We start from the raw sequence: 72089 nt of genomic DNA, 5'->3' as shown, positions 1-72089 counted from the left end.
TTAAAAGTCAGAAACTATTTTAAATCAATTAAAAATGCATAAAAATAACCTAATTGAACTAAAATCTCAAATAAATCTCAAATCAATTAATAAATTAATGAAAGTATTTTTCATAGATCTATCATCATTCAAAGAGGTTGGAAAAATATTTTTGTATTTTTTGAATATCAAAAACTATTTAAAATGAATTAAAAATAACCAGAAAAGAGAAAATTCATGAAAAATATCAAATGATAAAATAAAAAATACTAAAAATCATTTTAAGAAAGTAGAAATTAAAAGGAGAAGAATGAAATTGGTCCCATAATTTTTGGACCAATAATGACAGAGATATGAATTTTTAAAGTAAAATGGAATTAAAATAAATAAAAGAAATTAAAATCAGAAAATAGAAAATAAGAAAAAGCGTGGAGCGTTGGATCTGAGCTCATTAATTGAGCTGGCAGATCAAAAAGTCCACACGCGCGCGCTCACCAAACACCAAGGTCAATGAATCACATGGAACCTCAAAAAAAGTCATAACAAGGCATTTTTGAGATTCAATCTGGAAAAGGAGAGGGACGCTCCTGATTGAATCTGGAGACCAGATGGTGGCCAGCGCCACCGTCTTCTCCAGCCAGCTCTGGCGAAGTCCAAAATTTGCAGAGATTCAAAAGGCAACCAAAATGCACGATCCAGGCTTCATTCGAAAGCTGGGGTGATGTACATCACCCCAGTACCACTCAATTCCACTCTAGATCTCTAGATTGAGAGAAATCAGAGGTGGAAATTTTGTGGTGTTCAAGTGAACTTAATGATTTTCAAAAATTGAAAGCACAATAATGTTGCCTCTATGCAGAGGACTTCAGATCACACAATAACAAAGCATATGGAACAATATAGAAGCTGGTTCGAAGCAAAATTTAGTTGAAGAAATCCTTTGAATTGCAAGGATGTGAGTCAAGATCTTTGGATTCTTTTGCAAACAGTAAGCACTATGGATCAAGTAGAGAAGGTTTAGGAACTTTGAGATATGAAGATTGATCAATGAAATCAAAATTCAGATCTGAAAAATTTGAAGAGAAATACAATAGTTCCTTTAGTGAGGGTTGAGTTTTGAGTTCAGCAGCAATTGGGGCGCCTTTAGGTTGAGAAATTATGAAGCCAAGGCCTTGTATTTATAGATGAAGGGAGTTGCAAGCATGATCAAATCTTGTGCATAGGTGAAGAGGGTCTCCATGCATGGGCCTGTACAGGCACATGGAGGGCCCAATTCCACTTGGAATTGCAAGATTATGTCAAAGGGAATGAGAATGGACATGCAGATTGGACTGTATGAGCTCATGCATGGCAATTGAAATGATTTTTACAAAATGCACTATTACATTGAAGTCTTCGAAAATGCCATGTCCAAAATTAAAATGCAACCTTATGAGTAGTGGTTGGAAAGCTTATTGCATAAGGAACAAATGTCATGTTGATCAAAACTCCATTTGGTCCTTGGAAATTAGTGAAAATTGAACTTGAAGTGTAGGGTGCAAAACATGCATATGTGGAATTTTCAAATTTGGCCAAAGTTCAAGCCCTTCTGTCTTAATGATGCAAGCTCCAAATGACAAAATCTTCAACATGAAAGTTGTAGATCTTTGAAAGGAAATAAATTCAGACTTAAATTTTTCATCATTTGCATTTTTTATGAAGAAGTTATGGGCACTTGAAGTTGGATTTTTCACATTTCAATGCATTTGGTCCAAAGTGACCTATAATGTTTTGCATTATCACATGTATTTATTTTGAGATTTTGCAATTTTTCTCAACATAACATTTGAGGTAGACATCTTAATCTTTCCAATGCACCTGGTCTCACCTCCAGATCATGAAAAATGAATGAGTTATGTCCTTGGGAAGTTGACCCTAAATTAGGGTTTGGTCAAAATGACCTATAATGTCTTGGAATGGATGATGACCTTCCAAGCTTCAAATCAAATTTTTATGAACATAAAAGTTGTTCATATGGTTATTAAGAACCGTATTTCTCTTGGGATCATCTCCATTTGACCAACACATAAAAAGTTAGGTCTCAGTGCATTTCAAAATAGCCAGATGAATTGACTGATCAACTTCTCAAGTTCAAAACTCATATCTTCATGAATTGATGATTGAGGACACTCAAATAAGTTAAAATATGCATGAAATGATGAATTAAAGAACTTCCCTTGATTGTATTTGACCATGGGTTGAGGTTGCTTCATGAGCAAGGCACAGTTGATGAACATATGAATTAGGGTTTCCTTGGGAAACAACCCTCAAACCCTTTGATTTGCTTTGATCAAAATGGTGAATAAGATATTTGGGAGGCATATTTGATGGATGAGAGCTTTGAGAACCATATCCATGCTTGCTTTCATCTTCTCTTGACCATATCAATGCACATAGGATCTCCTAGAAGCTTTAGACCTTGTGACTGCTCAAGCTATAAACAAAAGATGTTAGTGACATATTTTTGTGCTTTTGGTTAGTAAATCAAATGAGAAAAGCAATGATATACAATTCAAGCCTGCTTGGTGATCTCAAACCACTCACAAGAGACCCCACCCCAAAGGTAAGGAGCCAAGATGCTTATGATCCTTGAGGCAATGCAAATGCAAATGTTATGATGCCATGAGAGATCTTAGGGTCAAAATTGGGGTCTTACAAATGCCCCTATTTAAGGTCATTCTAGCCGGAGAAGTGAAGGTTAAAATCTTCGTCTCGACGAGGTATAATGGGCTTAAATAATAACAAAGAGACGAATTTCGGTCCCTAAGAGACCTCATAATGCAAATGAATGTATGCAAAAGGTAATAATCTGTGAAGATATATGTCCACAAAGAGAAAAGAAATTAGGAGAAACTGACAATCCATATGAGTAAATACGCTCAATGGGAAAGAGACTCTGGGGATTCTAATGGGGATAAGAAAGGGAATAAAATGCGTGAGCAGGTCACGACTTAAGACTTGCTGAGGGACACGAGAGGAATTCCATGAAAATAAATCAATGGAAAGACTCGAGCTGACTCAATGATGCGTGTATTGGGGAATATGCCAATACAACAAAGTTATCCACGAAGGATACTTCGGATGAAAATCCGGACTCAGATGGGGAACATCCACTAAGGGATTTCACAGGGGAAGGTCCAAACATGACTCATCTGAGGAAACAATAGGATGAGGTATTACCGGTTATTGGGTAATAAGCTCAAGGAGACATGTGATCGAAACACCGGTATAAGGGTGAGAGAACAACACGCTCAGGGAGAATGAGTATCTAAGACCGGTATAAGGGTGAGAGATACCAAACATCCAAAATCATATGAGGAGGACCTAGGAAGGTATGTCTCGACTCAGGAAATCTGACTCCACAGGGGACAAAAGGTCATAATAGGGAGCAGAAGGGAAGGAACACCAGGGATACTGGTTACTAGGCATATAATAGGTGACCAACCAAGCGTGAATTGGGGAATATTTCCAAGACACTCATCATCCAAAAGAGGGCTAAAAGCAAACTCGATTACAGGGATGGGCATTCGACTCCGCAAATAGGGGATACGAATCTTACTCGACTAGGGAAGAGCAAAATACTTCGACCGAAGAGTGCATGATGTATATTATCTATTAACGTCAGAACGTAGATAATATACTCACATGGAAGATTATCCACAACTGGTTACTGGGTGAATGAAGGATAAATCGACCGAAAGAAAAGGTATCGAGATACCAAATACTAGGTAAAAAATGATGACCAAATCAAGGGGAGAAACAATCATTACCGACAATCGGCAAATGAAAGATGACTCGCTAGGAGAGACACTGACAAAAGCAATGTTCTAGGAGATATGTCATCGGTTATAGGGAGATATACTAAAAAAAAGGGTGAAGGACTATCAATACCGAATATTGGATAAAGATAACCGTCAAAGAGAGGATTACATCTACCGGATACTGGGTAGAAAACCACGGAAGAGTAACCATCATCAGTTAGGATGAACAAAAATAAGGTTAACTCTGCAAGGGGATAGAAATAGGGTTTACAACTACCGGTATGAGGGTAGAAAACCACAGACTTCGTCGGGGAAAGGATTGGATGATTACTAGTTAATGAGCAATCATTCATCTAAACTACGGGGAAGCGCAGGGAAAATCACGAGAAGCCAATCTAGGAACAAAGTAGAGAGGCACGATGAAACAAGACTCATCCCCTATGAGGATATAACTCAGAGGGAATTCCATACCAATATTTGTGTTGGGAGGAAACGGGAGTAACAATCATCCACGAGGACATAACTCAGTAGGGAGTATGGAAGAAAGGATAGACGCTTTCTGCTTATGGAGCTGACTCTACATGGGGAGATCAGACACAAACATCTTCTTGGTGAAATATGTATCATCGAATAGCAGGGGACAATCAAACAAAGGTGATTATGGCAAATAATGCGACATGAATATTTGAATGTTGAAATTATATGTATATATGCATGGTTTATGTATGATGAATGCTGACAAAACAGACATATCTAACACAAACAGGTCCAAAGATCGATGGACAAACATCCGGTACTACAACTCGAGAGAGAAAGCCAGGTCCACTAGGGAACATCCCATCTGATGGGGACCGGAGATACCAGGAATCAAAGATCTCTGCAGGGGAATGAGCATCAGTCATCCCAGCCGGGGACAAGATCATCATACAGATAAAATCCGCCGCAGAAGCAACTCTACTAGGGAAATTATCAGAGGGGATAATGGAACTCTGTGGGGAACAACCACCAATCAGAAGTCTCCAGGGTCACCACTATGACGAGATCACATCTGCTGAGGAGGAAGGATCATAACTCCGCTGAAGGTAGATAAACTTCTTCATCAACCACTCTGCTCGGGAGGAAAAACCACAAAGGTTCTGAAGGAAAGGATACCGTCATGCCAGGAATATGAACAAATGTCTTACCCTATTGGGAATTATACAATCCTTGGGAGAGCACTGAAGACATCCCAAGTATCCTTTTATCATTGTGAATGTTCACTTTGTTTAAAAACAAATTATGAAAAATTTATTTATTTAAAACAATGACTTTTCTCAATTAAAACATGCAAAACATTTGTTGAATAGAACCAAATAAGAGTGCAAATAATTGGATAAAGGCTCAAATTTATTTGATGGAATGGTAGTCTGCAAATGGAGAGACTCCATGGATCTTTACAAATTTGAAATTGGTGATATATATTGGAAAAGGACTACATTGAACATAATGATCATTTCTCCACCAACTCTGAATCCGATGTATTCGAAGCTTCAGTTGATAATGACTGAGCGAGAATCTCGTACGGATGACAGCTTGTAGAACAAAGTCTTGTCAGGGTGCAATTACTTGCCAAATCCCTAATTTTTGCCTAGATTGCCCCGGGATGAGGTACTCAATCTAACGGGATACATATTCATTTTTTATGTCTCTAACTTTTTCCTGGATCTCCCTTTCTGGTTTTCAATCCACCGAGACGCTCATTTGTGCCTAAGTCGCCCTTTCGGGTTTTCAACTTAGCAGGCTATTCTATTTTTATTTTTAGGCGAAGTATTTCTTGACTACATCTGAATTCACAGGACGAGTGAAATCCTCCCCATCCATAGTTGTAAGTATCAAAGCACCGCCTGAAAAGGCTCTCTTGACAACATATGGACCTTCATAGTTTGGAGTCCACTTGCCCCTGGAATCGGGCGCGAAAGACAAGACTTTCTTGAGCACAAGGTCACCTTCTCAAAACACACGAGGTTTGACCTTCTTATCAAAGGCTTTCTTCATCCTTTGTTGATATAACTGACCATGGCACATGGCAGACAATCTTTTCTCTTCTATCAAATTCAGCTGGTCATAACGACTCTGAACCCATTCAACATCAGTCAACTTGGCTTCCATCAAGACTCTCATTGATGGGATCTCCACCTCTACTAGGACCACAACCTCCATGCCGTAAACAAGAGAGAAAGGGGTTGCCCTTGTTGAAGTGCGGACAGATGTATGTAGCACCTCAAATTTGCACCTATCAGTGTACATATCATCCCATATTAAGTCATATCATATCATGATCCATTGCATAGCATTTGCATTGTCCCCAGTTGCCTCAAGAGCAAGCAAGCAAGAAATTAGGTCAAACTGATCAGGAGATCAGTCCACCAATCAAGCAAGGGTGTTTCTCAAGGAGCCAGGGCCCTAGGTTTTGTACATCAAGTTCACATGACTAGAGGGTCCATTTGAAGTGTTCAAGTCAAGGGTTGAAGGCTCAGAGGTCATCAGTCAATGCACAGTCAGTCAAAAACCCTAGAAGGTCAAAGACAGTCAACAGTCAGTCAAAGCAGTGGATGGTGGCCATTCTTGTGGAATTTGGGCCCCATGATCAATAATCAAGAGTCCATACAACTTGGGACATCATTTGAAGTCAAGGTCTCAAGGAATTAGGGTTTGGAATTCATCAGAAGTGCTTCAGTCATCCAAAACCCTAGAAAAGTCAAAGTTGGTCAACTGTGGTTGATTTTTTGTGGATTTGATGGATGGATTTGGTTTGAGAGAGCTTATTCATGTCCTAATAGGCCTTATGTGACATGGCAATCAACATCATTGAAGAATTTGAAGCCAATCAGAAAATTTCCCAAAATAGAAAGTGGACCTGTAATTTTAACTGCCAAAAATGGAAATTTCTTGATCCTCAACTTGCATCATGATACAAGCTTCAAATGAATTTTTGCCCAACATGAAAGTTGAAGATCTTGTTCTCCCATTTTCAAAAAGTCCAAGAACTCTCAAATCCCATGAATGGTTTGCAAGATATGATCATTTCATTTTCACCATTTTTTGAACTTCAACAAGCCATATCTCATGATTCCTTTGGCCAAAATTGGTGGGGTTTTTTCCTACAAACCACATTTTTCCTCCTCTTTCCAAAAATATAAACATCATATACCAAAACCTTGCCAATCAAAATGGCATTTTTTGATTTGTTTCATTTAAAAATCAAGTTTGACCAATAGTTGACTTTTTGATTTAAACCTTTTCAGCATATTTGGCCAATTGGGAAGTGTTTAGAATGTCATTTGGGACTTGTCTAAGGCCCAAACTCGGGCAAGCTTGCTACCATACCACCTCCACTTGCATTTTTGGCCAAGTTAGCAAATTGTGATTTTTACTTCATTTCACTTAAGCACACTTAGCACTCTATCAGCAGATTTAAAACAGCAAATATGAGGTCCATTTACAGCATGTTTCAGGGCCCAATTCGTGCAGCCTTCACACCTCCATGTGCTTATGTGTAAAATTAGCAAGTTTGCAAATTGGCTTCATTTAACTAATCTAGTTTAGCACCTGCATTACCAAGTTTAAACAGACCAATATAAGGGATTTTTCTGTCACAAACCAACCCTAGCCACAGCTTTTGCACATCAGATACTCTCATTCTCTCCTTCTTGCATTTTTGCTCGATTGCCATTTCTGCTCAAAAGTCTCAAAAGACACGAGCCCCTCTTGGTTGTTCCATGTTCTGACCATCATTTGAGAGCTGTTTGAACCATCAATCATCAGCTGGAAGTCCATTTTCGTGCCCTGTTTTCCTTCAAGCTTCAGCTATGGCAGATTTTGTTTCAAGTGGAATTTGAGGTGTTCAATCTAAAGGCTCCAAGTATACACCAACACCAACCAAGATCTTCTTCTGTTTCAGCTTGCATCCATCAAACAACCACTACATCTCAAGTTTCTTCAAAATCAAGTAAAGTTTCGACCACCTTATTTCTCTAATCCATGCTATGTGTCCAATAGATCCTTACATGCTGAGCATTTTGAGCTTTGATTCACATAAAATGATTAAGTAATGCATGAAATATTTGGAAATGAATTTTGATATTCAATGTTAACTTTGCTCGATGCATGCTGTTCCCTGTATTTCAATGCAATTGGCTTGTGGATTTGTGATGCCTGATGTTTGTTGATGCTATTGCCTTGGTTAATTTTGATTTCTGGGCGATTTGATTTTTGCTCATGTTTGAATGATGAAGATGGTTACTGCAGTTTTGAAACCTTAAACTCTGCCCAGAAATTCCCATGATTGTGTTGTTTTGTTGTTCATGTTGTGGTTGCATGAAGGACATGCTGTTTGCCATGCTATTCGAATTTTGATTGATGATGATTGTTTGATGATGAAATGCCTTGTTGCTCTTCTAAAACCCTAGCATTCCCAGAAATTTATTTGAACTGTTGTTTGTTTTGTTGTATGATGTTGCATAATGTTCACCATACCAATGCCATGTTGTTTGTGTGATGTTGTTGAATTTCGTTTTTGATGATATTGAAGATGAAATGCTGCTGTTGCATAAACCCTAGGTTGCATGAACCCTGTTATTCATTTCCCAGAAAACATGAACTGTGATTGGTGGCTTTTGTTTGAATTTTCTGCTAAGTTACTGTTTTATCGAAATTGGCCAATCACAACATTTCATTCCATGCCCTAAAACGCAGTAGTTTAGATAAGTGATGGCCAGAATTATAGCATTGCCACTCGGTCAACCATGTTTGACCATTCATCCATGTTCTTTGTTCATGTTATCCCATTTTGTTCACTCCACTTCCAAAATTCATTACTCCTTCAATTCAACTCCAAAAATCATGGAATTTTTTGCATCTTGATCATGAAAATGTCTAGTTTTTTATCATTATTTTTCCAGATTTTTTTGATCAGGGAATTTTAAGTGGCCTTAGGGTTTGTGTAAAGTGACCAAATATGGTACATGTTGCCAATCCTTTTGTGAAATGATCATGCTGCATCCATTTGATCTGAATTTTTTTTTGGTCATTCTACACACATTCATGTTTATTTTGGTATAAAGTTTGTGGATTTCTCATTTGTGGTTTGTGTGATATGATTTTTTTGAAGTAAGGTGTTACATTTGGTGTCACACAATGAATGTGCATTTTCATGAATTTTGTTAGCTTACTTCCTGGCCTTCAAATGACCCCAAATTTTGCATGAACCTCATTTCATATGTCTAGTTGACTTGTGATTTTTCTTGGAATTAATTGTACTATTTTCCATTTGTTTGAGATTTCTCTTCCCTGCCTAGTCAATGGTTGACTTTGTGTGACACACCTTGCCATATCATTTGGGAAATTCTCATATCTTATTGTATGATCATGAAATTTCATATGTGCATACTAGACATCTTGAGCTTTGCATTGGTGTTAATCCCATCCATTTCTCATCTGTTTTCATTTTGTTATGATTTTTTGAAGTTGACCCATGATTGTTGACCTTCTTTGTGCTTACTTGAAACTTGTTTGACTTTTTGATTTTAATTGGCTGCCTTCCACTTATCCAAATGCATTGAAATTTGACATGCTTACCATGCTAGATGTTAGGATTGAACATGATTTATTTGGTGATTTTTGAAATTGTTTGAGTTGACTTTTGATGCAAGTCATTCTGTTGACTTCTTTGTGCTTTCATTTGCCATGCCTTGCCTTCTTTGGTTTGTGAAATGATGATGATGCATGATATGAATATGAATCCAATTGTGTTTGCTTCCTAAATGTTTGAACTTGATTATGGTTGACTTTCCTTTGCTGTTTTGACTTTTTTATTTGTCTTTGACCCTAGGCTTGTCCTAGGGGTCTCCTGGCTTATGTTTGAGCTCATTGTTTCAGGTTAAGCACCAATGCTTCAAAGATCATACAAATGTGATTGAGTGTGGTTACATATCATATGCTAACCTTTGTTTTGTAGGTTTGACTCATGTGTTTGAGTCTTGTGGTTTGCACAATTGATCATCTGTTTTGTCTGTGGATTCAATTCCTTTTGCTTTGACTTGTGAAATGTTTACTGATTAGTTTGACTCTTTCAGGTACCCTTAGTTGCTTAAGTTCTCTGAACTTGCTTTGCTTTGCTTTTTAGCAAATTGCTTGAGGTATAATCTCTTTTACTTCATGTAGTCTGGAGACCCGGTCTGTTATTTGACCGGGCAAACTGTCTGAAGTCCTCCTTAAGAGGCCATGCTTGTGTGTGTTTAAAATTGTCCCAAGCAGGAAAAGTCCTTCAAGTAAGGCAATTGGTAGATCAAAGGGATAAGTAGCCTATCCCCTACTATTCAGTGAGTCCTCTCCTTGCTCCCATTACATGGTTGAAGCATTGAGATAAAAACCCAAGATCTATCGAGTCAATAATGTGGAAAGAGCTCCATCTTTCTGAGCTCCCCCACTTTCTAATGCTCTCCCTGATCAGGGATAGAAGCAATGAGGCACACCCCTCATCTCCTTTCATCTGCTTCACCTTAGCCTCTCAATGGCAAGGTTAAGAGCGACATTTGCCTATTACAGTGGACTTTCATAGTCAAACCCTCTTGTGTGAGCCCCCTTGTTTGGCTATAGAGTGTGCTGTTTGATTCTCATTGATTGATCGATTGCTTCATATGCATCTGTTTGCTTGTATGTTATGCATTTATCATCATCAATTGCCATTAAGGCATGATCATCTCTTTTGTCTGTATGCCATTATCATTTTTGTTTACCCATTGAGGACAATTGTAAGTCCCACAAGTTGGCATTTGTTCCTATGATATGGAAGTGAGTATAAGACCATCACATTGGCCACTCATCTTATCTTTGTTTGTTGCATTGTTTGTATGTGAGGATACAATTGTAAGCCCCACAAGTTGGCATTTGTTTTCCTAGGATCATACTGTGTATGTTAGAGTAAGCCCAGACAGATTGGCATCTGACATCTTTTGTTTTGCTTTCTTTGTTTATGAGAGGATGCAATTGTAAGTCCCACAAGCTGGCATTTGCTTTCCTATGATCATGTGTGGAGTTAACCTAAGTCCAGCTAGATTGGCAGTTGACTTCCATATTTCATTCTTGTTTTTCCTTTTGGGGAGATTAGTGTAAGACCATTGAGTGGCCTCTGATATCCATTTCTGTTTTAGGAGATTGGTGTAAATCCAGTCATTGGTATCCGATATCCGCTTTGTTTGTGAGATTGGAGTAAGACCATTGAGTGGCATCCGGTATCATTTGTTTGTTTGTTTTATTGCTTATCTTCCATTCCAAAGGACACACTTGAATCATCTCCTATATGATTTCAAGAAGTGAACCTCCTGAGAAGTTTTACTATCCATCCTCATTCATTCATCTCTCATTGTGTCCTAAACCTTTTCACACTTTGATTTCAAACTTAACATAGGTATTGTGCAAACATCTTCATGTTTTCCAAACTAGAAACCTGGACCCAAGTCCTTGACTCTTTTTTCAAACCCCATTTCATAATACTTCTTTTGAATCAATCTTAATCATACTTTGACTTCACTTCCATAATCACAATCAATTAACTTCACTCATTCACTTGTTTTGGCTTTGTCCATTAATCTTTTCACATTAGCCATAGGTTTCAATTATCATTGTGGTTGATGTAAACCTCACCTTATCTTTAGTGAGTCGACAGTAAGACTTCCGTACTGAAAACAGGGTTAACCCCTCTAGTGCGTCGAAGCTATCCTCACATGGTGGATGTTGTTTTTGGTCGAGTGTTCTCCCATTGATAATGAAAAGCCTCAGTGCTTGTGTTTAAAATTGAATCCACCAACTTTTGGAAATCTTTTAGCCGAACTACGGCGTTTTGATCCTTACCTTTGATGGAAGGTACGTAGGCAACGGGTTCATCCGTTCAAACCCAATAATAAAATTGTATACTCTTTTTTCACCATCCCAATCATGTTTGCACAATATTTATGTCATAACAAATAACAATTTAGTACAACAAGTGTGAAAAGGGCTCCCTAGGAGTACCTAGGACGTAGTGGGTGCCTAACACCTTCCCATTGCGTAACTTACCCCTTACCCAGAATCTCTGATCTTTTTATTAGTTTTCTACGTGTAAAACTTCTTAGGCTTTTGTTCGCTTTTTAGCCAGTCCTTTGGATAAATAAAAGTGCGGTGGCGACTCGAAACTTCATTGTATGCTTAGCTTATGGTTTAATCGATAAATCATATAGCGACGAATACACCGCTACAGAAAAGTGGCGACTCTGCTGGGGATGACAACATCCTTGGCGGTAGTGCCTACTTTTCACCTTTGTTGTGCTATATTGTTATTTGTTATTTGACTTATTCTTGTACAATTTGGGATCACTGTATTGATTGTAATGTGTGAATTGCTTGATATACATTGTTGTTTGCTTTGGTGATCTGTGAGATGAGTTCTGTACCCGAACTCGAGTGCACTCTAGGATAGGAGAATGGCATAGTCTCGTTGACTGGTGTGGAGTAGTCCTTAGCCAGTTGACTTGCGAGTCCATTCACTTGGTGGAGGTCATGTTGAACTAATAATGTCACACAAGTTATTTGTGGTTAGGCATTATTCTTTCAATCATGTGCCGCAGAAGCCAAGGACCTTAGTTTACCAAACCCATCTTGGCCTATTTTTAGGACCGTAGTGCGGAGGTCGTTCAGATGTCAGTTCTGATACGATTGTTACGCGATACTACACTCATAAGAGTTTCTCTTGAGAAGATTCTTGGAATACGAGTATTCGTTCCTCCGATAATATTCGAAAGATGGAACGATGATTATGGGAACCTCTGATAGAACATGTTTGGCAGGTTTAAACCCTAGTACACTCCCTTTGGGTGGTTCTTAACCAAGACTCCATGCTCGTGACTCTCAACAAACCCATGATTCGTGGTTGAGTCGTTCAAGCATTGTTAATATCAATGGATCCCGGATCAGGTGTAAAACCTAAAATCCATCAAAGCGGCTGGTTGATATTAAGAATGTCTGAACCGGTTCATGTACCGTTAATATCAATGGAACTTGGGTGTCGATAAGGTGAAAACCTAAATCCACCAAAATGGATGATTGATATTAGGGATACATAGAGCTTTCCCACGACCTTTGTTTGGTGTGCTTTGCTTGCTCCTTGAGTGTGTTTGTCGCATTCATGCATTCATGCATTCATCCGCATACATGTCATCATCAGAAAAAAAAAAATTCAAGGAACTTAAAGGGTTATTTTGCAAAATTTTCAGACAATGGAAAGACCAAAGAGGCATACAAAGAAGTACAGTTTTAAGCAGCCCGACGTAAAGGAGTTAAGGAATCTGACATCATATGTATTAGATCCCTTGGGTTTCAAAGCTCGTTATGGGAAGCTCCTACCTCTGCTCACCACTCAGGTTGACGAAGGGTTGATGAGTACCTTGGCTCAGTTCTACGATCCCTTGCATCATTGCTTCTTATTCCCAGACTTCCAGCTGTTGCCAACTTTGGAAGAATACTCTCATCTTATTGGGATTCCGATTCTGGATCAAGTGCCGTTCAGTGGCCTAGAGAGTATTCCATCTGCTCGAGAGATTTCCAGTCTGTTGCATATAGATGAGGATCTGATTAGAGCTAATCTGACTACCAAAGGCGGAATTCAAGGTTTTCCTTCCGAGTTCCTCATTGCCCAAGCTACCTTTTATGGGAAGGCCATGAGTGAGGATGCCTTTGAGGCTCTGTTTGCGTTGCTCATCTATGGATTAGCGCTATTTCCCAACTTCGACAAGTTCGTGGACATGAACGCTATTAGGATCTTTTCAGTCCTTAATCCAGTTCCGACCTTGTTGGGCGATGCTTATGTTTCCTTGCACCTAAGGAATATGAAAGGAGGAGGAGTTATTGTCTGTTGTTTACCCCTGCTGTACAAGTGGTTTATTTCGCACTTGCCGCAGACAGTTGCTTTCAAGGAGAACAAGGGATGTCTACGGTGGTCTCAGAGACTCATGTCTCTCACCAATGATGATATCACCTGGTATGATCGCGTGTATGATACCGTTCAGACCATCGATTATTGTGGTGAATTCCCGAATGTGCCTCTTCTTGGTACATGTGGTGGGATTACCTACAATCCTATTCTTGCACGTCGTCAGCTTGGGTTCCCCCTAAAGGATAAGCCTAATAGCATTCTGTTGGAAGGCGTATTCTTTCAGGAGGGTAAAGATCCCCAAGGCCTGAAAGCTAGATTTGTCCGCGCTTGGCGCAGTATTCACAAAAAGAGTAGGAATGAGTTGGGCCCAAAGAACTGCATTGCTTTGGAGCCCTATACCTCCTGGGTCAGACAGAGAGCTACCACCTACCTGATGCCGTATGATCATCCAAGACCTACACCGTTGGATATGGCTGGGCCTTCAACCCTCCCTACCCAACGTGTAGAGGAGTTGAGAGAAGAAGACCTTTCGCGTGCCTGGATCCGTGAAAGGGAGGAATTGCTGCAGCAGCTCAAGGAGAAGGACGCTATGATTGAATTTCTCGAGCACCGAGTGATCGACGATCCGAACGACACTTGGACTTCTCTGCTTCCTCAGTCATCCAGATTCTGGAAGAGGAAGTATGATCGACTTGCAAAACAGAAAGCTGACATGGAGGCTGCCTATGAGAGGGAGATCAAGAAGTTGTGCACTTCTCGTCTTCCAGCATCCCGAGCTTCTAGGGATCCATAGGATGTCATTTACCTTTTCTCTTTGTAATGAATCAAAAATGCTGTACTTCTTTGTCTCAATATATTTGAATGAAATATTTCCATGAGCAGTTAAAATGTTTAAATATTCAAAATACTGCAAATAATACCCTAAGGGTTCCTTGAAAACAGAGCATTTGCACAAGCATTGCATGCATCATCTTTGCATAAACAGGTGTTCTTGTGCCGTCTTCTTACTGTGGGTTCCTGTGTTGAGGCAGGATAGCTGATCAAAGGCCGCACCGCTACTCAACGCGACTCAACCATCAACGCAACATGGATCAAGTACAAGCCGAGTTAGCTGAGATGAGGGCTAACATGGCCCAATTCATGCACATGATGCAGGGGGTTGCACAAGGTCAAGAAGAGCTCCGAGCACTGGTTCAGAGACAAGAAGCTACATTGCCACCGCCCAACCAGCCTCTGCAAGAAGGAAACCCGGTTCATGACAGTCCTGCTGCTGCTATTCCCGTCAACAACTATGCTGTGGGTGAAGAGTTGAGGGGTATCCGAGTTGACGGTCAACCGATTGCTCCAGATGCTGTTAGTGCCAGAGTCATCCATGCTCCGGCCCGTAATAGAATCCCTATTGTTGACAGACAAGAGGATTTGTTTACTATGCTCAGTGAAGACGACGACATCTTGGGTAGAAACGACGCGAGAGATCGCAAAGTTGAGGCCCTTGCTGAGAAGATCAGGGCAATGGAATGTCAAAACTCCCTCGGTTTTGATGTTACAAATATGGGATTGGTTGAAGGACTGAGAATCCCGCATAAATTCAAGGCACCGTCATTCGACAAATACAATGGTACCTCCTGCCCTCGCACCCATGTGCAGGCATACTACAGAAAAATATCCGCATACACCGATGATGAGAAGATGTGGATGTATTTCTTCCAAGACAGCCTATCTGGGGCGTCTTTGGATTGGTATATGGAGCTGAAGCGGGATTCCATCAGATGCTGGAGAGACCTGGGTGAGGCGTTCCTCAGGCAGTATAATCATAATATGGACATGGCTCCGACTAGGACTCAGTTGCAGAGCTTATGTCAGAAGAACAACGAGAGCTTCAAGGAGTACGCCCAGAGGTGGCGCGAACTAGCTGCAAGAGTTCAACCCCCTATGCTGGAGAGGGAGTTGACTGACATGTTCATCAGTACTCTGCAAGGTGTATACATGGACCGGATGGGAAGCTGCCCATTCGGAAGTTTTTCTGACGTCGTTATCTGCGGCGAAAGAACAGAGAGTCTAATCAAGGCTGGGAGGATCCATGATGCAGGTTCCTCATCTTCTTCCAAGAAACCCTTCTCTGGGGCACCTCGCCGTAGAGAAGGAGAGACCAATGCTGTACAGCACAGAGGGGGTGTGTACAGAGCCAATACGAGTAGGGACCAGTATCGTCCAGTGGCCGCAGTGACCATTCCTGCACCTCAACCTCGTCCACAACAACAGAGGGTTCAGCAACAACAACCGCAACAACAACAACAACAGCAACGTCCTTTTCAGCAGAGACAGAGGTTGAATCCTGATAGAAGATTTGACCCATTGCCTATGACGTACGCCGAATTGTTACCCGAACTACTCCGGTTAGGGTTTGTGGAGTTGCGTACAATGGCTACTCCTACAGTGCTGCCTCCGGGTTATGACGCCAATGTTAAATGTGACTTTCATTCTGGGGCACCAGGCCACCATACTGAAAGATGTCGGGCTTTTCAGCATAAGGTTCAGGACTTGATCGATGCTAAGGCGATCAACTTCTCTCCAGTTCCGAATGTGGTGAACAATCCTATGCCTCAACATGGCGGGCATAGGGTTAACAATGTTGAAGATGGAGAGGCTGAAGACTTGATTGTGAATGTTGATGAAGTTCAGACTTCTTTGTTAACAATCAAGGGTCGTTTGCTGAAGGGGGGTGTTGACCCGGGTTGTAATGAGGAATGTTTGGGTTGTTCAGAAGCCGACAATGGTTGTGACCAGCTGAGGGCTGGTATTCAGAGATTAATTGATGAGGGCTGTCTCCAGTTCAGCCGGACCGTTAAGGATGATGGGGCAGTGTCTACTGTCACCATATTTTACAAGCCGTCTGAAGGACGAGGGCGTGGGACTGTCAGTGCACCCACAACGAGCAATGCCCCGGTTACCATTCCAGCTCCGGTAACCATCCGTGCACCAGTTACTATTGTGGCGTCCGACAGAGGACCGGTTGAAAATAGTAGGGCTGTACCCTGGAGTTATGACAACGCCTATCGCCGTGATAGGAGGACTGGTAACCAGATGAGACCAGCTGTGCAAGCACCTGTTACAATCAGTGCTCCGGTAAGATCTCCTGCTGTTGCAAGTCCTGTGGTGGACAATGTTGGAGGGCCAGGAGGTTTCACCAGGAGTGGACGGCTGTTTGCTCCTCAACCTCTGAGAGATGCTAATGCTGAGGCATCTGCCAGGGCTAAGGGCAAACAAGCAGTGGTTGACGAAGAACCGGCTCAGAAGGAGGCTGAGGGTTCTTTTCAAAAAGATGTTGAGGAGTTCATGAAGATAATAAAAAAGAGTGACTACAAGATTGTAGATCAGCTCAATCAAACTCCGTCAAAGATTTCGATACTCTCTTTGCTGATGTGTTCTGAGGCACATCGGGACGCTTTGCTGAAGATGCTGAATATGGCATACGTCCCGCAAGAAATATCAGTCAACCAGCTGGAAGGTGTACTAGCCAATGTGAGTACCAGGCACGGTGTAGGTTTCACTGACCTAGACCTAACGCCTGAAGGACGTAATCATAACAAGGCCTTGCACATCACTATGGAGTGTAAAGGTGCTGTATTATCTCACGTGCTAGTGGACACCGGGTCGTCCCTGAATGTCCTACCCAAGCAGATATTGAAGAAGATCGATGTCGAGGGAGTCGTGCTCACTCCCAGTGACCTGATTGTGCGTGCCTTTGACGGATCCAAACGGTCTGTGTTTGGTGAAGTCACTTTGCCGGTTAAGATAGGTCCGGAGGTGTTCGACATCGTTTTCTATGTGATGGACATTCAGCCTGCTTATAGCTGTCTGTTGGGGCGTCCGTGGATTCACGCCGCTGGAGCAGTTTCGTCAACTCTCCACCAAAAACTCAAGTATGTCTGGAACGGTCAGATTGTGACTGTATGTGGCGAAGAAGAGATTCTGGTGAGTCATCTCTCCTCATTCAAGTATGTTGAGGTAGATGGCGAGATCCACGAAACCCTGTGCCAGGCATTTGAGACTGTAGCTTTGGAAGGGGTTGCTTGTGCTGAGCAGAGGAAGCCAGGCGCTTCAATTTCGTCGTACAAGCAGGCCAAGGAAGTGGTTGACTCCGGCAAAGCTGAGGGCTGGGGCAAGATGGTTGACTTGCCTATCAAGGAAGACAAATTCGGCATTGGGTACGAGCCTCTCCAAGCAGAGCAGAGCGTACAAGCAGGTCCGAGTACCTTCACCAGCGCTGGGCTGATGAACCACGGAGATGTCTTTGCTACTGATGGTGAAGACAGTGATCATAATTTGGACGTCTGGGTCCGCCCTTGTGCACCAGGCGAATCTATCAACAACTGGACAGCAGAAGAAGTGGTCCAAGTTACTCTACTGACAGAGTAATTTTCTTTTGTTTTTCATTTTGCATGAAAACTCTACGTTCTGCCCAAGGCGTAGTGGTTCATTGTAGGGCCACATCATGTTCACAATGTTTATAAATGAAGGACGTTTTTTCAATCAAATTTTGAGATCTTTGTCTTTCTATTTTCTGTTTTCCACTTTTTTTCAAAAAATAAAAATGGCAATGTTTTTTGTTTTTTTTTGTGACTTTATTGAAATCTTTTTCTAAAAACAAAACATTAAACATGCAGAAGAGATCTTTTGGCATCCACTGTGAACGACTCTGTTATGGCTCAGTATGATTTCAACAATCCCATCCACCAAGCTGAAGAGGAGAGTGAGGAAGACTGTGAACTCCCTGCAGAATTGGTCAGATTGCTGAAGCAAGAGGAAAGGGTCATCCAACCTCATCAGGAGGAGTTGGAAGTTGTTAATCTGGGTACCGAGGACGCCAGAAGAGAGATCAAGATTGGGGCTGCTTTAGAAGACTCTGTCAAGAGGAGGTTAATCGAGATGCTGAGAGAATATGTGGAAATTTTCGCCTGGTCATACCAAGATATGCCTGGGCTGGATACAGACATTGTGGTGCATCGGTTACCTCTTCGAGAAGAATGCCCGTCGGTCAAGCAGAAGCTTCGCAGAACAAGTCCTGATATGGCAGTCAAGATCAAAGAAGAGGTTCAGAAGCAGTGGGATGCAGGTTTCCTGGCTGTTACCAGTTACCCGCCGTGGGTTGCCAACATTGTTCCCGTGCCGAAGAAGGATGGCAAAGTCAGAATGTGTGTCGATTACCGGGATTTGAACAGGGCGAGTCCGAAAGATGATTTCCCATTACCTCACATCGATGTATTGGTTGATAATACGGCTCAATCCTCGGTATTCTCTTTCATGGACGGTTTCTCAGGCTACAACCAGATCAAGATGGCGCCAGAGGACATGGAAAAGACAACATTCATTACACCCTGGGGCACGTTCTGCTACAAAGTGATGCCATTTGGGCTGAAGAATGCCGGTGCTACCTATCAGAGGGCAATGACGACTCTCTTTCATGACATGATGCACAACGAAATCGAAGTGTACGTGGATGATATGATTGCGAAGTCGCAGACAGAAGAGGAGCACCTGGTAAATTTGCAGAAGTTGTTTGACAGACTGGTCAAGTTCAAACTGAGGCTGAATCCGAACAAGTGTACGTTTGGAGTGAGATCAGGAAAACTCTTAGGCTTCATTGTCAGTGAGAAAGGGATTGAGGTAAATCCAGCAAAAGTCAAAGCTATTCAAGAGATGCCTGAACCGAAGACGGAAAAGCAAGTCCGTGGGTTTTTAGGGAGGTTGAACTACATTGCTAGGTTCATATCTCACTTAACTGCCACATGTGAACCAATTTTCAAACTGCTCAGAAAGAATCAGGCGATCAAATGAAATGATGACTGTCAGAAAGCTTTTGACAAGATAAAGGAGTATTTACAGAAACCTCCAATCCTTATCCCTCCAGTTCCTGGGAGACCACTGATCATGTACCTTTCAGTCACCGAGACTTCGATGGGGTGTGTATTGGGACAGCATGACGAGTCTGGTCGAAAAGAGCATGCCATATACTACCTAAGCAAAAAGTTTACCGACTGTGAAACAAGATATTCACTGCTCGAGAAAACTTGCTGTGCTTTGGCCTGGGCTGCTCGCCGACTAAGGCAGTATATGTTGAACCATACTACTCTGTTGATTTCTAGGATGGATCCTGTGAAATACATCTTTGAGAAGCCGGCTCTCACCGGACGTGTTGCCCGTTGGCAGATGATCTTAACAGAATACGACATTCAGTACACGTCACAGAAGGCCATCAAAGGTAGTATCTTGTCCGACTATCTCGCCGAACAACCAATTGACGACTATCAGCCTATGATGTTTGAATTCCCTGATGAAGACATCATGTATCTAAAGATGAAAGACTATGAAGAGCCGCTTGTCGAGGAAGGACCGGATCCTGATGACAAGTGGACACTGATGTTTGATGGGGCTGTGAATATGAATGGTAACGGTGTTGGGGCAGTGTTGATCAATCCCAAAGGTGCTCATATACCTTTTTCTGCCAGATTGACATTCGACGTCACCAACAATGAAGCTGAGTATGAGGCTTGTATCATGGGGATAGAAGAAGCCATTGATCTGAGGATCAAAACACTCGACATTTTTGGAGATTCTGCTCTAGTGATCAATCAGGTCAATGGAGATTGGAATACAAACCAGCCGCATTTGATTCCGTATAGAGATTACACCAGAAGAATACTGACGTTCTTCAAGAAGGTGAAGTTGTATCATGTCCCTCGGGACGAGAATCAGATGGCTGATGCATTGGCTACTTTATCTTCCATGATAAAGGTTCATTGGTGGAATCATGTGCCACATGTTGCTGTGAATCGACTCGAGAGGCCTGCATATGTGTTTGCAGCCGAGTCTGTTAATGCTATTGATGATAAGCCGTGGTATTATGACATCAAGAACTTCCTCAAGACTCAAGAGTATCCTGAGGGTGCGTCGAGGAATGATAAGAAGACCCTGAGAAGGCTGGCTGGAAGCTTTTATTTGAATCAGGATGATGTGCTATACAAGAAGAACTTTGACATGGTCTTGCTCAGATGCGTGGATAGACACGAAGCAGACATGTTAATGCAAGAAGTGCACGAGGGTTCGTTTGGTACCCATGCTGGTGGTCATGCAATGTCGAAGAAATTGCTGAGAGCCGGATATTACTGGATGACTATGGAATCCGATTGCTTCAAATACGCTCGGAAGTGCCATAAGTGTCAAATCTATGCTGATAAGGTGCATGTACCACCAAGCCCATTGAATGTCATGAACTCACCTTGGCCGTTCGCCATGTGGGGCATCGATATGATTGGGAAGATTGAACCTACTGCTTCAAATGGACATCGTTTCATCCTGGTTGCGATTGATTACTTCACCAAGTGGGTGGAAGCAGCTTCTTATGCCAACGTCACCAAACAGGTGGTTGCCCGGTTCATCAAGAAGGAAATCATCTGTCGTTATGGAGTCCCCGAGAGAATCATCACTGACAATGGTTCAAATCTCAATAACAAAATGATGAAAGACTTGTGCAGAGATTTCAAGATCGAACATCACAATTCTTCTCCTTACAGACCGAAGATGAATGGTGCTGTGGAGGCAGCTAACAAGAATATCAAGAAGATTGTGCAGAAGATGGTCGTAACGTACAAAGATTGGCACGAGATGTTGCCTTTCGCTTTACATGGGTACCGTACCTCAGTACGTACGTCGACCGGGGCAACCCCCTACTCCCTTGTGTATGGTATGGAAGCAGTCCTACCAGTTGAGGTGGAGATCCCTTCTCTGAGGGTATTATTGGATGTCAAGTTGGACGAAGCCGAGTGGATTCGTACAAGGTTTAATGAGTTAAGCCTTATCGAAGAGAGACGGTTAGCAGCTGTGTGCCATGGGCAGTTATATCAGAGAAGGATGAAGCGAGCCTTTGATCAGAAAGTGCGTCCTCGGACATTTCAAACTGGCGATCTAGTTTTGAAGAGGATCCTCCCTCCCGGTACAGATAACAGGGGCAAGTGGACTCCTAATTATGAAGGTCCATATGTTGTGAAGAAGGTTTTCTCCGGTGGAGCCTTGATGCTTACAACAATGGATGGTGAAGATTTTCCTTCCCCTGTTAACTCAGACGTAGTCAAAAAATACTTCGCATAATTTGACCCGCTGGACAAAAAGAATAAAAAAGTCCAGGCAAAAATGGGCATCCCGGCGAACCAAAAACAGAAAGAAAAGGTTCGGGCAAAAATTAGGGATAAAAATGAAAAAAATTGTACACCCGGTAAGTCGAAAACCCGCAAGGGCGGCTTAGGCAAAAATGGGTATCCCGGTGGATTGAAAACCCGAAAGGACGATCCAGCCAAAAGAGGGATTAAAGCGAAGGCTACAGTCTGAGTCATCTGTATTTCATCATGCTTCGTCAGCTACTATCTCGACAGATGTGATCGGTCCAGTCATTCTTCTCAGAAAGCAAGGAATTGGGAGGAAACTGATGATCTATGAGTTATAACAGAGTTGGGAAACAGTGGATGCCGTGTTCACATTGCCATTAGGATAGTTTATTTTTCCTTTTGTGCGCAATTACCTCTTCCTAGGAATTGCTTCCCAATGTATTTGCCTCTTCAGGCACACTTTCAATCAATAAAAGTCGTTATTCAGATAAATTGCTCTCTTGTTTTTACTTTTACTATTTTGTTTGCAAAAACGTCCGAATTTTTGATAAACATTGCATATAAAAACATGAAGGCTAAACAATGACGTGCAGAAAGATTAAAACATTTGAAAATCATTTTGAATGTTGAGGACACTTGACCGTATCTTGTCCATGTACTCCCTGGGGCATCTGTTGTCCCAATTTGCAGGTCGTCACCTGTGAATATTTTCCCCAGTAAGGTCGTCACCTGTGAGCACTCCCCAGCAGTGCTTTCCCCAGACGGAATCATTCTCCTAACTATGGTTTGTTTGAGCCTTCCCCAGCGAAGCAGTTATCTCTCCAGCAGAGTTCATCCTACCAATGGATTGGACAGGTGTCCATGGCAGACGGATACCTACATCCCCAGCTGAGTCGTTTCTACTTGTGAACATTGTGGGTCGTCCCCGGCGGAGTAGTAGTTATTCCCCAAAGCACAGTCTACTTTATCTGAGGTGTCTGAACCTTATCCCCAGAAAGTTGCCTGGTTTAGCCTCCCCATTGGAGCTTTTATTTCCCCAAGCGGAATTTTTGTGGATTTGATTGGGCCACCCCCAGCAGGTTTCCCTTTGTTTTCCCCTAGCAGAGTTGCTTTATTACTCCCCAGCAAGTTGCCTTGTCCTCCTCTAGTGGATTTGTGTTGTTGGTTCCCCAGCAGTCGTGTTGTTTCCCCCAGTGAATTTATCTTGAAGATTCCTCAGCACAGTCGTCCTGTGTATCTTCCCCGCAGAGTTCTTACATCATTTTGCATTGCATATAGTAATCATTGTATCCTCAAATTGCGTAGCATTTCCATCCCATATGGAGCATTACGCCATAGAAAAATTCAAACATATGCATTCATGCGTTCGAAACCACATCAGACTTTATCCCCGGCAGAGGCGGATCATTTTCTTCAACATCAGCACAGCAAGTCAGCTACAGTTGCTTTGACAGCATTCAGAATTGATTATCCCCACAGAGGTTTATTTCCTCACCCGTTGGTGACAGAGGTTTATTTCCTCACCCGATGGTGACCGAGGTTTATTTCCTCACCCGATGGTGACAGAGGTTTATTTCCTCACCCGATGGTGACAGAGGTTTATTTCCTCACCCGATGGTGACAGAGGTTTATTTCCTCACCCGATGGTGACAGAAAGTTTGTTTCTCCCCAGTGAGACCCCCCAGCAAGTGATCAGCCTTGCTTCAACATATCCCAGATTTTGTTCCTTGTGATACCAGTAAGTGTCATGTCAGCACCCGCGTGTGTCTGGTCATTTTTTTGGTGTCGGTAAACACCATTGTTTCGGTGTCGGTAAACATCGAGTTCCACCCAGTCATCGGTAAATGTCTGGTCATCATTTTTTTGGTGTCGGTAAACACCATTGTTTCGGTGTCGGTAAACACCGAGTTCCACCCAGTCATCGGTAAATGTCTGGTCATCATTTTTTTGGTGTCGGTAAACGCCATTGCTTCGGTGTCGGTAAACATCGAGTTCCTTCAGTCATCGATAAATGTCTGATTAATCCCCAGCTAGAAATCCCCAGTAGAGTCATCTGTAAATGTCTTACCCGGTTTTCAGTTGCAAGTATTTGTTTGTCTCTCACCCATAAATTTCTCATCCCAGTCATCGGTAAATGTCTGGTCATTCTTTTGATGTCGGTAAACATCATCTTTCGATGTCGGTAAACATCGTGTCTCACCCCAGTCATCGGTAAATGTCTGGTCGTTTCTTTTTGATGTCGGTAAACATCATCTTTCGATGTCGGTAAACATCGTGTCTCACCCCAGTCATCGGTAAATGTCTGGTCATTCTTGGTTCTCTTGTAAATAAAATCAAAATCCCCAGAAGTCGTCGGTAAACGTCTTGTCTGGTATCACTACAAAGATTTTGTTCTTCCCCAAGCGGAGATGCCATCGGTAAATGGCCCAGTTTTCTTCGATATCGGTAAATATCGAATTCCCAGTTGCAGCAGCCATCGTTAAATGGCCTTGATATCGGTAAATATCAAGTTTCTTTGAAGCCACCATCGGTAAATGGTCTTGCTTCCTCTCTACATCAGTTTGTTTCCCAGCAACTATCAGTAAATGGTCTTGCTGAAGTTGATATCGGTAAATATCAAGTTTTAACCATCGGTAAATGGTTTCATTTTTCAGAAGTTTGTTTTCCCAGCAGCCATCGGTAAAGGGTCTGGCTGAAGTTGATATCGGTAAATATCAAGTTTTTAGCCATCGGTAAATGGTTCTGTTTACATCAAATTATTTCCCAGCCGCCATCGGTAAATGGTCGTGCTGAAGTTGATATCGGTAAATATCAAGGTTCCAGTTCTTCAACCATCGGTAAATGGTTTTTGTTTTTCTGAAGCTGTCATGCAGATTGTCATCGGTAAATGACGTGGTTCCTTTGTATTATACTTGGTCGGTGCAAATTTCTACGGTTCTTTTGTATTCAATCCCTGTTTACCCTGAAAGTCTGACAGCCATCGCTATCATCCGTTCGGGTTCCCAGCTGATTGAATAGGGGCAGCTGTAGCACCTCAAATTTGCACCTATCAGTGTACATATCATCCCATATTAAGTCATATCATATCATGATCCATTGCATAGCATTTGCATTGTCCCCAGTTGCCTCAAGAGCAAGCAAGCAAGAAATTAGGTCAAACTGATCAGGAGATCAGTCCACCAATCAAGCAAGGGTGTTTCTCAAGGAGCCAGGGCCCTAGGTTTTGTACATCAAGTTCACATGACTAGAGGGTCCATTTGAAGTGTTCAAGTCAAGGGTTGAAGGCTCAGAGGTCATCAGTCAATGCACAGTCAGTCAAAAACCCTAGAAGGTCAAAGACAGTCAACAGTCAGTCAAAGCAGTGGATGGTGGCCATTCTTGTGGAATTTGGGCCCCATGATCAATAATCAAGAGTCCATACAACTTGGGACATCATTTGAAGTCAAGGTCTCAAGGAATTAGGGTTTGGAATTCATCAGAAGTGCTTCAGTCATCCAAAACCCTAGAAAAGTCAAAGTTGGTCAACTGTGGTTGATTTTTTGTGGATTTGATGGATGGATTTGGTTTGAGAGAGCTTATTCATGTCCTAATAGGCCTTATGTGACATGGCAATCAACATCATTGAAGAATTTGAAGCCAATCAGTAAATTTCCCAAAATAGAAAGTGGACCTGTAATTTTAACTGCCAAAAATGGAAATTTCTTGATCCTCAACTTGCATCATGATACAAGCTTCAAATGAATTTTTGCCCAACATGAAAGTTGAAGATCTTGTTCTCCCATTTTCAAAAAGTCCAAGAACTCTCAAATCCCATGAATGGTTTGCAAGATATGATCATTTCATTTTCACCATTTTTTGAACTTCAACAAGCCATATCTCATGATTCCTTTGGCCAAAATTGGTGGGGTTTTTTCCTACAAACCACATTTTTCCTCCTCTTTCCAAAAATATAAACATCATATACCAAAACCTTGCCAATCAAAATGGCATTTTTTGACTTGTTTCATTTAAAAATCAAGTTTGACCAATAGTTGACTTTTTGATTTAAACCTTTTCAGCATATTTGGCCAATTGGGAAGTGTTTAGAATGTCATTTGGGACTTGTCTAAGGCCCAAACTCGGGCAAGCTTGCTACCATACCACCTCCACTTGCATTTTTGGCCAAGTTAGCAAATTGTGATTTTTACTTCATTTCACTTAAGCACACTTAGCACTCTATCAGCAGATTTAAAACAGCAAATATGAGGTCCATTTACAGCATGTTTCAGGGCCCAATTCGTGCAGCCTTCACACCTCCATGTGCTTATGTGTAAAATTAGCAAGTTTGCAAATTGGCTTCATTTAACTAATCTAGTTTAGCACCTGCATTACCAAGTTTAAACAGACCAATATAAGGGATTTTTCTGTCACAAACCAACCCTAGCCACAGCTTTTGCACATCAGATACTCTCATTCTCTCCTTCTTGCATTTTTGCTCGATTGCCATTTCTGCTCAAAAGTCTCAAAAGACACGAGCCCCTCTTGGTTGTTCCATGTTCTGACCATCATTTGAGAGCTGTTTGAACCATCAATCATCAGCTGGAAGTCCATTTTTGTGCCCTGTTTTCCTTCAAGCTTCAGCTATGGCAGATTTTGTTTCAAGTGGAATTTGAGGTGTTCAAGCTAAAGGCTCCAAGTATACACCAACACCAACCAAGATCTTCTTCTGTTTCAGCTTGCATCCATCAAACAACCACTACATCTCAAGTTTCTTCAAAATCAAGTAAAGTTTCGACCACCTTATTTCTCTAATCCATGCTATGTGTCCAATAGATCCTTACATGCTGAGCATTTTGAGCTTTGATTCACATAAAATGATTAAGTAATGCATGAAATATTTGGAAATGAATTTTGATGTTCAATGTTAACTTTGCTCGATGCATGCTGTTCCCTGTATTTCAATGCAATTGGCTTGTGGATTTGTGATGCCTGATGTTTGCTGATGCTATTGCCTTGGTTAATTTTGATTTCTGGGCGATTTGATTTTTGCTCATGTTTGAATGATGAAGATGGTTACTGCAGTTTTGAAACCTTAAACTCTGCCCAGAAATTCCCATGATTGTGTTGTTTTGTTGTTCATGTTGTGGTTGCATGAAGGACATGCTGTTTGCCATGCTATTCGAATTTTGATTGATGATGATTGTTTGAAGATGAAATGCCTTGCTGCTCTTCTAAAACCCTAGCATTCCCAGAAATTTATTTGAACTGTTGTTTGTTTTGTTGTATGATGTTGCATAATGTTCACCATACCAATGCCATGCTGTTTGTGTGATGTTGTTGAATTTCGTTTTTGATGATATTGAAGATGAAATGCTGCTGTTGCATAAACCCTAGGTTGCATGAACCCTGTTATTCATTTCCCAGAAAACATGAACTGTGATTGGTGGCTTTTGTTTGAATTTTCTGCTAAGTTACTGTTTTATCGAAATTGGCCAATCACAACATTTCATTCCATGCCCTAAAACGCAGTAGTTTAGATAAGTGATGGCCAGAATTACAGCATTGCCACTCGGTCAACCATGTTTGACCATTCATCCATGTTCTTTGTTCATGTTATCCCATTTTGTTCACTCCACTTCCAAAATTCATTACTCCTTCAATTCAACTCCAAAAATCATGGAATTTTTTGCATCTTGATCATGAAAATGTCTAGTTTTTTATCATTATTTTTCCAGATTTTTTTGATCAGGGAATTTTAAGTGGCCTTAGGGTTTGTGTAAAGTGACCAAATATGGTACATGTTGCCAATCCTTTTGTGAAATGATCATGCTGCACCCATTTGATCTGAATTTTTTTGTGGTCATTCTACACACATTCATGTTTATTTTGGTATAAAGTTTGTGGATTTCTCATTTGTGGTTTGTGTGATATGATTTTTTTGAAGTTAGGTGTTACATTTGGTGTCACACAATGAATGTGCATTTTCATGAATTTTGTTAGCTTACTTCCTGGCCTTCAAATGACCCCAAATTTTGCATGAACCTCATTTCATATGTCTAGTTGACTTGTGATTTTTCTTGGAGATAATTGTACTATTTTCCATTTGTTTGAGATTTCTCTTCCCTGCCTAGTCAATGGTTGACTTTGTGTGACACACCTTGCCATATCATTTGGGAAATTCTCATATCTTATTGTATGATCATGAAATTTCATATGTGCATACTAGACATCTTGAGCTTTGCATTGGTGTTAATCCCATCCATTTCTCATCTGTTTTCATTTTGTTATGATTTTTTGAAGTTGACCCATGATTGTTGACCTTCTTTGTGCTTACTTGAAACTTGTTTGACTTTTTGATTTTAATTGGCTGCCTTCCACTTATCCAAATGCATTGAAATTTGACATGCTTACCATGCTAGATGTTAGGATTGAACATGATTTATTTGGTGATTTTTGAAATTGTTTGAGTTGACTTTTGATGCAAGTCATTCTGTTGACTTCTTTGTGCTTTCATTTGCCATGCCTTGCCTTCTTTGGTTTGTGAAATGATGATGATGCATGATATGAATATGAATCCAATTGTGTTTGCTTCCTAAATGTTTGAACTTGATTATGGTTGACTTTCCTTTGCTGTTTTGACTTTTTTATTTGTCTTTGACCCTAGGCTTGTCCTAGGGGTCTCCTGGCTTATGTTTGAGCTCATTGTTTCAGGTTAAGCACCAATGCTTCAAAGATCATACAAATGTGATTGAGTGTGGTTACATATCATATGCTAACCTTTGTTTTGTAGGTTTGACTCATGTGTTTGAGTCTTGTGGTTTGCACAATTGATCATCTGTTTTGTCTGTGGATTCAATTCCTTTTGCTTTGACTTGTGAAATGTTTACTGATTAGTTTGACTCTTTCAGGTACCCTTAGTTGCTTAAGTTCTCTGAACTTGCTTTGCTTTGCTTTTTAGCAAATTGCTTGAGGTATAATCTCTTTTACTTCATGTAGTCTGGAGACCCGGTCTGTTATTTGACCGGGCAAACTGTCTGAAGTCCTCCTTAAGAGGCCATGCTTGTGTGTGTTTAAAATTGTCCCAAGCAGGAAAAGTCCTTCAAGTAAGGCAATTGGTAGATCAAAGGGATAAGTAGCCTATCCCCTACTATTCAGTGAGTCCTCTCCTTGCTCCCATTACATGGTTGAAGCATTGAGATAAAAACCCAAGATCTATCGAGTCAATAATGTGGAAAGAGCTCCATCTTTCTGAGCTCCCCCACTTTCTAATGCTCTCCCTGATCAGGGATAGAAGCAATGAGGCACACCCCTCATCTCCTTTAATCTGCTTCACCTTAGCCTCTCAATGGCAAGGTTAAGAGCGACATTTGCCTATTACAGTGGACTTTCATAGTCAAACCCTCTTGTGTGAGCCCCCTTGTTTGGCTATAGAGTGTGCTGTTTGATTCTCATTGATTGATCGATTGCTTCATATGCATCTGTTTGCTTGTATGTTATGCATTTATCATCATCAATTGCCATTAAGGCATGATCATCTCTTTTGTCTGTATGCCATTATCATTTTTGTTTACCCATTGAGGACAATTGTAAGTCCCACAAGTTGGCATTTGTTCCTATGATATGGAAGTGAGTATAAGACCATCACATTGGCCACTCATCTTATCTTTGTTTGTTGCATTGTTTGTATGTGAGGATACAATTGTAAGCCCCACAAGTTGGCATTTGTTTTCCTAGGATCATACTGTGTATGTTAGAGTAAGCCCAGACAGATTGGCATCTGACATCTTTTGTTTTGCTTTCTTTGTTTATGAGAGGATGCAATTGTAAGTCCCACAAGCTGGCATTTGCTTTCCTATGATCATGTGTGGAGTTAACCTAAGTCCAGCTAGATTGGCAGTTGACTTCCATATTTCATTCTTGTTTTTCCTTTTGGGGAGATTAGTGTAAGACCATTGAGTGGCCTCTGATATCCATTTCTGTTTTAGGAGATTGGTGTAAATCCAGTCATTGGTATCCGATATCCGCTTTGTTTGTGAGATTGGAGTAAGACCATTGAGTGGCATCCGGTATCATTTGTTTGTTTGTTTTATTGCTTATCTTCCATTCCAAAGGACACACTTGAATCATCTCCTATATGATTTCAAGAAGTGAACCTCCTGAGAAGTTTTACTATCCATCCTCATTCATTCATCTCTCATTGTGTCCTAAACCTTTTCACACTTTGATTTCAAACTTAACATAGGTATTGTGCAAACATCTTCATGTTTTCCAAACTAGAAACCTGGACCCAAGTCCTTGACTCTTTTTTCAAACCCCATTTCATAATACTTCTTTTGAATCAATCTTAATCATACTTTGACTTCACTTCCATAATCACAATCAATTAACTTCACTCATTCACTTGTTTTGGCTTTGTCCATTAATCTTTTCACATTAGCCATAGGTTTCAATTATCATTGTGGTTGATGTAAACCTCACCTTATCTTTAGTGAGTAGACAGTAAGACTTCCGTACTGAAAATAGGGTTAACCCCTCTAGTGCGTCGAAGCTATCCTCACATGGTGGATGTTGTTTTTGGTCGAGTGTTCTCCCATGGATAATGAAAAGCCTCAGTGCTTGTGTTTAAAATTGAATCCACCAACTTTTCGAAATCTTTTAGCCGAACTACGGCGTTTTGATCCTTACCTTTGATGGAAGGTACGTAGGCAACGGGTTCATCCGTTCAAACCCAATAATAAAATTGTATACTCTTTTTTCACCATCCCAATCATGTTTGCACAATATTTATGTCATAACAAATAACAATTTAGTACAACAAGTGTGAAAAGGGCTCCCTAGGAGTACCTAGGACGTAGTGGGTGCCTAACACCTTCCCATTGCGTAACTTACCCCTTACCCAGAATCTCTGATCTTTTTATTAGTTTTCTACGTGTAAAACTTCTTAGGCTTTTGTTCGCTTTTTAGCCAGTCCTTTGGATAAATAAAAGTGCGGTGGCGACTCGAAACTTCATTGTATGCTTAGCTTATGGTTTAATCGATAAATCATATAGCGACGAATACACCGCTACAATGTACGATAACCATGCAAAGCAAATGGCAGCATCCCATGCCAATCCTTGTACGTAACGACCATCTTCTGGATAATCTTCTTGATATTCTTGTTAGCAGCTTCAACAACCCCATTCATCTTGGGCCTGTAAGGAGAAGAATTATGATGTGCTATCTTGAACTCACTACGCAACTCATTCATTATTTTGTTGTTCAAGTTAGATCCATTGTCAGTAATGATCTTATCCGCCACACCATAACGGCATATGAGTTGATTCTTGATAAACTTCACAACCACCTGCCTGGTCACATTTGCATATGACGCCACTTCAACCCACTTGGTGAAGTAATCAATTGCTACGAGAATAAATCTGTGACCGTTAGACGTTTTTGGCTCTATCATGCCAATCATGTCAATTCCCCACATGGAGAAAGGCCATGGCGATGAAATCACATTCAGAAGTGTCGGGGGAATATGAATCTTATCAGCATAAATCTAACACATGTGGCATTTCTTCACATATTTGCAGCAGTCAGACTCCATTGTCAGCCAATAGTAGCCTGCTCTTAACATCTTTCTAGCCATAGCATGTCCATTGGAATGAGTACCAAATGAACCCTCATGGACTTCAGTCATCAACAGGTCTGCTTCGTGTCTATCCACGCATCTGAGCAGAACCATGTCAAAATTTCTCTTATAAAGCACATCGCCATTGAGGTAGAGACTGCCAGATAATCCTCTCAAAGTCTTTCTATCTTTCACAGATGCCCCAGACGGGTAAATCTGGCTTTGAAGAAAACACTTGATGTCATAATACCATGGCTTGTCATCTTGCACCTCCTCTACTACAAACACATGAGCTGGTCTGTCCAAGCGCATCACAGTGATACTAGGAACTTCCTTCCAAAGTCTTACCACAATCATTGAAGCAAGTGTAGCAAGAGCATCCGCCATCCGATTCTCTTCTCGAGGAATATGATGGAAGTCAACCTCAGTAAAGAATGTTGAAATGCTCCTCGCATAATCTCTATATGGGATGAGGCCAGGCTAATTCAGCTCCCATTCTCCCTTAATCTGATTAACAACAAGGGCCGAATCACCATAAACATCAAGATGCTTGATCCTAAGATCAATACATTCTTCCAATCCCATAATGCAGGCCTCATACTCAGCCATATTTTTCGTGCACTTGAAAGTTAGCTTTGCTGTAAAAGGAAAATGTGTGCCCTGAGGAGTAATAATCACTGCCCCAATACCATTTCCATATTGATTTACAGCGCCATCAAACACCATGCTCCATCAGGAACCAGGCTCTGGTCCTTCATCGAGCGTAGGCTCATCACAATCTTTCATTTTCAAATACAGAATCTCCTCGTCTGGGAAGTCATACTGAACTGACTGATAATCCTCAATCGGTTGATGTGCCAAGTGGTCAGCCAAGATACTACCTTTAATCGCCTTCTGAGCTCGATACTCAATATCATATTCAGATAACAACATCTGCCAACGGGAAATCCTCCCAGTTAAAACAGGTTTCTCAAAGATATACTTGATCGGATTCATTTTGGATATCAACAAAGTCGTATGATTTAACATATACTGGCGTAAGCGCTTAGCTGCCCAAGCCAAAGCACAGCATGTCTTCTCAAGCATCGAGTATCACGACTCACACTCAGTGAACTTCTTACTCATGTAGTAGATAACATACTCTTTCTTCCCTGATTCATCTTGCTGACCAACGACACAACCCATTGAGTCTTCAAGAACTGTCAGATACATAATCAACGGTCTCCCTTCCACAGGTGGGGACAGAATCGGAGGCTCAGACAAATACTCTTTAATACTGTCAAAGGACTTTTGGCAGTCCTCGGTCCAATAATAAGACTGATCTTTCCGGAGGAGCTTGAATATCGGCGCACATGTGGCAGTCATATGGGATAAAATCTGGAGATATAATTCAAGCGGCCAAGAAAACCTTGGACTTGCTTCTCAGTTTTGGGAGCGGGCATCTCTTGTATTGCATTGACCTCTGCAGGATCAACCTCAATACCTCTTTCGCTAACAATAAAGCCCAATAACTTGCCGGAACGGACTCCAAATGTACACTTGTTAGGATTCAGACGAAGCTTATACTTCCTCAAACGCTGAAAAAGCTTCAACAAGTGCTCTATATGCTCAACTTCCGTTCTTGACTTTGCAATCATATCATCAACATATACCTTGATCTCCTTGTGCATCATATCGTGAAACAAGGTAGTCATAGCTCGTTGATACGTGGCTCCGGCGTTCTTCAAACTGAAGGGCATCACTCGATAACAGAATATTCCCCAAGGTGTGATGAATGTTGTCTTCTCCATATCCTCGGGTGCCATTTTAATTTGGTTATATCCGGAAAATCCGTCCATAAACGAGAAGACATTCAATTTAGCTGTATTATCTACCAACATATCAATATGTGGTAGAGGGAAATCATCGTTCAGACTAGCCTTATTCAAGTCTCTATAGTCCACACATATTCAGACTTTTCCGTCTTTCTTAGGCATAAGCATAATATTGGCCACCCATTGAGGATTTGTAGAAGTCACCAGAAACCCCGCATCAATTTGCTTCTGAACTTCTTCTTTGATCTCCACTGCCATGTCAGGATGAGTTCTTTTAAGCTTCTACTTCACAGGCATGCACTCAGGCTTCAAAGGCAGGAAATGTTGCACGATATCAGTATCCAGACCAGGCATGTCTTCATACGACTAGGAAAAGACGTAGACATATTCTCGTAGCAACTCAATCAACCCCTTCTTAATGGCTCAGAATGGTAGATGGTGTCGTCTACTCTAGGCATAGTATGCACGACAGGAGGAGGAACGGCTAGGACCGGGCTAGATGCCCGCAGAGAAGCAAAGGTGGGTGCAGGACCCTCAGGAATGAAGTTGGGAGGCATCCCCCATGGAAACCCGGGTGGCATGGCTGTTGGTGCGAAATGGGCGCTGGCCACAGGCACAGTTGAAGAGACAATCTCAGAGATGATTGTCCTCTGAGGAGGAGTTGAAGGTGTCGGAGACGATTGGCTCTGGGAAGCCATGAATGACTCCATCAGGGCAGTCAATCTGGCTAGTTCCTCCTTAAGCTGGCGGTTCTCTTGTTCCAAATGACCTATTAGTCTTGATGCGTTGGCTCAGGTGTAGTACCGGTGAGTCAGCTAGTCTTCAAAATAAATGAAGAACACAGAGTTAGACCATAGAACAAGAAGCCTGGAGCAAAACCTGCTTATGCACATGATGCATGCAATGCTTGTGCATATGATTTGTTTTTTTTATTTACCTGAGGAACTTTAGAGTTCTATTTGCAAACATTGGAGCATTTATCACATATGGAAATATTATATCAATACCATTTGGAAATATTTTTACACCAAAGAAGTACAGTCTTGGTAACCAAATACAATAAAAGAGAGAAAGAAAATGAACATCCTATGGAACCCTAGATGAAATAATCTAAAGCTCTGGAGACTGCAAGATAGGATGCACGAAGCCTCTTCACTTCCCTCTCGTAGGCTGCCTCCATGTCTTCCTTCTCTTTAGCGAGTTGATCGTACTTCCTCTTCCAAAACTTGGAAGACTGAGGAAGTAGAGAAGTCCATGCGTCATCAGGATCATCAATAACCTGGTGTTCGAGGAACTCTATCAAAGCATCCTTCTCCTTGATCTGATGAAGCAACTCCTCTCGTTCACAGATCCAGGCACGCGAACGGTCTTCGTCTCTCAACTCCTCTACTCCTTGGTTAGGGAGGGTTGAAGGCCCAGCCACAACCAAAGGTGTAGGTCTTGGATATTCATAAGGCATGAGGTAATCAGAAGCTCTCCTCCTTACCCAAGAAGTATAAGGCTCAAAAGCGATACAGTTCTTCGGACCTAGCTCCTTCCTTCCTTTCCTATGGATCTTGTGTCAAGCGCGGACCATTCTGCCCTTCAAGCCTTGGGGATCTTTACCCTCCCGGAAGAATACTCCCTCTAACAGAATGTTATTGGGTTTATCCTTTAGGGGGAACCCAAGCTGACGACGTGCTAAAATAGGGTTGTAGTTAATCCCACCACATGTACCAAGAAGAGGCACATTGGAGAATTCACCATAAGAGTCGATAATCTGCACACCATCATATACACGGTTGTACCAGAAGATATCATCATTAGTGAGAGACATAAGTCTCGTGGACCACCGTAGACATCCTTTGTTCTCCTTGAAGGCGACCGTCTGTGGCAAGTGCGAAATAAACCACTTGTACAACAGAGGCAGACAACACACAATGGTACCACCACCCTTTGCATTCCTCATATGCAAAGAAAAGTAAGTGTCACCCAACAGAGTTGGAACGGGATTAAGAGTAAAGAAGGTCCTAATAGCGTTCACATCCACGAACTTGTCGATGTTGGGGAATAACACCAGCCCATAGATGAGAAGTACAAATATGGCCTCAAAGGCGTCCTCACTCATGGCCTTCCCATACATAGTAGCTTAAGCAATGAGGAACTCATATGGGAGACCTTGAATTCCCCCTTTGGTAGTCATATGAGCACCAACAAGAGAGTCATCTATATGCAACATGTCAGCTATCTCTTGAGAAGTAGGAATACTCTCTAAGCCACTGAATGGCAACTGGTCTAGAATAGGTATACCCACAAGGTAGGCATACTCCTCAAGCGTGGGCAAAAGCTGGAAATCCGGAAATATGAAACAACGATACAAGGGATCATAAAACTGCACCAATACACTCATCAATCCTTCGTCCACTAGAGTAGTCAGAACGGATAGAAGCTTCCCAATTCGAGCCTTGAAACCCAAGGGATCTAATACATAGGATGTCAAATTCCTTAGCTCTTTCAGGTTGGATTGTCTGAAACTGTACTTCTTTGTATTCCTTCTTTGTCTTTCCATGTCTGAAAATTTGCAAATAGACTTCTTAAGTTCCTTGAAAATTTTCTCATTATTGATGGTATGGATGCAAATGGGTGCATGAATGCATGAATGCAACAATCACACTCAAGGATCAAGCAAAGCACACCAAACAAAGGTCATGGGATGGATCATGTCATCCTTAATATCAATCATCCATTTTGGTGGATTATGGTTTACACCTTATCAACACCCAAGTTCCATTGATATTAAGGATACACAAGAACGGATCAACCATGAATCAAGGGTTTGTTGCAAGTCACGAGCATGGAGTCTTGGTTAAGGACCACCCAAAGGGAGTGTATTAGGGTTTAAACCTGCCAAGGATGTTCTACAAGAGGTTCCCATAGTCATCATCCCATCTTTCGGATATTATCGGATAAACGACTACTCGTATTCCAAAAATATTCTCAAGAGAGACTCTTATGAGTGTAGTATCGCGTAACAATCGTATCAAATCTTACACTTGAACAACTTTCACACTACATCCTAAGAATAGGCCAAGATGGCCTTGGTAAACTAAGGTCCTTGGCTTCTATGGTCTATATTGGAAAGAGTAATGTCTAACCACAACTACTTGTGTGACATTATTGATCCCAACATGACCTCCACCAAGTGAATGGGCTTGCAAGTCAACTTGCTAAAGAATAACTTCACACAAGTCAACAAAACTATGTCATTCTCCTATCCTTAGTGCACTCGAGTTTGGGTATAGAACTCATCTCACAAAGATCACCAAGCATACAAGGAATTAATATTCAAGCAATTCAATCATTACATACAATACAGTAATCCCAAATTGCACAAAAATATGTCACAAAATAATATACACAACAATACAACAAATATGAAAAGTAGGCAAAACCCACTAGGCAAATGTCCCCAACAGAGTCGCCAGTTTTCTGTAGCGGGATATTCCTTACCATTAGAGATATTAACTAAATCCAAGGTAAACTATACAAGTCGAGTCGCCACCGTACTTCTATTTATCCAAAGGAATGGTAAGAAAGCGAACAAAAACCTAAAAGTTTTATCGAATAAAAAACTAGTAAAAATGTCAAAGATCGGGGTAAGGGGGTTGGTTATGCAATGGGAAGGTTTTAAGCACCCAAAACATCCTAGGTACTCCTAGGGAGCCCTTTTCACATTTGTTGTAAGGTTGGTATTTTATGAAAATTTGTTTGTGCAAACATGATTGAAGAGATGAGGAGAGAATATACAAGTTATTTACATTTTGTGTTTGGATGGATAAACCCATTGCCTACGTACCATCTTAAAAAAGATTAGGATCAAAATCTCATAGTTCAGGGTAAAAATCTCAAAACAAGTTGATGAATTGATTGGTCCAAAAGCCTTAAGGTCTTTTGTTATCCAAGGGAGAAAACTCAACCTAAAACCACAAATCCACCATGTGAGTATAGCTTCAACATGCTAGTGAGGGGTTAACCCTATAATAAGCATGGAAGACTCAATGTCCATCACTAAGGATATAGGTGAGTATTACATCTACCTCAAGGATAACTCAAACCTAATAGCTAAAGGTTATGAAAAGTTTTGATTAAGAAAGTGGCCATTGAAACCACAAAAAGGCATTTGAATGGGTTATATTTACCAATGAAAAGTATTTATAAAATAAGGTCAAAGTTGATTTAAAGATTCAATTCAAAATAAGTGTTATGAAAAGAAAGTTTGAAAAATCAAAAGCATAAGACTTAGGTTTCTAATGTTTGAAAACAAGTGTTAATGTTTGCACAAAAAGTTTTGGCTTGGGTTAGAGTGGGGGGAAGAAGAAGAATGGCTAAAGTCCTAATCATACAAGAGACGAGGGATAAGAAACAAGACCACAAATGGAGTTCCTCTCTTGAGATCATATTGATGATCCAAGTAGCTCCCATCCTTTGGAATTGGCAAGCAAAATAATTGTAAGCTCAAGCAATCAACATAATCAAACAAGCTTCTTAGAAGATCCCCAATGCCTCTTGTATCTTTCACTTTGGATGAACATGGCAATGATTCTTCATGTTGAGTTCTCATAGGATCCCCTAGCACAAAAGCACACACACATCAAAGAGTCTTATGAAGCAAATCAAGAATGGACAAGAGTGAGTTTAGAGGTTTGGTCCTTCTAATCCATCTTCCTTATTAAGGTCCTCTTACTCCAATTTTGCATAGGGAATGTCCTAGAAACTAAGTCCATTTGTCCATTTCTTTGCATTTGGTCCACAACAGTCAAAACAAAACACAAGCACAATAATATATACACAATTATGTGCTCAAGTGAGCAAAAGGCAAATTGCATTAACATAAACATGTGCTCAAGTGAGCAAAGAGCAAAACAAATGAATAATATTTAAAAGAATAGTAAATTGCATAAATGTAAATTGAAATAATTAAATGTTAATAGGTAATGGTTAGTGTTAATAGTTAGTGTGCCATAAGGCAAATTTAGCGCTATGTTAAGCAATCGTAATTAGACTTATGTAGAAGTCACAACTATCTGACGCCGGTCAATAATAATGTAGGCAACATCATAAGTTAGAGGTCTTGATTAGTGAATCAAACTCCAACAACTTGCCATGCCAAAAAGAAGATGAGAAATGATCTTGTATTGATTTAGGTTCTTTGCATGATTTAGGAAGCAATCTATCCTTAATGCAAAGTCATTCACTTGATCTATGATCAAGATGAATTAGATTTGAATCAAGGAAGATTAAGCCTCCATGTATCAATGCTAACCATCAATCTTTAACTCATTGATCAAAAAGAAAAAGAAGAAGAAGAAGAAGAAGAATTAAAAGTGCATTAATGGAAATGGCATGTACTAATCAACAAGCATTGACCAAAGATAGAGGAGATCAAGGTCAAACAATAGAAAACAGAAGAAAAATGAAGATTATAAGTCAAGAAACAAATAAAATATTTTTGGAAAGTTCAAACTTCAAACTCACTTCAAATCAACTTTGAAAAGTCCAAGTGAATTATCCCAAGTTCAACATGGTCAAACAAAGTTTGACAAGAAATTTCAACATTTTTAAAAGTCAGAAACTATTTTAAATCAATTAAAAATGCATAAAAATAACCTAATTGAACTAAAATCTCAAATAAATCTCAAATCAATTAATAAATTGATGAGAATATTTTTCGTAGATCTATCATCATTCAAAGAGGTTGGAAAAATATTTTTGTACTTTTTGAATATCAAAAACTATTTAAAATGAATTAAAAATAACCAAAAAAGAGAAAATTCATGAAAAATATTGAATGATAAAATAAAAAATATTAAAAATCATTTTTAGAAAGTAGAAATTAAAAGGAGAAGAATGAAATTGGTCCCATAATTTTTGGACCAATAATGAGAGAGATTTGAATTTTTAAAATAAAATGGAATTAAAAGAAATAAAAGAAATTAAAATCAGAAAATAGAAAATAAGAAAAAGCGTGGAGCGTTGTATCTGAGCTCATTAATTGAGCTGGCAGATCAGAGAGTCCACACGCGCGCGCTCACCAAACACCAAGGTCAATGAATCACATGGAACCTAAAAAAAGTCATAACAAGGCATGGTTGAGATTCAATCTGGAAAAGGAGATGGATGCTCCTGATAAAATCTGGAGACCAGACGGTGGCCAACGCCACCGTCTTCTTCGGCCAGCTCCGGCGAAGTACCAAATTTGTAGAGATTCAAAAGGCAACCAAAATGCACGATCCAAGCATCATTCGAAAGCTGGGGTGATGTACATCACCCCTGTACCACTTAATTCCACTCTAGATCTCTAGATTGACAGAAATCAGAGGTGGAAATTCTGTGGTGTTCAAGTGAACTCAATGATTTTCAAAAATTGAAAGCACAATAATGTTGCCTATATGTAGAGGACTTCAGATCACACAATAACAAAGCAAATGGAACAATATACAAGCTGGTTCGAAGCAAAATTCAGTTGAAGAAAACCTTTGAATTACAAGGATGTGAGTCAAGATCTTTGGATTCTTTTGCAAACAGTAAGCATTATGGATCAAGTAGATAAGGTTTAGGAACTTTGAGATCTGAAGATTGATCAATGAAATCAAAATTCAGATCTGAAAAATCATGAATTTTGATATTTTCATGAATTAAATGTTTTTGGATATATTTTTAATTGTTTTAAAATACTTTTGACTTTCCAAAAATCATGAATTTTTTTTTCTAAGGTCCTTTGACCTAGGATAAATCCCTTGCTTATTTATTTGGTGTTTTGAAGGGATTTGAGATTTTGTCCATTTTTAAATGCATTTTAATTCACTTTTAATTTGATTTTTAATTGATTAAATGTTTAAACATTATGTTGAGCCATTTTGATGGTCTTGTGATGTTTAACTTTCTGTTTGGGCCTTGGTCATGGTTGATTAGACTTTTGTTTGATCAATACGATTGGATTTAGGGAATTGATGAAATGCACATTTCATCTCCTAAAATGAATCGATGGTATTGATCAGATGAATATCCTCTCATGATCAATTTGAGTTTCTATTTTCCTCTTCCCTATTCATCTTCATCCTTATTCTTTCCCAATCCTTCATTTGCCCAATGATTTCTCTAATGTCTATATGCTAGTTGATTCATCAATGACCTTGTGTCAGATGAATCAACACAAGTCTGACTGAGATATGTCTTCCCCTTTTTTTAGTGTGTGGTATGTTTTAGGAGTTTGGTTCTTTGTACTAAATTTGTAACATGCATTAACACCTGTAATTTTATTGCCCGATCTCAGATAGTTGTGACTTCTACATAAGTCCAATTACGATTGCTTAACATAGAGCTAAATTTGTCCCTCAAGGCATATCATTCTAGTAAGTGAGATTGTAAGTCTCCCATTCTTCATGGAATTGTGTGAAAACTTAACCTTTTTTACATTCACGGAACCTAGTGGCATACTTGTTGATTTATCCAAGTTGGAGCCCTTCTCATGGATGATGTCTTGGTTCAAGGAATTATACTTATGAATGAATGGTTGAGTGTTCTCCAAAGAATAACTTAATCAATTAAAACTAATTGACTAACTTCTTAATTAATGTTGTTTTATTTTCAAGTCATTTACTTTATGCAATTTAAATTTTAGTACATTTATCATTCATTTCCATTTACATTTCATGCAACTTGTTTATGTTTGAAGTTCTTTTTCACTTTGCTCATTTGAGCCATATCTTGTGATTGTATATACTACTTGTTTGTCTTTGTTTTTTTTGTGGAATTAGGACCTTAAAACACCTAATAACAACAAAAACTCTAAAAAACATCTTGGTGGACTGTTGGATTTGATCTGAACTGTTGGACTTAGAATTAGGCAACATTCTCTGTGCTAAAGGACTTGGCCAAAACCAACATCTGAGACTGAGCTACCTTTGACTATGCCTTCATCTGATGCAAGACCTTGGATCCCTTTGATTCATATGCTACTATGTCTCTGTGCTTAATGTTTATATTGTTATTATTGTTTATGTTTGATGATTGTTCTTAGTCGATCAAGGAATATTTCATCTACTACATTGGAAGATATTGAAGACTACTAGCTATTGGAATGCATGCTTGAATATTATCGATTTCTTTATTTGACGCCTTGGTCTTCATATGGTTTGCTTGGATATCGGTTATTTCTTATTGCTTGCCAAAGTCCAAAGGAAAATGGGTTTCTATATGACATTCTTGTCGGTTGGATTGCATCCCATTCGTAAGATATTTTCAACTCTTAACTTTTAATTTTTGTCTAGGTTAGCCTCTTCTTCTCCTCCCACTTCTTAAATTTCAAAATCGCTCCCTCTTTTTAAAAACCTCATTTGCTTATGATTTCAAACTTAGACATGTTTTAATGATTAGAAACTTTGGCCTTATGCCATTGAATTTTTAGTAAAAAATCTTAACTCAAACTTGTGAATAAACTTAACCATATTGACATTAATTTCCAAAAGAAAAAAATAACTAACAACCCCATTCCAAACTTTGCCCTTTTGTCCATATTCTTGTTAAACATTTGTTAAAATTAATTCACCAACTTCTTTGAAATTTTTATCACGAACTACGGGGTTTTGATCCCTCATTTCTCTGTTGGTACGTAGGCATGAGACCAAAGGTCTTGTGAAACATAAAATTATAACTAATGAATTCTTTTCTCAGCCCCTCACTCTATATTTTATGAAACATCATTTACACCAAAAACATATGCACATAAAAAATGGCTCCATAGGAGTAACTAGGACACTTTGGGTGCTAACACCTTCCCGTTGTGTAACCAACCCCCTTATCTGTAATCTCTGACATTTTTTTAGTTTTGATTGAAAAACTTCTTATCTTTGGATTTGAAAACTTTCTTATCCTTTGGAAACAATAAAAGCGCGATGGCAACTCTGGTTTTATTGACGTCAAGTTTATTCATAGCTTGATGGTCATGAATTTAGCGCTGCAGTTCCGAATGTCAAAATTCCGGTGAAATTCACAGACTTTGAAAAGTACAAAGTGAATACATGCCCGTTGAGTCATCTTGCCATGTATGCCAGAAAGATGTCTATGCAAACTGATAATGGCCAACTGCTTATTCACTACTTCCAGGATAGTCTGATGGGAGCTACCCTCAGATGGTATATAGGCCTGGATAGTGCTAGTGTCCGTACTTTCAATGAATTGGGTGAGGCCTTCATCAAAAAGTATGATTACAATGTTTATATGGCACCGGATAGATATTAGTTGAGGTCGATGTCTCAAAAGGACAAGGAGACATTCAAAGAATATGCTCAAAGATGGAGGGAGTTGGCTGCTCAGATTAGTCCACCTTTGGAAGAAAAAGAGATGACCAATATTTTGTTGAAGACGCTGAGTTCATTTTATTATGAACGTATGATCGCAAGTTCCCCTAATGAATTTACCGAGATGGTAAACATGGGGATGATATTGGAGGAAGGAGTCTGTGAATGACGTTTGTCTAAAGATGAAGCGTCAACAAGCAAGAAGTATGGTGGTAGCTTCTCCAAGAAGAAGGAAGGAGAAAATAATGCAAGGTCAGCAGGGAGGCAAAGGAGGCCTCATGATAGGAAGAGTTCTCAATCTCGTCAGGATCAACACTAAGTATTATCAGTGATTCCAACTTTTTCCAACAATTCAACCAATCAATCAGTTCCAATTCAACAACAACAACATCAACAACAACCGCAACAACCGCAACAACGATCCAACAACAACCACAACAACAATCATCAGTAAAAATTTAAGAGGAAGAAGGTCTCTTTTGACCTTATTCTTATGACATATGCAGATTTGTATCCATCCTTGGTAATCAAGAATATTATCCCGCCGAGGAACCCTTCCCAAACTCCTGAGCCGCTACCATGGTGGTTCAAACCAGATCTGCATTATGCTTTTCACCTGGGAGCTCCTGGTCATGATATAAAGAACTGTTATCCACTGAAGTATGAATTTCAGAAGCTGGTTAAGAGTGGTATGGTGTCCTTTGAAGACAGAGTGCCAAACATCAAAGAAAATTTGTTGCCTTCTCATGGCAACGCCTTAGTGAATATGGTGGACGGTTGTCCCGGAGAATTCAAAATTTATAAAGTCTACTACATCAGAATATCTTTGGTGGGGATTAATAAATATATTTCCTTGATCAGTGAGTGTGAATATGATCATGATGGTTGTGTGATCTGCAATGTGAACACTCGCGGATGCGTGATTGTCAAGAGGGATATTCAGAGGTTGATGGATGAAGGTCTTATCCAGATTTACCAGTATCGGCATTGGGGTAATGGGGTGAATGTGATAGTGCCAATGTTTAAGACCCCTGAGCGTGTAGTCATTCAATTTGATAGCAGCAACAACAATAATGTCGACATATCGGTACCTCCGTTGGTTATAAGGTTAGCGAGCCCCATCGCGTACTCATTCGATAAAGTTGTACCATACCAGTATAATGCCTCTATGATAGAGAATGGTTAAGAGGTTCATGTTCCAATTGCTGACTCAGTGGTGAATATTGCGGATATAGAAAAGGTGACATGTAGTGGTCGTGTGTTCAGTCCATTATTTTCAAAGGCTATGGAATATGTTTCAGTGGGAAAGAAGGAAAAGATTCACGTAGTTGATCCAATTAGTTCTCCAATGTGTCAGTATGGTGAATCCAACAAATTTAAGACTAATGATGATGATGAGGTGTTATGCCTAATTAAGACGAGTGAATTTAACATTGTGGAGCAGTTGCTTCAAACACCGCCAAAAATCTCTATGATTTCATTGCTAATAAATTCTGAGGAACACAAGGAAGCATTGCAGAAAGTGTTGGAATAAGCTTATGTGGAACACGATGTTACTGTGGATTAGTTTGACCACATTGTTGCCGATATCACTTCTTGTAACAATTTAAGCTTCTGTGACGAAGAACTTCTTGAGGAAGGTAGGAATCACAATTTGGCGCTCCATATTTCGATGAATTGCAAGGAGGAAGCTTTGTCCTATGTTTTTTTTGATAATGGTTCATCACTGAATATGTTGTCGAATTTAACTCTATAAATACTCTCCTATCAAGGTGTCTAGATGAGGCACAATGGTGTAGTTGTTAAAGCATTTGACGGTTCTCATAAAATTGTCATTAGAGAAGCGGACCTTTCGGTAAAGATAGGTCCGAGTGATTTTCAAATTACTTTTCAAGTAATGGATATTCACCAGGCCTACAGCTGTTTGTTGGGAAGGCTGTGGATTTATGAAGCTGGAGCTGTAACGTATACTCTGCACCAGAAGCTAAAATTTGTGAAGAACGATAATCTTGTTGTTGGTGGTGGAGAGAAGACATTGTTGTTAAGTCATTTGTCATATTTTACTCATGTTGATGCTAAGGAGGAAGTTGGAACGCCTTTCCAAGCTTCGTCCATTACTGATGAATTAAAGAAAGCATGGGCACCTATGTCTTCTTTAAAAGATGCACAAGAGGCTATTCAGGGTGGCAGTATTGATAACTGGGGCCGTGTGGTAGAAGTTATGGACAACAAGTATAGAGCAGGGCTGGTATTTCAACTAGGGCCATTCAACGCCAATGTCAAGGTTATGCAACCAAATTTCCATAGTGGGGGCTTCATTCATGAGAATGACCAACACTCAGCTGCCATCATCAAAGACAATGATGAAGATGAGGCTTGCGCCAACTTTGTGACACATGGCAAGACTTCTAACAACTGGGTTGTTGTTGATGTTCCTACTGTTATACACCATTCTAAGTAATTTGTTTTTATTGTTTTTAAGAAAAATCCTTCTCCTATGCCTAAGGAAGAAGTGAACATTGTCGGGCTTTTTATTATTATCATCAATAAAGTACAATTTTATTCATCCACATCTATGATGTTTTATTTTTACTTTTTTACTTTTTCTGAAAAATGGTAATCACAAAAAACATAAATAAATAATAATCTTTCCATCTACATAATGTTTGTTTGCACTCCACTTATCTAAAATCAAAATATCAAATTATTATGAAGGTTGGTTCTCAAACCCATTGAATATAATGATCCCACACCATCTCCAAACTTTGATTCCTTGTATTTGAAGTTGAGTAAGAGAATGATGATGAAGAAGTATCTTATGAGTTATCCCGTTTGTTTGAGCACGAGGAAAAAGCCATTCAGCCGTTTGAAGAGCATATTGAATTAATCAACATGGGTTTCGATGATGATGTGAAGGAAGTCAAGATTGGGTTTCAACTATGTCCAGAAACTAAGAAGTGGTTGATTGATCTTCTTCAAGAATATTCTGATGTGTTTGCTTGGTCCTATCAATACATGCCTAGTTAGGATTCTGAGATTGTGGAGCATAGATTGCCTTTGAAAATAGAATGCCCGCCGGTCAAGTAGAAATTGAGAAAAAAATCATACTGATATGGCAGTAAAGATTAAAGATGAAGTGCAGAAGCAGATTGATTCTGGTTTTCTTGTTACCTCCGAGTATCCATAGTGGGTGGCCAATATTGTGCATGTTCCTAAGAAGGACGGAAAAATCCGTATGTGTGTTGATTACAAAGATTTGAATAAAGCCAGTTCGAAAGATGATTTTCCTCTACCACACATTGATATGTTGGTAGACAATACATCTAAATTAAAAGTATTTTCGTTTATGGATGGATTTTACGGTTATAATCAGATCAAGATGGCACCCGAAGATATGGAGAAGACCACATTCATTACACCCCGGGAAACATTATGTTACAGAGTGATGCCTTTCGGTTTAAAGAATGCTGGTGCAATGTACCAGAGAGCTATAACCACTCTATTTCATGATATCATGCATAAAGAAATTTAAGTTTATGTTGATGGTATTATAGAGGTAAATTCACGACCATCAAGCTTTGGATAAGCTCAACGTCAATAAAACCAGAGTCGCCACCGCGCTTTTATTGTTTCCGAAGGAAAAGGGAAAAGTACGAATGAAACCCAAAGATAAGAAGTTGTCAAATTAAAACTAATAAAATTCCAGAGATTACAGGTGAGGGGGTTGGTTACACAGAGGGAAGGTGTTAGCATCCAAAGTGTTCTATGTACTCTTAGGGAGCCCTTTTTTTATGTTTGTATGTGTTTTGATATAAAAGATGTTTAAAACAAAATAGAATGTGGGGATGTGAAAAAAGTTCATTAATTATATTTTTGTGTATGAAAAGACCTTCAGACTTGTGCCTACGTACCAACATAAAAATGAGGGATCAAAACCTCGTAGTTTGTGGTATCAATTTCAAAATGAATGAATTAATTTTAGCAAAAGTTTAAATTTAAAAGAGGCACAAAGGGCCCAAAAGTTTAAATGGGTGTTAGTTCTTTTTGTCTTTTGAAATCTAAGTCAATATAATTAGATTCCTTTACAAATTTGATTTAAGAAAAAAGTTAAAAATGCAATGGCATAAGGCCAAAGTTTCTATTTTGAAATAAAGTCTAAGTGTGAAATCATAAGCAAAGAAGATTTTTTCAAAAAAAAATGGGAGAGGTTTTGAAATTTAAGAGTGGGAGAAGATGAAGAGACTAATCCTAAGCATAAAATTAAAAGCTAAGAGTTGAAAAGATCTTATCAATGGGATGCAATCCAACAGACAGGAATGTCATATAGAAAACCCACTTTCCCTTTGGACTTTGAATCAATTAATAATCAGCAAGCAATTAGCAATATGAAGATCAAGGAATCAAATAAATATGGCCAAATCCAAGCAAGAAAATCCCATATCTAAAATTCTTCTTTGTCTTCTCATGCATCATATGAAACACTCCTTGATTAACTCAGAATAAGGTATTAGACACATGTTCAAAATAACAGTTGCATCAAGACCACGTAGCAGATGAATTCAAGTGGATCCCAAAACTTGCATTAGATGAAAGCTCAAATCATAATAACTTGGTCTCAGAAAAGTTGGCATTGGCCAAGTCCTTTTTCCATAGGGAGTGTTGCATAATTCCAAGTCCAAGAGTTCAGATCAACACCAACAGTCCACACAAACATTTTTTAGGGTTTTTGTTGTTTATTAGGTATTTTAAGGTCCTAAGACCACAAACACAAACAAAATACACAAACAAATATATACAATCACAATATATGGCTCAAATGAGCAAAGTGAAAATGACATAAACATAAACAAGTTAAATGATATGTAAATGACAAATGAATGGTAAATGACTTGAAATTAAATTGCATAAAAGTAAAATGACTTGAAAGTAAAAGCAATATTAATAAGAAGTTAGTCAAATATTAGTTAATTAGATGTTAGTTATGTTTTACTTTTCAATTGATTAAGTCATTCTTTGGAGAACACTCAACCATTTATTTACAAGCATGGATCCTTGAACCAAGACATCTTGCATAGGAAGGAAAAAAGTACAAGTGTCCACACAATACCATGAAAGATGGGAGACTTACAATCTCACTTACTAGAATGTTATACCTTTAGGGTCAAATTTAGCTCTATGTTAAGCAATCGCAATTGGACTTATGTAGAATTCACAACTATCTGAGGTCGGGCAATAAAAGTTTAGGTGCTAATGCATGTTAGATATTTGGTATAATGAACCAAACTCCTAAAACATATCACACACTAAAAAAAAAGATCAAAGGATGGACCTATCTCATCCATACTTGTATTGGTTCATCTAACATAAAGTTATTGATGAACCAATTAGACTTAAGATCTTGAGATTTCATTGGTCAATGAAAGGGATGGGAAATAATGGGATTCAAGATGAAGAGGGAGGGGGATGAGAGAAACACAAATTGGTCATGGGAGGAATTTTATCAAATTAAAATCATTCTTTCATTTTGGCAGATGAAATGTATATTTCATCAATCCCCTAAATCCAATGACTTTAACTCAATAAAAGTCAAATCAACCTTGACCAAGGCCTAAACACATAGTCAAACATCACAAGTCAATAAAAATGGCTCAACATAATTTCTATACAATTAATCAATTAAAAATCAAATTAAAAATGCATTTAAATTGAATTCAATTTGGTAAAAACCTAAAACCTCTTCAAAACACCAAATAAATGGCCAAAAGATTTATCCTAGGTCAAACAAGGTCGAAGGACCTTAAACAAAAAATTTCATGATTTTTGAAAAGTCAGAAGTATTTTTAAACAATTAAAAATATGCACAAAAACAATTAATTCATGAAAAATATCAAAACTAATCCAAAATATATTTTTAATTCAGAAAATGAAAGAGGAAAATATTTAAAGATTTTTGCTGAAAGTCCATATTTTTTGGATTAAAAATGAAATTAATATGAATTAAACAAAATAACACAATTAAATGAAAAATTAGAAAATATAGAAAATCGGGGGCCATCAGTTCTCCCTCATTAAATAAGGTGGCAGATCTGATGGCCACACGCGTGCGTTCCACCATGCACCAAGTCAAATGCGCTGTAACAATGGTAATCAGAACCAATGGTTAAGATTAAAACATTTTGAATGGATCTTGTGGTTGAGAAGTGTGACAACACACCACCGGAGCTAGGGCTCTGGTCTTTTTCTCTGGTGGACCTCACCGGACTGTTCCACCATCAACCATCACCAAAATAAAAAACAAAGGCATGGATTTAAAGAAAAAATGCTCAGGAGCTCGAATCTGGCCTCAATTTTCTTCAATTCCAAGTATATAAAAATATACATGGATTTGAATTATGAGGATCATGAACTGCGCTGCTTCGATTTGACCTCAAAGCAACTCAATCTTCTTGGCTACATTGGTAGGACTTCAGCCAACCAAAAATCACAAATAACAATGAAGAATTAAGGGAGAATAGAAGAGATGAAAATTCTGGAAAATTACCTTCGAGTGAGCTTTAACCTTGCTTGATCTTGATTCCAACTGTGCTTGGCCTTGTTTCAGAAGCTTGTAGGAAATGATTAGGATCAATAAATGACCTGGACTACTGGAGTTTCAATCTCAAAACAGAATGAGATTTGAAGCTCAATTTTTAAATGAAAACCTTCAAGATTATCCTTTAATGGCGAGGGTTTGGATTGCAGGTTCAATGCTTAGGCATGAGGTCCCTAATTATTAGTAATGAGGGTCTTATTTATAGGCCATGATATTCATTTCTACACACTTCCAAAAATTGCCAATTTTAGTAATTCTCTTTGCATGCATGAATGGGCGTGTGATATGCCCTTCAAGTGATGTATTCAGGTCCAAAAATGAGGGAGAATCATGAAATCATGTTATGTGACCATGCATTTGTGTTTAAAATGTGGAAGTGAAAATCATCTAAATGGCACCTCATATTGCACCCATGCGCAAGTCCTTTATTATTTGGCCAAATGAGGTGATCTTAGACTTTTTGGAAAGTTGAGATCAAGAGGCACAACTTTCATGTTGAACATGTTTTCATTTGAAGCTTGGATCATGATGAATATTGAGGTGGAACTTTGGGAAATAAATAATATTTGAAAATTTTCTAAGTCCCAAGTCAAATGTTCACTTCTTCCACCTTGAATAACTCATTCTATGGATTGCAAATGAAAATAGTTCCTTCATCAAAGTTGTAGCTATTTCAAACCTATTCAATTTGGTCACAAATTTGACCTAATTTGTATTTGGCATGAAGGAGTTATTCATTTTAGAAGTTGAGGAAAATCACTTGTTTAATGGTAATGGCCCAAAATGACCTATAATGTTTCCTTTTGGCACATGCATTTGCAAATTGAATTTGAACTTCCTCCAAACATAAAAGTTGAACTACACATCTTGAATTTGAGCATTGAATTTCAATAGATATCATATCATAAAAATTGAGCAATTTATGGTGTTGGGAAGTTGATCTCCAAAGTAGGGTTCAGACAAAATGACCTATAATCGTTCACCATAAAAAATGACTTTCCAAGAAAAACTAGATCTTGCGGTAAACATGAAAGTTGTTTGGAATGTAATTTTAAGTAAAGTTTCTCTTGGAATCGTTTTCATATGATAAAAATGGTAGGAGATAGGGTCTAGGGAACCCCAGTTTTAACTAGTTGACTTTCTCTGATCAACCACCATGAACCAACTTGCTAACTTGATATTCTCTTGATTTTTGGGACTCATGAAGGATAATATATGTGTAAGATGATGTAATATGAAGTATCCCTTGAAATGTTTGATCAATTGATGAGGAAACTTGTTGAAGAAGTTACACAAGATACCCAGTGAACTAGGGTTTCTAAGGCAAACAAGCTTCAAACTCTTGATGATTTCTTGATCAAAATGACATGTGAAGACCATGGGGATCCATATATGATGCCTAGGACCAATGTTAACCAATTCTTGATTGAACTCCTTTCATTGAGGGTCTTAAACCCTAGATATGAGCTTGATATAACATGGGTAAGCACACACACTAACTATAAAAGTAAAAACTATACGTTGACATATCTTTTGTATTTTGGTTACTAAATAATGAAAAACAAAGTATGATACAATCAAGAGTGCTTGGTGATCTCTCCCAATGTAAACCCAACGAATGAGGGGTAAGGAGGATTCCAAGGTGTGATCCCAATGCTAGTGCATATGATGAGATATCATGAGGAATCTTAGGGTCAAAATTGGGGTCTTTTAGATATGATTGCTAAAGCTAGTGATGAAGAAGAGAATGTTGAGCATTTGTTGAAGTTATTCCAGCGTTTGAGGAAATATAAACTCCGTTTGAATCCCAATAAATGTACTTTTGGTGTTCATTATGGTAAGTTGTTGGGCTTTATTATCAGCGAGAAGGGTGTCCGGGTTGATCCTGTCACGGTCAAAGCAATACAAGAGATGCATGGGCCCAAAACTGAGAAGTAAGTCAGAGGTTTTCTCGGCTGCTTGAACTATATATCAAGATTTATATCACTTATGACTGCCACATGTGTACCTATATTCAAGCCCTTTCCGAAAGATCAGTCTTGTGATTGGACCAAAGATTTCCAAATAGATTATGATAGTATCAAAGAGTACTTACTCGAACCTCCGATTCTGTCTCCTCCTGTTGAGGAAGACCTTTGATCATGTATTTGACTTTGCTTGATGATAGTATGGGTTGTCTTCTTGTCCATCAAGATGAATATGGGAAGAACGAATATGCCATTTACTACCTCAGTAAGAAATTCACCAACTGTGAGACTCAGTATTCTATGCTTGAAAAGACATGTTGCACATTGGCTTGGGCTGCTAAGCGTCTACACCAATATATGTTGAATCATACTACTTGGTTGATATAAAAAATGGATCCAATCAAGTACATTTTTGAGAAGCCTACTCTAACTGGGAGGATTGCCCGTTGGCAGATGTTGTTATCTGAGTATAATTGTGAATACCGATCTCAGAAAGTTATTAAAGGTAGTGTCTTGGATCATGATTTGGTTCACCAACCTATTGAAGATTATCAGTCACTACAATATGATTTTCCCGATGAAGAGATTTTGTACTTGAAGATGAAATATTGTGATGAACCATTGCTTGAAGAACGGCCAGAGCCTGGTTCCCGTTGGGGTATGGTATTTGATGGAGATGTTAATTCGTATGGTAATGGCATCGGGGCAGTGATTATTACCCCTCAAGGCACTCATTTTCCATACGGCTAGATTGGCCTTCAAATGTACAAATAATATGGCTGAGTACGAAGCTTGCATTATGGGGCTTGAAGAGGCTAACAATATCATAATTAAATATCTTGACGTGTATTGAGATTCAACTTTGGTTGTGAATCAAATCAAAGGTGAATGGGAGACGAATCAACCCGGTTTGGTACCATATGGAGATTATGCGAGGAGAATATCAACTTTCTTTACAAAGGTTGAGTTTCATCATATCCCTCGAGATGAAAACCGGATGACAGATACTCTTTGCAAGGCTAGCTTCCATGATTGTGGTGAATTTTTGGAATGAAGTTCCTAATTTGACTGTGATGCATCTTTATAGGCCAAATCATGTATTTACTATTGAAGAAGTCAAAGATGAAAAGCCATGGTATTTTGACATCAAATATTTCCGCCAAAGTCAGATTTACCCTTTTGGGGGAATCTTTGAAATATAAGAAAAGTTTGAGAAGATTAGATGGCTATTTCTACCTGAATGGTGATGTGCTTTATAAGAGAAACTTTGATATGGTTTTACGCAGATGCGTGGATAGACACGAAGCAAACATGTTGATGACTGAAGTCCATACAGGTTCCTTTGGTACTCAGTCCAACGTACATTATATATCAAAGAAGATTTTAAGGGTAGGTTACCATTGGATGACAATGGAATTTGATTGTTGCAAGTTTGTGAAGAAATGCCACAAGGGTCAAATTTATGCAGATAAGATTCATGTTCTTCCGACACTATTGAATGTCATTTCCTCTCCATGGCCTTTCTCCATGTGGGGAATTGATATGATTAGCATGATTGAACCCAAATCTTCGAACGGGCATCGTTTCATTCTAGTGGATATTGACTACTTCACAAAGTGGGTTGAAGCGGAATCGTATGCAAAAGAAACCAAGCAAGTTGTTATAAGGTTTATCAAGAATCAAATTATATGCCATTTTGGTGTGCCAAGCAAGATCATTACTGATAATGGATCGAACATGAATAATAATATGGTGGAAGCTATTTGCAAAGACTTCAAGATTGCACATCATAATTATTCCCCCTACAGACCTAAGATGAACGGGGCCGTTGAAGTAGCAAATTAGAATATCAAGAAGATTATCCAGAAGATGGTTGTGACATATAAAGATTGGCATGAGATGCTCCCGTATGCTTTGCATGGGTACCGTACATCCATCCTCACTTCAACAGGGGCAACCCTTTTCTCTATCATTTATGGCATGGAAGTTGTGCTCCCCGTAGAGGTTGAGATCCCGTCAATGCGTATCTTGATGGAAGCCAAGTTGACAAAAGCTGAATGGTTTCACAGCAGGTTTGATCAGCTCAATTTGATTGAAGAGAAGAGTTTGACTGCCATGTGCCATGGTCAGTTAAATCAGTAGAGAATAAAGAAAGCTTTTGATAAGAAGGTCAAGCTTCGTGTGTTCAGAAAAGGTGACCTCGTGCTCGTGAATATTCTATCTTTCAAACCTTATACTAAGGGCAAATGGACTCCTAATTATGAAGGCCCATATGTTGTTAAGAGAGCCTTTTTAGGCGGTGCTTTTATTCTTACAACTATGGACGGTGAAGAGTTCACACGACAAAAATTAGAGACAACTCGCTAAGTTGAAAACCCGAAAGAGCGATCCAGGCAAAAATTAGAGACATAAAACAAAAAATCCACCCTAGTAGATTGAGTACCCCACCTTGGGAAAATATAAGCAAAAATTAGGGATTATGGCAAGTACCTACATCTGGTTGATCCTGATCTTTGAAGCAGTTTCGAGAAGTCATTCGATTCTGATTCATTATTCTCAACCGAAGACTAGCACTGTGGATTTTGAAGTTGGTAGGGAGAGTAGTGACCATTGTACTCAATGTAGCTCTTTTATCCAATTATTTGATATTCTTATTTGTTTCTGTTGAAATTGAATTTTTATGATGATAATTTTGAAATAAATCAATAAATAATCATTTTTCATAAAATAATAAAAAGATTCATATTAAGAATAATCGATTTTAGTAAGGAATGTGAAAAAAAATCTAAGAGTAGGTAAGCCTTGAGGTGTGAGGCATTGTTGGTCTTCCCCAAGCAGTTGGTTTGGTAACTTTCTCCTCCCCAACAGGTCGTCGTTCATTCCTAGCATGGTTAATAAGTGGCTCTCCATACAACCTATTATCCCCAATTGAGCTGATGATTTGTTCCCTTTGTAATTCATCTTCCTTAGCTGAGGTGTTCATGTTTTGCATTCCTCAGTTTATGACTTTGTTTGGTCTCCAGATCCCCAATTGCATTTGTTTGTGTTGCATGACCGCGATAGTTTCTCCCCTGTGTGAGTCAGATTCAATTATCTTTGTCTTGTAATTGGTGTATTTCACAATCTCCAAGAAGAACCTGTAAGACCCCAATTTTGGCCCTAAGATCCCTCATGGCATCATAACATTGCATTTGCAAAGCCTCAAGGATCATAAGCATCTTGGTTCCCTTTGCCTTTGGGTGGGACCTCTTGTGAGTGGTTTGAGATCACCAAGCATGCTTGAATTGTATATTATTGCTTTTCTTATTTTGTTTACTAACCAAAAGCATAAAAATATGTCACTAACATCTTTTGTTTGTAGCTTGAGCAAATACAAGGTCAAAAGCTTCAAGGAGATCATTGGTGCAAAGATATGGTCAAAAGAAGAGGAAAGCAAGCATGGTAATGGTTCCCAAAGCTCTCATACATCAAATATGCCTCCTAGCATCTCAATTCATCATTTTGATCAAAGCAAGTCAAAGGGTTTGAGGTTTGTTTCCCAAGGAAACCCTAATTCATCTGTGTACCATAATGCCTTGCTCTTGAAGCAACCTCAGCCCATGATCAAATAAAATCAAGGGAAGTTCTTTAACTCATCATTTCATGCATATTTGAACTTATTTGAGTGTCCTCAATCATCAATTCATCAAGATATGAGTCATGGACTTGAGAAGTTGATCAGTCAATTCATCTGACTATTTTGAAGTGCACTGAGACCTAACGTTTTATGTGTTGGTCAAATGGAGATAATCCCAAAATAAAAAATGTTCTTAAGGACAATGTGAACAACTTTCATGTTCATCAAAAATTTATTTGAAGCTTGGAAGATCATCTCCCATTCCAAGATATTATAGGTCATTTTGACTGAAACCCTAATTTTGGGTCAACTTCCCAAGGACATAAATCATTTATTTTTTATGATTTTTAGGTGGTATCAAATTAATTGGAAAGCTTATGATGTCTAATTAAAATGTTATGTTGAACAAAATTTCAAAATCTCAAAGGAAATACATGTGATAATGCAAAACATTAGAGGTCACTTTGGACCAAATGCATTGAAAGGCAAAAAAGTCCAACATCAAGTGCCCATAACTCTTTCATAAAACATCCAAATGATGAAACATTTAAGTCCATTTTGATTGTCTTAAAAATATCTACAACTTTTATGTTGGAGGTTTTTTCATTTGGGTCTTGCATCATCAAAACGGAAGGGCTTGAACATTGGCCAAATTTGGAAACTTTGCCTTTGCATGTTTTGCACCTTACACTTTAAACTCAAATTTCACCAATTTCCACACTTCAAATGGATTTTTGCCCAACATAACAATTGTTCCTTACATCAAAACCTTTCCAACCATTACTCACATGCTCATGTTTGGATTTGGCAAATGGCATTTTCGAAGAGGAGAAGTTTTAGGCATAATTATGCATAACATGTTGAAACTCATTATACAAGCTTGTGCATTGCCAATTCCACGACCATTTCAGCTCAATTATGCTTCAGATTGCATTTGGCATTGAATTTGGGCCTTTAGCATGATCATGCAAGCCCATGCAATGAATATCCAATTCCATGCACACGGCTTTGATCACACTTGCCTTGCCTCTCCATCTATAAATAAGAGCCTCACTCCATTCAAATGGGATCCATGAATCAACCTGAAGTGCTGCAGAAATCGAAACCGAGCCACACCTAAAGGAACTATTTCAATTTTCTTCAATTTCTCAAATCTGAAATTCAACTAAATCAGGTTGAATTTCTAGATCTAAAGTTCCTAGACCTCTCTCTCATACTCCATTGATCTTCTGTTTGGCCAAAGGAAGCAAGGAAGCAAGCTCAAATCTCCAGAATTCAAAGGTGATCATCAACTGGTTTTCTCTTCGAAACTCATTACTCTTTGATCTATTTGCCTGGCCAATGTGTTTTCTGAAGTCCTCACTTGAGAGGCAAGCTAGTGGTAGCTTTAATTTCGTGTTTTATTGAACTACATTTTTTATACATGAATCTTCCAGCTCAGATTTCTTACTCTATAGGAATTTTGAGTGTGATTCAAGGTTACAGGGGTGATGTACATCACCCCAGCTTCATTTTGATATATGGATCGTGGATTTTGATTGAGGTTTTTGAACCTGCAATTCTGGCCGGAGTTCATGTACTCACCGGAGAAGACGGTGGCGCTGGCCACCGTCCCATTACCAGATCAATCCTGGACCGTTAGATGCTTTCTCTAGTTTATATCACAACCGTTTGATCTTATGACTTTTATTAAGTGTCCATGTGATGCGTTTGACTGAGGACCATGGTGAGCGCGCGTTTAAGATCCATTAGATCTGCCAGGTCAATTAATGAACTGGATCCAACGCCTCTCCTTTTTCCTGATTTTCTGAATTTCCATTTAATTTCTTTTATTTCCATTATTTTCAAAAATTCACATCTCCCTCATTTTTAATCCAAAAAATATGGGACCAATTGCATTCTTCTCCAAATAAATTCTAGTTTCTAATTTTGATTTTTAATATTTTTTATTTTATCATTTGGTATTTTTTATGAATTTTCTCTTTTCTGGTTGTTTTTAATTCATTTTAAATAGTTTTTGATATTCAAAAAATACAAAAATATTTTCCTAACCTATTTGAATGATGATGGATCTATGAAAAATATTCTCATCAATTTTTTAATTGATTTGAGATTTATTTGAGATTTTAGTTCAATTAGGTTATTTTTATTCATTTTTAATTGATAAAAAATAGTTTCTAACTTTTAAAAATGCTGAAATTTTTTGTCAAACTTTGTTTGACCTTGTTGAACTTAGGATAAATCACTTGGACCTTTCAAGGTTGATTGGAAGTGATTTTGAAGTTTGACCTTTCTTTTATTTTTAATTCAAGTTTATCTTAATATTAAAAATGCCAACAATATTTTGCTTATTATTTGACCTCCAATCTTCATCCCATTTCTGGTTTTTCATTGTTTGACTTTGACTTTCAATGTCATTTGGTCAACACACATGGATTGGTACATTTTATTTCATCTTATACATTTTAATCTTTCCATTTCATAATCCATTATTCATTTCCTTCTTCTCCTTCTTTCTTTTTGATCAATGAGTTAAAGGTTGATAAGTTGGCATTGATTAGGGAGGCTTAATCTTCCTTGACTCAAATCTAATTCATCTTGATCAATTGATCAAGTGAATGGCTTTGCATTGAGGATAAGTTGTTTCCTAAACATGCAAAAGACTTAAACCAATACAAGATCAATTCTCTTTTTTCTTTTTGGCATGGCAAGTTGTTGGAACTTGGTTCACTAATCAAGACTTCTAACTTATGTTGTTGCCTACATTATTATTGACCGGCCTCAGATAGTTGTGACTTCTACATAAGTCCAATTACGATTGCTTAACATAGCACTAAATTTGCCTTATGGCACACTAACTACTAACATTAACCATTAACAATTGACATTTACTTTTTTCTCTTTAGTTTTATGCAATTTACTATTCTTGTACATATTATCCATTTGTTTTTCCCTTTGCTCACTTGAGCACATGTTTATGTTAATGCAATTTGCCTTTTGCTCACTTGAGCACATAATTATGTATATACTATTGTGCTTGTGTTTTGTTTTGATTGTTGTGGACCAAATGCAAAGAAATGGACAAAATGGACTTAGATCTTAGAACTTTACCCAAGCTAATGGAGTTTGAAGAGAAACTAGGCATCATGCCTTTAGAATGCTTAAATGTCAAAGAGAAACTAGGCCTCATGCCTTTAGAATGCTTAAAGATTGAAGATGAACATTGAAAGGGCCATATTCTAAACTCTCTCTTGTCCATTCTTTGATTTGTAAATAGAACCTTTTGATGTGTGTGTTTCTTTGTGTTAGGGATTCCCACTTGAGCCACATTGAGGAACCATTGCCATGAGCTCCTAAGAGAGAGAGATCCAAGATACATTGAGGAATCTTTCCAAGAGTTCATTTTGATTGTGGATTGTTTGAGTTTATGCTTATGTGATTGTTTATTCCAAAGGATGGGAGCTACTTGGATCATCAATATGATCTCAAGAAAGGAACTCCATGTGTGGTTTTGCTTCTTGTCCCTCACCTCTTGTATGCTTAGGACCTTAGCCTTTCTTCTTCTTCTCTCCACTCTAACCCAAGCCAAAACTTTTGTGCAAACATTTGACACTTGTTTTCAACATTAGAAACCTAAGCCTTATGCTTTTGATTTTCAAACTTTCCTTTCATAACACTTATTTTGAATTGAATCTTTAAGACAACTTTGACCATTTTGTATATACTTCTAACTGATAAATATAACCCATTCAAATGTCTTTTTGTGGTTTCAATGGCCACTTTCTTAATCAAAACTTTTTCATAACCTTTAGCTATTAGGTTTGAGTTATCCTTGTGGTAGATGTAATACTCACCTATATCCTTAGTGATGGACAATGAGTCTTCCATGCTTATTATAGGGTTAACCCCTCACTAGCATGTTGAAGCTATCCTCACATGGTGGATTTGTGGTTTTAGGTTGAGTTTTCTCCCTTTGATAACAAAAGACCTTAAGGCTTTTGGACCAATCAATTCACCAACTCATTTTTTGAGATTTTTACCCCGAACTAAGAGGTTTTGATCCTAATCTTTTTTAAGATGGTACATAGGCAATGGGTTTATCCATCCAAACACAAAATGTAAATAAACTTGTATATTCTCTTCTCATCTCTTCAATCATGTTTGCACAAACAAAATTTTCACAAAACAACAACCTTACAACAAATGTGAAAAGGGCTCCCTAGGAGTACCTAGGATGTTTTGGGTGCCTAACACCTTCCCATTGCATAACCAACCCCCTTACCTAGATCTCTGACTCTCTTTTACTAGTTTTTGATTCGATAAAACTTTTAGGTTTTTGTTCGCTTTCTAACCATTCCTTTGGATAAATAGAAGTGTGGCGGCGACTCGACTTGTATGATTTACCTTGGATTTAGTCAATATCTCTAATGGTAACGAATACCCCGCTACAGAAAAGTGGTGACTCTGCTAGGGATGCATTTGCCCGGTGGGTTTCGCCTACTTTTCATTTGTGTTGTATTGTATTGTATTGTATTGTGACATATTTTTGTGCAATTTGGGATTACTGTATTGTATGTAATGATTGAATTGCTTGAATATTAATTCCTTTTATGCTTGGTGATCTTTGTGAGATGAGTTCTATACCCGAACTCGAGTGCACTTAGGATAAGAGAATGGCATAGTCTTGTTGACTTGTGTGGAGTTATTCCTTAGCAAGTTGACTTGCAAGTCCATTCACTTGGTGGAGGTCATGTTGGGATCAATAATGTCACACAAGTAGTTGTGGTTAGACATTACTATTTCCAATATAGACTTTAGATCCCTTGGGTTTCAAGGCTCGTTTTGGGAAGCTTCTTCCTCTTCTGACTACTCGGGTGGATGAAGGATTGATGAGTGTATTGGTTTAGTTTTATGATCCTTTATATCGTTGCTTCACTTTTCCAGATTTTTAGCTTTTGCACACGCTCGAGGAGTATGCTTATCTCGTGGGTATACCTATTCTAGACCAGTTGTCGTTCAGTGGCTTGGAGAATATTCCTATTTCTCAAGATATAGCAGACATGTTGCATATAGATGAATCTCTGGTCGGTGTTCATATGACTACCAAAGGTGGAATTCAAGGTCTTCCTTTTGAGTTCCTCATTGATCAAGCTATTATGTATGGGAAGGCCATGAGTGAGGACGCCTTTGAGGCCATATTTGTACTTCTCATCTATGGGTTGGCATTGTTCACCAACATCGACAAGTTTGTGGATGTGAACGCTATCAGGATTTTCTCTACTCTTAATCCCGTTCCGACTATGTTGGGTGACGCTTATTTTTCTTTGCATATGAGGAATGTAAAGGGTGGTGGTTGCGTTGTGTGTTGTTTGCCTCTGTTGTATAAGTAGTTTATTTTTTAACTTACCACAGACGGTCGTCTTCAAGGAAAACAAGGGATGTCTACGGTGGTCCACGAGACTTATGTCTCTCACTAATGATGATATATCTTGGTACAATCGTGTGTATGATGGCGTGCAGATTATCGATTCTTGTGGTGAATTCTCCAATGTGCCTCTTCTTGGTACATGTGGTGGGTGTAAGACCCCAATTTTGGCCCTAAGATCCCTCATGGCCCATATCATATCATATCATGGCCTCAAGGATCATTGCATGCCCTAGCTTCCCTTCTAGTGGGTGGGTTACCTTGTGAGTATGGTTCTTGATCACCAAGCATGTATTGCATTTGTATATCATTGCTTTTCATGTGTTTACTAACCAAAAAGTACAAAAATATTGTCATCTAACCATGTTACTTGCAGCTGAAGTAATCAATAGTCAAACAGTCAAATCAGTCATTGAACAGTGGATGGTGGCCATTCTTGAAGAATTTGGGCACCATGATCATTCATCAAGAGTTCATATGACTTGTGATATCATTTGGAATCAAAATCTCAAGGGATTAGGGTTTGGAATTCATCAGAACATGGCCCAGTCATCCAAAACCCTAGAAAGTCAACTGTTGGTCAACTGTGGATTTAATCAGTGATTTGATGATGGAAATTGGTTTGGGAGGTCTCATTCATTTCCATATAAGCCTCATACATCATGTCAAACATCATCATGGAAGAATTTGAAGTCAAACAGAAAATTTCCCAAAATAGAAAGTTGACCTGTAATTGGAATTTGCCAAAAATGGAAACTTCTTGATCCTAAACTTACATCATGATAAAAGCTTCAAATGAATTTTTGCCCAACATAAAAGTTGAAGATCTTGTTCTCCCATTTTCAAAAAGTCGAAGAACACTCAATTCCCATGTGTGGTTGGCAAGATATGATCAATTCATTCTCCAAAATTTTTGAACTTCAAAAGGCCATATCTCTCAAACCATTTGGCCAAATTGGGTGGGGTTTTTTCCTACAAGTCACATTTGATCCCCTCTTTCCAAATATGTAACCATCATTCATCAAAACATTACCAATCAAAATGGCCTTTTTGGACTTGCATGAATTAATTTCAAGTGTGGTGCAAAAGTGAAATTTTGAATTAAACACTTCTAGCCATTTTTGCCAATTGAATAAGTTCTGAAATCATGTTTTGGTCATGTTTGAAGCCCAATTTTCGTGCAGCACATACCCCCATACCAACTTGAATTGTTTTTTAGCAATTTTGTCAAAACATGTCATTTTAACCAAATACCAATTACAACTTAAACTAATCATGCTCAGCTCACTAAACAGCAAATATATAGCTCATTTTCTGCCAGAAGAGAACCCTAGCAGCCACCAATTGAAAACAGAAAAAGCTCATTTCTCTAAAACTTCATTTTTCATCATCTAAACTCTTTTTCGAAAATCTCCATAAAACTCATGCTGCTGTGCTTTGGTTCATGATATACCATCTCTGTTGAGCCCATTGCAAGCCTCATTCTTCAACTGTAAACAAAGAAAACCACTGTTCCATTAGAGCACTCTCACATGGCAGATCTGGTTTGAAGACATTCCAAGGGTTGTTGAGCTACAAGTCACTAACCATTCATCATTGCAAGCTGGAAGCTGCATCTATTTCGAGCAAACTAAGCCAAATCCTCACTGTTCCTCCATTTTCTTCAAGAACAAGTAAGATTTCGACCTCCTTATTTTGCTAAACCATGACATGCTTCTTATAGATCTCACTTTGCTGGTTTCATTAAGCTTTGAATCGTGCATTTTGGTTGCTTGTGCTGAGAGAAATCTAGTTTTAAAGTTTGATGCTCAATATTGTTTTTGCTTGTTTCTCGTTTGTTAGCTTGATTTATTAAAAATGGTTGTTGTATTCATGATGAGGGATGCTTGATGGTTCTATTAGTGTGTTCAATTTGAATTTCTGGGCTAGTTGAATTTTCGAGTTGGTTGATGAAGATGATGAAACACTGTTCCCATAAACCCTAATCTGCATTCCCAGATTTTTCACGTGTGTGCATGATGGTACTGTTCCATTAGCCCACAGCCAATCAAAACATTCTGTTTCCTTTGCCAAAACGCCACGTTCTGATTAGTGGCTCCAATATTTACAAAATTGCCACTCCGTGTCCAAATTGGCTATTAAATCATGTTGGTTTCATTTTGTTTTCAATATTTATTTCACTTGGATGCATCAACTTACAAAAATCATAGCTCCTTCATTTTAAATCCAATTTTCATGAGAATTTTTTCATTGTGTTCATCTGGATCTCTAGTTTATTATCATGATTTTTTCCAGAATTTTTGGATGGTTGGTTTCTTAATGATGCTAGGGTTTGTGACATGTATCCATTTCTTGTACCTTTTGCCAAAACCTTTGTGAAATGATGATGCATTATCCAATGGCCTTGAAATTTTTTGTGCATAAACTAGACATATTCATGGTGATTTTGGTGTAGACTTTATGAATTTATCATCTCTGGTTGTTGAGTTATGGTTTTTTGAAGTAGGGTGTGACAATTTGTGTCACACCATTGATGTGCAACTTGATGATTTTCATTACCATGCTTCTTGAACTCAAATTGGCTTGAATTTTTGCATTAATGTACTTATGGATGTCTTGTTCACATGTGATTTTTTGTGGAATTATTTGTGGCATTTTCTAATTGTTTGGGATTTTTCTCCCCTGTTTGATCATATGTTGACTTTTTGTGATACATGTTCCCATTTTATTTGTGAAATTCTCATACTTTATTGGATGATCATGAAATTTTACATGTGATTAGTAGACATCTTAAGCTTTTCCATGGTGTTGATCCCATTCATTTCTCATATGTTATCACTGATTTATGATTTTTTGAAGTTGTTACATGTTTGGTTGACTTCTTTGAGCATGCTTAAACTTGCCTTGCCTTTCTGATTTTCATTGACCAACTTCCCTTGATCCAATTGAGCTGAAATGTGATATGCATGTCATGTTATGGATTGTGATTGATCATGAATTATTTGATGATTTTTTGAATTGTTTTTGATTGGTTTTGAGTTAAGTCTTGCTGTTGACTTCTATGAGCTCTCATTTGCAATGCTTTGACTTCTTTTGCTTATGAAATGATGATGATGCATGATATGAACATGAAACCAATTGAGTTTGTTTCTTAAATGTTTGAAATTGATTTTGATTGAATATCACTTGCTGTTTTGACTTTCTCATCCCCTTTTGACCCTAGGCTTGTCCTAGTGGTCCTGTTGCTTATGCTTGAGTTCATGTTTTCAGGTTGAGAAGCAATTGCCTCAAAGAAACTTTTACAAGTTGATTGAGTTCATTTGATTATCATGAGCTAACCTCTTTGTCTTGTAGGTTGCTTGGCTCATATGCCTTGAGCTTTGTGCTTTGCACATTTGTCTGTTTGTGTTGACAGTTAACTCTTATCTCATTTTGCTTATCTGTGAGTTGTGTACTGATTCTGTTTGACTATTTCAGGTACCTTTAGTTGCTTAGTTCTTTGAACTTGCTTTGCTTTGCTTAATAGCAATTTTCATTGAGGTAATCCCTTTTCTTCATGTAGTCTGGAAGACCTGGCCTGTTACTTGGCCAGGCACCTGTCTGAAGTCCTCCTTAAGAGGCAATGCTTGTGTGTGTTTACATTTGTCCCAAGCAGGAAAAGTCCTTAAAATAAGGCAATTGGTAGATCAAGGAGATATGTAGCCTATCTCCTACTATTCTGTGAGTCTTCTCCTTGCTCCCATTACATGGTTGTAGCATTGAGATCCAAGCCCAAGATCTATAGAGTCTAACTTGTGGAAAGAGTTCCTACTTTCTGAACTCCCACACCTTCTGATATTCAAATGCTCTCCCTGACCAGGGATAAGAGCAATGAGGCACACCCCTCATATCCTTTCATCTGCTTCACCTTAGCCCCTCAATGGCAAGGTTAAGAGCACCTTTGACCCTATTCCAGTTGGCTTCAATGCCCAACCCTTTTGTATGAGCCTCCTTGTTTGGTTATAGTGTGTGCTGAATGCTTTCATTGATTGATTTGCTTACCTCATATACATATGTTTGCTTGCATGCTCTATGAATTTATCATCATTTATTGCTCATTAATGCATGATCATTCCATTTGTCTCTGTGACATTATCCTTGTTGTTTTCCCATTGAGGACAATTGTAAGACCATCCTTTGGCCATTGCTCCTATGATATGGAAGTGAGTATAAGACCATCACCTTGGCCACTCATTTATCTTTGCTTGATGCATTTGTTTGATTGTGAGGATGCAATTATAAGTCCCTGTAAGTTGGCATTTGCTTTCCTGTGATCCTGTTGCATTGTTTGATTGTATGTGAGGATACAACTGTAAGTCCCTGTAAGTTGGCATTTGTTTTCCTAGGATCATACTGTGTATGTTAGAGTAAGCCCAGATAGATTGGCATCTGACATCCATTGTTTGGCTTTTGTTTATTGTGTGTGAGGATGCAATTGTAAGTCCCTGTAAGTTGGCATTTGCTTTCCTATGACCATATGTTGGATATTGGTATAAGTCCAGACAGATTGGCATCCGGTATCCAAGTTTCATTTTTTTAGGAGATTAGTATAAGTCCATTGAGTGGCCTCTGATATCCATTTCTGTTTTAGGAGATTGGTGTAAATCCATCTATTGGTATCCGATATCCGCTTTGTTTGTGAGATTGGAGTAAGACCATTGAGTGGCATCCGGTATCATTTGTTTGCTTACATTATTATTGCTCATTGCCTATTCCAAAGGACACACTTGAATCATCTTCTATATGATTTCAAGAGGTGAACCTTCTAAGAAGTTTTACAATCCATCTTCGTCCATTCATCCCCATTATGTCCTAAACCTTTTCACACTTTACTTTCAAACTTGACATAGATATTGTGCAAACATCTTCATGCTTTTCAATTAAAAACCTGGACCCCAAGTCCTTGACTTTTTCAAACCCCATTTCATAATACTTCTTTTGAATCAATCTTAATCATACTTTGACTCCACTTTCATAATCATAATTAATTAACTTCACCCATACACTTGTTTTGGCTTTGTCCATTGTTAATCTTTTCACATTAGCCATAGGTTTCAATTATCATTGTGGTTGATGTAAATCTTACCTGTCCTTAGTGAGTCGACTATAAGACTTCCGTACTGAAAACAGGGTTAACCCCTCTAGTGCGTCGAAGCTATCCTCACATGGTGGATGTTGGTCTTGGTCGAGTTTTCTCCCATTGATAATGAAAAGCCTCAGTGCTATTGTTTAAAATTGAATCCACCAACCTTTTGGAAATCTTTTAGCCGAACTACGGTGTTTTGATCCTTACCTTTGATGGAAGGTACGTAGGCAACGGGTTCATCCGTTCAAACCCAATAATAAAATTGTATATTCTTTTCTCACCATCCCAATCATGTTTGCACGATACTTATGTCATAACAAATAACATTTTTATACAACAAGTGTGAAAAGGGCTCCCTAGGAGTACCTAGGACGTAGTGGGTGCCTAACACCTTCCCATTGCGTAATTTACCCCTTACCCAGACTCTCTGATCTTTTTATTAGTTTTCTACGTGTAAAACTTCTTAGGCTTTTGTTCGCTTTTTAGCCAGTCCTTTGGATAAATAAAAGTGCGGTGGCGACTCGAAATCTTTGTATATCTTTGCTTATGATTTAATCAATGGATCATATAGCGACGAATACACCGCTACAAAAAAGTGGCGACTCTGCTGGGGAAAAAGTTCCTTGGTGGTATTGCCTACTTTTCACCCTTTGTTGTGCTATATTCTTATCTGTTATTTGACATATTTTTTTACAATTTGGGATAACTGTATTGATTGTGATGTTTGAATTGCTTGATATACATTGCTGCTTGCTTTGGTGATCTGTGAGATGAGTTCTATACCCGAACTCGAGTGCACTCTAGGATAGGAGAATGGCATAGTCTTGTTGACTGGTGTGGAGTATTCCTTAGCCAGTTGACTTGCGAGTCCATTCACTTGGTGGAGGTCATGTTGGATTAATAATGTCACACAAGTTATTTGTGGTTAGGCATTATCCTTTCAATCATGTGCCGCAGAAGCCAAGGACCTTAGTTTACCAAACCCATCTTGGCCTATTTTTTAGGATGTAGTGCGAAGGTCGTTCAGATGTCAGTTCTGATGCGATTGTTACGCGATACTACACTCATAAGAGTTTCTCTTGAGAATATTCTTGGAATACGAGTATTCGTTCCTCCGATAATATTCGAAAGATGGAACGATGATTATGGGAACCTCTGATAGAACATGTTTGGCAGGTTTAAACCCTAGTACACTCCCTTTGGGTGGTTCTTAACCGAGACTCCATGCTTGTGACTCTCAACAAACCCGTGATTCGTGGTTGAGTCGTTCAGACAACCTTAATATCAATGGATCCCGGATCAGGTGTAAAACCTAAATCCACCAAAGCGGCTGGTTGATATTAAGGAGGTTCGAACCGGTTCATGTACCGTTAATATTAATGGAACTTGGGTGTTGATAAGGTGAAAACCTAAATCCACCAAAATGGATGATTGATATTAGGGATACATAGAGCTTTCCCACGACCTTTGTTTGGTGTGCTTTGCTTGATCCTTGAGTGTGTTTGTTGCATTCATGCATTCACGCATTCATCCGCATTCATGTCATCAGAAAAAGAAATTTTCAAGGAACTTAAAGGGTTTATTTGCAAAATTTTCAGACATGGAAAGACCAAAAAGGCATACAGAGAAGTACAGCTTTAGACAGCCCGATGTAAAAGAGTTAAGGAATTTGACATCGTATGTATTAGATCCCTTGGGTTTCAAAGCTCGCTATGGGAAGCTTCTACCTCTGCTCACCACCCAGGTTGACGAAGGATTGATGAGTACTCTAGCTCAGTTTTACGATCCGTTGCATCACTGCTTCTTATTTCCAGACTTCCAGCTATTGCCAACTTTGGAGGAGTATTCTCATCTCATTGGGATTCCAATTCTGGATCAAGTGCCGTTCAGTGGCCTAGAGGATATTCCATCTGCTCGAGAGATTGCTAGCTTGTTGCATATAGATGAAGATTTGATTAGAGCTAATCTGACTACCAAAGGCGGAATTCAGGGTTTTCCTTCCGAGTTCCTCATTGCCCAAGCCACTTTCTATGGGAAGGCCATGAGTGAGGATGCCTTTGAGGCTCTCTTTGTATTACTCATCTATGGATTAGTGCTGTTTCCCAACTTCGACAAGTTCGTGGACATGAACGCTATTAGGATCTTCTCAGTCCTTAATCCAGTTCCGACTTTGTTGGGCGATACATATGTCTCCTTGCACCTGAGGAATATGAAGAATGGAGGAGTCATTGTCTGCTGTCTACCCCTGCTATACAAGTGGTTTATTTCGCACTTGCCGCAGACAGTTGCTTTCAAGGAGAACAAGGGATGTCTACGGTGGTCTCAGAGACTCATGTCTCTCACCAATGATGATATCGCCTGGTATGATCGTGTGTATGATACCGTCCAGATCATCGACTATTGTGGTGAATTCCCTAATGTGCCCCTTCTTGGTACATGTGGTGGGATCAGCTACAATCCCATACTTGCACGTCGCCAGCTTGGGTTCCCCCTAAGGGATAAACCTAATAACATTCTGTTAGAAGGCGTATTCTTTCAGGAGGGTAAAGATCCCCAAGGCCTGAAAGCCAGATTTGTCCGTGCTTGGCGCAGTATCCGCAAGAAGAGTAGGAATGAATTGGGTCCGAAGAACTGCATTGCTTTGGAGCCATACACCTCTTGGGTCAGACAGAGGGCTGCTACCTACTTGATGCCGTACGATTATCCGAGACCTACACCGTTGGATGTGGCTGGGCCTTCAACCCTCCCTACCCAACGTGTAGAGGAGTTGAGAGAAGAAGACCTTTCGCGTGCTTGGATCCGTGAGAGGGAGGAATTGCTGCAGCAGCTCAAGGAGAAGGACGCTATGATTGAATTCCTCGAGCACCAAGTGATCGAAGATCCGAACGACGCTTGGACCTCTCTGCTTCCTCAGTCTTCCAAATTCTGGAAGAGGAAGTATGATCGACTCGCAAAGGAGAAAGCTGACATGGAAGCGGCCTATGAGAGAGAGATCAAGAAGTTGTGCACTTCTCGTCTTCCAGCATCCCGAGCTTCTAGGGATCCATAGGATGTCATTTACCTTTTCTCTTTGTAATAATTAAAAATGTTGTACTTCTATGTCTTGATGTATTGAATGAAATATTTTCCAGGAATTAAAAATGCTTTAACTATTCAAAATATTGCAATAATACCCTAAGGGTTCCTTGAAAACAAAGCATTTGCACAAGCATTGCATGCATCATTCTTGCATAAACAGGTACCCTTTGTTTCTGGTCTTCTTGTCCTAACCCTCTGCTCTTCATTTATTTTGAAGACAAGCTGACTCACCGGTATTATACACGAGTCAACTCTGCAAGAGTCATGGAGCAATTGGAACAAGAGAACAGAGAACTGAAGGAAGAGGTCGCCAGACTTGGCGCCTTGATGGAGCAACTCCTTGCTGCTCAGAATCAACCTGCTCCGACGCCTGCAACTCCTGTTCAGAGGACGGTCATATCAGAGGTAGCCACCTCGACTGTGCCAGTCAGCGCCCATGCGCCAATGCCATGCCGCCCGGTTTTCCTTGGGGCATGCCCCCAGGTTTTATGCCAGATATTCCTGCGCCAACATTTGCTCAAATGCCGGCATCTAGCCCGGTCCCTATCGCCGCTCCTCTTGTCGTGCATACCATGCCAAGGGTAGACGACACCATCTATCACTCTGAGCCGTCTGAGGGCACGGATGTTCATGAAAAGATGGATGCCATGAACGACCAATTCCTTGAGCTGAGAAAGGAATTGAGGACCCTTCGAGGTAAAGACCTATTCGGCAAGTCTGCAGCCGAACTCTGCCTAGTTCCCGGTGTCAAGATACCGATCAAATTCAAGGTCCCGGACTTTGAAAAATACAAGGGGAACACCTGTCCACTCGCTCACCTGGTCATGTACGCCAGGAAGATGTCAACACAGACTGATAATGATCAACTCCTGATTCATTATTTCCAAGACAGTCTATCCGGTGCCGCGCTCAGATGGTACATGAGCCTGGACAGTGCCAACATCCGATCTTTCAATGACCTTGGCGAAGCTTTCGTCAAGCAGTACAAGTACAATGTCGATATGGCGCCTGACCGAGATCAACTCAGGTCCATGTCGCAGAAAGACAAAGAATCGTTCAAGGAGTATGTCCAGAGATGGCGAGAGCTGGCAGCTCAAATTACTCCACCGCTGGAAGAGAAGGAAATGACCAAGATCTTTCTGAAGACTCTTGGCTCATTTTATTATGAGCGGATGGTAGCAAGCGCTCCCTCTGATTTCACCGAGATGGTGAACATGGGGATGCGTCTCGAAGAAGGTGTCCGTGAAGGACGGTTGGCTAAGGATGATGGTTCTTCCTCTAAACGGTATGGGGCGTTTAATAGGAAAGAAGGGGAAGCACATGCTGTGCAATCTCAGCCAAAGCATAGAAGACCCTCTGTTCAGAGGAAGCCTGCACGACACGCCATTCATCAGCACCAGGTGGCTCACGTAGCACCTGTCTTCAAGGACAATACTCCTCAACATCAGCCATATCAACATCAACAATATCAGCATCAACAGCAATATCAACAACCACAATACCAACAACAATAGCAACGTCCACAGCAACAGGCTTACCAACCTCGTGGAAGTACAACCAATCAAGCTAACGTGAACTATGACCGGAAAAAGATTAGCTTCGATCCTATCCCGATGTCATATGCAGAGCTTTATCCTTCCTTGTTGGAAAGGAAATTGGTTTCTCCGAGAGATCCTCCGGCTATACCGGTCAACCCTCAGTGGTGGTATAAGCCTGATCTGCACTGTGTCTACCATTCCGGTGCTCCGGGCCACGATATAGAGAATTGCTTCCAGCTGAAGACTAAGGTGCAAGACCTTATGAGAAGTGGAATCCTGAGTTTCGAGGACTCAAGCCCGAACGTCACCAAGAACCCATTGCCTGCGCATGGGAAGTCTGTCAATATGATTCAGGAATGCCTTGGGAAGTACAAGGTTAGATATGTGAGCCATATCAGGCAGTCGTTGGTTGATTTACACCGTATGCTGTGTCAGTACAGCTATTTGGAGCATAACAACGACAAGTGCCGCGTCTGCTCGGTTAACCGTTTGGGTTGCGACCAGGTCCGCAAAGAACTTCAGAAGATGTTGAATGAAGGTACCATTGAGATTCTCCAGAATCGCAATGTTGATGAAGTCGAGCCTGAGGTGAATGTCATTTCACCAGTGTTCAAGCTGCCAGAACCAGTTGTTATTCGCTATAATAGCAACAAGCCGAAGGCTTCCCCTTCTTTGGTCATTAAACCTGCAGGCCCTGTGCCTTACTCGTCTGATCGAGCTGTACCTTTCAGATATAACCCTGTTGCTGTTCAAGATGGGGTAGAGGTTCCTTTGCCTTCAACTTCCGTAACTAATATTGCTGATGTGAGTGGGTTGACCCGAAGTGGTCGTGTGTTTTCCGCACCTGCTAAAGCCCCTGTTGCTTCTGAATCTGTTGAGCGCCCAGTGGGGACCGCTGTGAATGTTCAGAATCCGGCACTTGATGTTGCCCAACCATCCTCCTCCGTACAAAAGACTCCTGTTTCTTCGGTTGGCCCAAGTGGCATTGTTGATGAAGAATCTGATGAGATGCTGAAGCTCATCAGAAAGAGTGAGTACAACATTGTAGACCAGCTTCTACACACGCCCTCCAAGATTTCTATTCTTTCTCTGCTGCTGAATTCAGAACCCCATAGGGAGTCTCTGCAGAAAGTCTTGGATCTGGCGTACGTTGATCACGATGTCACCCTTGAGCAGTTTGATAGTATTGTTGCAAACATTACCACTTGCAACACTTTGAGCTTTTGTGACGCTGATCTCCCTGAGGAGGGAAGAGACCACAACATGGCCTTACACATCTCTATGAATTGCAAATCTGATGCGATGTCCAATGTGTTGGTGGACACTGGATCATCCCTTAATGTATTGCCAAAATCCACACTCTCTCGTCTGTCATATCAAGGTCCTCCTATGAGGCAGAGTGGGGTTGTTGTGAAAGCATTTGATGGGTCGCGTAAGACTGTGATTGGGGAAGTTGATCTCCCAATCAAGATAGGACCAAGTGATTTCCAGGTTACTTTTCAAGTAATGGATATCCACCCATCTTATAGCTGTCTCTTAGGCAGACCATGGATTCACGAGGCTGGCGCCGTGACATCCACCCTACACCAGAAGCTGAAGTTTGTCAAAAACAAGAAATTGGTTGTAGTATGGGGAGAAAAGGCTCTCCTGGTTAGCCATCTGTCTTCTTTCTCGTACATTGACACTGAGGATGAAGTTGGAACCCCGTTCCAAGCTTTATCTATTGATGAACCAATCGAGAAGAAGTCCCCTTCATTCACTTCCTACCGTGATGCTAAGCTGGCCATTGAATGTGGTGCAGTTGCTGGTTTGGGGAAAGTAATTGAACTTGAAGACAACAAATCCCGGGCTGGCGTTGGCTACTGTTCTGGGGCATCCAACGAGCAAGGTTTGTTCACAAGTGGAGGATTCATCCATGCCGATCAACCTGAAGAGGAAGCTGCTGCCATCATTGAAGAGGAAGCAGAGGACATGAACAATTTTGTTATTCCTGGTGGTGTCTGCCACAATTGGGTTGCTGTAGATGTTCCTACAGTCATCCATAGATCAGAGTAATTGTTCATTCTGTTTAAAACCCTTCTCCCATGCCAAAAGGAGAAGTGATGACATTGTTG

Source organism: Lathyrus oleraceus, chromosome 3 (assembly GCF_024323335.1).
Source record: "Lathyrus oleraceus cultivar Zhongwan6 chromosome 3, CAAS_Psat_ZW6_1.0, whole genome shotgun sequence".
Taxonomy (NCBI): Eukaryota; Viridiplantae; Streptophyta; class Magnoliopsida; order Fabales; family Fabaceae; genus Lathyrus; species Lathyrus oleraceus.
This window is presented reverse-complemented; position numbering follows the sequence as displayed.